Raw genomic sequence first — 72089 nt, 5'->3', positions numbered from 1 at the left:
CCACAGAGAAGGCTCTCCCCCTGGGGGCCGCCAGTCGACATTGTTTGGCCAACAGCACCCGGAGGAGCCCCTCTCTATGAGAGCGTACCGGCCGGTGGGAGGCTATTGGTGGTAGTAGGCGGTCCCGCAAGTACCCAGGTCCTGAGCCATGGAGCGCTTTAAAGGTGGTAACCAAAACCTTGAAGCGCACCCGGAAGACCACCGGGAGCCAGTGCAGCTTGCGCTGGAGGGGTGTTACATGGGAACGCCATGTCGCTCCCATTACCACCCGCGCGGCCGCACTCTGCGCCAGTTGGAGCCTCCGGGTGCTCCTCAAGGGGAGCCCCATGTAGAGAGCGTTACAATAGTCCAGGCGGGAGGTGACGAGGGCATGAGTGACCGTGTGTAAGGAGTCCCAATCCAGAAACTGGCGAATCAGGCAAACCTGATGAAAAATCCTCCCGGTCACGGCCGTCAATTTGGCAAACTTAATACAGGAGCCTTGGCTAAAGCTTTTTTCACATTTTCAAAGCTTCCTTTTTCTTGTCCCTCCCATTTCAAATTCCAAGGTTCAGATTCAATTAACTTTACATACAAGGGTTTGGTAAGATCAGCATATCCATCAATCCAGAGTCTGCAGTATCCAACCAAACCTAAGAATTTCCTTAGTTCTTGCTTCTTTTTAGGTAGAGGCTGAGATGCCACTCCTTCTATTCTGTCAGGAGTGATTTTCCTACTCCCTTCACTAATTAAGTGTACTCTAATGCTTTGTCCACTTAATCTCATCTCTGCAGTTAATACTGATATCGAAGCATGCTGCCCTGGTGTCAATTAAAAACACCACTTCCTCTTCCTTAGGTCCCACTCCAAAATTTATCAAGGGCTATCCGTGGAACCCAAAAAGGAATATCCCCTGACACCACTAGTATTGACTTTCATCTTCTGCCATCATATTGTACACTTGCGCCTCCCTTCTTTGGGTTGGGCAGTCTTTCTTGACCGCCTTGCCCGTACCACCACGTCTTCTTCCCCTTCCACTTTGGTTCCACCCTCGCATTCCTTCATTCCTAGCTGGGGTTTTTACCACTTCCCTTACCGTTGCTACCATATACCTTCCACAACATCCATAAGCTTCCAAAAACAAATCACATAATGCCTTCGACTTATTCAACATCTGCCTTCCATCAGGTCCTACTTTCTCTAACTCCTTCTCATAACATTAAACATTCAATTCCTCCTACCACTGCCATCCTGGCTTCCAAGTCAGCACAAGTCCGTGCAGACCAACTTAAAGGCAACTATCTGGCTTCCACTAAAACTTCCTCTCTCCCTTCTACTATTGTATATCCATTCCTTTCGCTTCCCTTCACCCACTCAGGAGGATCCATCTATAAACAAATTAGCTCCTTGTTCCAAAGGAACATCCATTAAATCAAGTTTAACCTTAGGCTATAATACAACTACCCAGTGGTGGGATTCAATTTTTTTAACAACAGGTTCTGTGGGCGTGGCTTAGTTGGGGGTGTGGCTTGGTGGTCATGTGACTGGGTGGGCGTGGCTAGCTGGTCATGTGACTGGGTGGGCATGGCTAGCTGGTCATGTGACTGGTGGGCGTGGCTATCTGCATAGGGACTACAGAGGGCTGAAAAAAGTCATTTCTGACTGGTCCTCGCACTTTTGACCGGTCCTCGCACTTATGACCATCCTCACATTTATGCCCGTTGCGGCATTCTTAACAACCGTGTCACTCATTTCACAACTGCTTCTCTTCACCATGGTGACAAGATAGGGCAAAAACGTAAAATGTGAGGACAGTCGTAAATTCGAGGACTGGTCAAAAGTGTGAGGACCAGTCAAAAATAACTTTTTCAGCCCTCTGAGTAGTCCATATGCACAAAAGGATACAGCAATAGAGAGGGATGAAGGAAGGGAAGGGAAATTAGAGTAGGAGTGAAGGTAAGAGAGGGAGGAAGAGAGGAGGAGAAGGAGAAAGGAAGAGGAAGTAGGGAGGAGAAGAAGAGGGGGAGGAAGAGAAAGTAAGAAGGAAAGAAAAGAGAGAGGTGGTAGGTTTGAGGAGAAAGATTGCTGTACAATAAAAAAGATGAAAGGGAAGAAAGCCAACCCCAAACAAATATAAAGATATTAAGATAAAGAATGAATTGTTAAACTTTAAAGAATAAAAGAGAACAAATATGAATAAATAACAATAATTAGAAACACACATACAAACATACAATGTATTTTCTTTGAACAGAGTATTTGGCCGGTTCATAAATTTAAACAGTGTTTAGTCATTTCAATTAAATTTACAATTTCTATATTTCCTTTTTGCCATATTTATTCCTCATCTATTTTTTTAAAAAACCAATATTACCCTTCATCCTCATCTCTAATCTTAATCAAATTCAATTTTTCCCTTCTATTCTATATTATACCCCTTCCCATTGTCATCTATTTTTATATCCATCCTCACATTGGTTAATTATGTAATATTACAGTTGTTTAATATAAATTCAACATTTTAATATAAATCAAAGTTATATAACTACCTTTTTTTGTATGTTAATCAATATGAACATGAATATTCCAATTATTTCCATGCAATCCAATTTCTTACAAATCAATTAATTATATTTACCAATAATAATAAACCAAATAATTTCCCCCATATATTCCTCCAAACCACAACTTAACCATTTCTGCTTTCAACACAATATACAATTAATAGTATCTCAATTATTACAATTCCCTAGTTAAATAGAGCTTTTTTTCTTTTGTGTTTTAAAATCTTGAACTCTCCTCTTTTTCCCTAAATTTCCCATTGTTTGCACCTACCTTTTTTGGTGAGGAAAAAGAAAAGAAATCTGCCTGCCTAATTTTCCAACGTTGCAGCAACAGCAAAGCCAACAGCCTGCTTTACTTTCAGTTTTGTTTTTCAGCATAGCTAGGGGAAAAAAAATCTGCTCCAGCAAGCAGCAGAGCCCTGAGCAAAACAGCCCTGAGCAAATCAGCTGAGAGTTGGGAGCCGATCTAATCAAGGGCTAATTAGCCTATGCTGAAGCTCCGTGGGCCAATAAAATTACAAAAAAACACCGAACCGTTTGTTAAATTGCTGGCTCGCCCGCCCCTCGCCCACCACTATTTATTGGCAATAAATAGTGGTGCGGAGGGGCGGGGCAAGGGGTGGGGCGAGCCAGCAATTTAACAAACGGTTCGACCGAACCCCCTAGAACCAGCAGAATCCCACCACTGCAACTACCCCAACACAATATCGTTCAAGATCCAATCTGTTAAGGATATTCTTGGCTCATAACCGATGTTATGGGTTATTGAGTAGAGTATCCCTTGAGTATGCACATGAAAGTGGCTGAGAGTGAATAACCATAATTAATATACTGACACACTGAGTTGTGGTAGTCTTTTACTTTTTAGAAAAAAGTAAAGCAAAGTCCAATAACAATCCAAGTCATACACAGATAAGGCGATAGTTAAAATATCAATTCAGGGATATTCCAAGTACAAAGTCTTCTTACCAGTTGTTGTCATTACACAATAAAACAGTTCTTCTTGAGTTTCAAACAGGAACAAGTTCAGTATTAAAACATTCAATAAATAGTAGAAAGCAACAAGTAGCAATGATCAAACAGTGATCATACAGAGAGAACAGGTAGAGAGTAACAGCAAATAAGCAGATAAAATGGTGTAGTGTCCACAAGCCATGATTCAGGCTTCCCCTTAAGTACATTGGCTACACAGCTTAGCCAATCAGGATACAGGATGATGTAATACAGTCTTAAAGCAATATAATACCTTTTGACAAACATGTATTGATAGTTTATATATTGCCTGACCAACTAGTTAGACAATAGCCATTTCCTAACACAATCCTCAACTCTTTCAGGTGTTATTTTTGTACTGCTTTCATTAATCAAATGTCCTAAGTATTTAAACTCTCTTTCTACACATTATAATTGCTAACCCATCTCTGTAACAATTCCTAAAAGGGCAACAACTTGTGCTGCTAACAAACAAACAATGCCATAGGATGGAGCACCTAAGCATTCAAAATCAGTGTGCACACAGACATAAAGATGGAAGTAAAAAAGAACAGCTTCAAAAAGAAAACACATGATCTAAATGAGGTATTTTGGATCAATGCTTTGAAATATATTTGGATCGAACTTTAGTGTCAATTCTCTTGTAGGAAGTTAGCACCCACCCCTTTCCTAGAAGAATGAAATATTTTAGGAAATATTAAAAAGGCAGAATATTAAGTTTCCCTGGATGAGAAATGGAGAAGCATGTTTTAAAGATGAAGCAGCTCCCACCTTCTTGCCCCCCCCACACCCTTTGTCAATGGGCCAGAGGCAGAAACTCAATCTTTGTCAATGGACCATCATCTGCAACACAATAAGACCCATCTAGCAACAGAAACTAACACAATAGGACCCATCTAGCAACAGAAACTCACCACATGGCACCTGGGAAGATTACATCAGCCAGCAAGGCTAGCTAAGACCCCCACCCCCTTGGAGTCTGACAACCAATCAGGATACTCTTTCGGGGGCCCAGGAAGTTCAAAGCCAGAGAGGGCATAAAACCCGGGGACTCGCTGCATCTCGGCCCTTTTTTCTGTTTGGGAACTCAAGCCATGTGATCCTGTCCACCATTAAACCATCTTTCCAAGCAGTCTCCATGTTTCCAGTGTCTTTTTCCCCACTTGGAGCTGAACCCAGAAGGATATTTCTTCTAACACTCTGTTTTAGTAAAATGCGAGTCAGATTCAGATTCCATTCAGATGGAAGCAAATTCTCATTGAATAGGTTAAACCTCAAAAATTTCCAGAAAAAATAAAATCAAAATTGTATTCAGAGCAGAAAAGAAAATATATCTGCATAGTTTTTGTGAGGGATCTCACGAAGAATGATGGTTTGTTGAGGGCGCTTCCAAGAAAAGGTCAGCACACAAGGATGCAATCAAATTAAGTCTTTATTTAGAAGTAAAAGTGGAGTAAAATAAGGTCCCAGGCATGGCGGCATCCATGCCTGGATTGAGCCCATGGGTCAGTCCCATAGGAGACTAGAACAAGAGCAGGCAAAAGGGAAAGGGTAAAAAAGGGGCAAAAAAAAAGGGGGGAAGAGCAGCCCCTGTGCAGGGGTTCTCATAGGGACCCCTGGCCCCTCCCTTACAAGGTGTGTGAGGGGGCCGGAGGGCCATTAACTTTCCCCAATGGGGCTGCAGGGGCTGGAGCCCCTTGACCCACCAGTGGGATCATAGGTGTCTCTTTGCCCCCATCTGGTGGCCTTTGAAGAGACTGCCATGGCTGGCACAAAACACCTAACAGTTTTTATATGCAGATGAAAGAGACCAAAACAGTGAACGGCAAAGCTGCAGGAGCAGGTCACCCATTTGCCCCACCTTTCTCAGACAGGCTCAGAGCAGAGAGAGGGGGGTAAGAGAAAGGGGGGGGAATGGTTAAAACAAGCAGAAAAGCCTCACTCCCCCCTCCATTCAGCATCCTTTCAACAAAACAACACTCTGCATTTTTCTCTAGCCTCAACAACTCACAGACATTTTCCACAAATTTCTACTTACTTCACAACAACAACAAAACCTTGCAACTTATTGTTTCTTTATACGAAAGGAAATCAAAGTACATTCACACCAACTTTTACCCTCAACATACTCACATTTGCACTGCAATCAAACTGCTTGTGTACACCAATTTCACATGCAAAAATCCAATTTCATGCAAACCAATCATTACAATTATTTCAGGGAGCTTTTTCATAAGCCAATGAGCTCCATTTTCTAAATAATTTTGTGTACTATTATTAGAGGATTTCATCCTCCATCCAGCTCCTTCCACTTTTTCTTTCCTTGGTCAATCTGTAGCTCATTATTCAAGCAGTGGGAAAACTCAGGAAGTAGTTTTAATCACAAATGTGATTTTGGGCCCTAACCACTGCCTGTTTCCCACAGCTTCAAGCTCAAGCTTACTAATTTGCTGGCCGGCCAAACATATCACAATCAATTCAATCCCATTCAATTCTACACAGTATTATTATAGATGCACATCAACAAAATAATTTTTAACAGAAATCACATCAAATTAATCAAGTAGAATTATCTGAGTCTTCCCATTTAGACAGGCTTTACCTTTTAAATGGGAGGAGGGGGGAGAACAATAAACAATTTCTTCTTTATTCTTAGTTCTTTCAGAGTTCTCTGGCTCTTTTAAGAATGGTAAATTATCAAAATCTTCATAACACTGCAGTATTTCTTTTCTCCTACTCTGGGGTCCTCCTACCACACATAACAGCATAAACTAACCATATCTTCTTTGGTCAGCCCCAACGTCTGAATCATCTTACTGTATGGTGGGGCTTCCCAACTTCTAAGTATTTTTCCCCTAAAGGACTAGTCGGGTCTATTTACAGTTTGGGATTCTTCCTAATTGTTTTAGTGAACTTCTCACTTTTAGTCAAAGTTACACCCATTGTTCTATCTCCTCAAGCACTGGATTGTTTCTGCCTTGGGGATGTTCTGTCTAGCTCTTTCTAGCTTAGATCTCCCAGCAGGCACTGGCTTATTTTTAAAGATGCAAACTCTTCTCCATCTATTTTAGATTTCCCAGCAGACGCTGGCCTATTTTTAAAGATCCAAAATGTATAGAGACCTTTGTTCACACATCACTTGCACCTGGCCAGGGCTCGCATGAGCAAGTTTGAACTCCTCTTTTTTTTTAAAAAAAAACAACTTTTACTGCTGTAACAGTTTTAACGTGTCCCTGGGTGGGCTAGCACAGTCCAGAGAGGACATTTCCCTTGGGACCACCTGAATTGCCATGGTTAGTTACCAGACTGGAATAACCCTTACCAACTTGATTAGTCCTTTACCACAGCCCGAAGACCGCTAGGGACCTCTCCCACAAGTCTCAGATTTTCACAGTCCTACCCAACCCTCTTGGTTAGTTACCAGACTTGAGTAATCTTTACCAACTTGATCTAGTGAGACCTTTATTACAACACCTTTCAGGCACAGATCACCGCTCCTCTATCGTTATGTCCTTTACCACAGCCAATGACCACTAGGGACCTTTCGTCCACACACCTCTCACATAAGTCTCAGATTCTCACAGTCCTACCCAACCCACCAACTGCCTAGGGAGTGCATTCTTATTTTACCAGAACTACTTACCCCTAGGTTTGTGCACAAAGTCCCTTCCCTCTCTTTCCATTTTCAATCGACCACTATTTAAAATGGGGGTCCATGTTTTTCCCTGCACTCCCGAACAGCCAAGTCGACTGGAGACTGTTGAAATCAATGGGGCATGTCTTCTTCACTCGACCCCACTGCTCAGGGCATCAGAAGAAAACAAAAGACTACCCACATTCTCCACCAATTTGTTGGAAATGAATTCAACCAACAAGCATGGGTCGATGAAAACAGAGACTTTATTAAAAGAAAATAATAAAAGCTATTTTGCAAAATAGGGTGGGTATATCCCAGATGATCTCAACAGAGGAGTTTGAGCCAGGAAGCCACACCTAAAGTTTTCAAAAGCATTACATTTTATAGTTCCCTAACCTGACAGCCCATTTCCCTCCTACTTTGGACTAATTGGACAGGCCCTCTGGGGTTTCAGCTAATCCAAGATGCCTCAAAGGAATACATTATCTCTCTCTTTGTTTTCTCAGATTACTTTCTCTTCAGCACCTCCCGTACCCCTCCATACCTGTCCATTACATATCTACATAGCATCTCTCAGTTTTAAGGAATGTCTCCGTGCACCCTCAGCAGGCCCCTCTCCTATGCCAAAGAACAAGATAATGCTCACATGTCCTTCTCCTAGCATATGCACCATAGACATGGGAGAAAAGTTCCACAAAGCATATAATCTAACTACATTGTAAAATTCAGTCATATTTAGATCTTAATGCAGGAAGGATACAATTGATTTCATACATATGTTTTTACAGAGATACATATATTATAAATGCTTAAATGGAAAATTCTTTTGTAGCAACATAACATATATTGTACAATAGAATAACAAGTTTCTATTCATTACTATTCCCTTCATTACTATTTTATTTTTGAATTCCCTTATATCCTACAATAGAGAGAGAGAGAGAGACAGACAGACAGACAGACAGACATCTTGATTGTAAGCTCCTTGGGGCTGAGAAGAATTGCTGCAAAACTGAGTATCCTGAAGTGGACCACTAAACAACTTAAAAAAATGATCTAGTAAAAAGAAAAGTCAACCAAAAGAGCAACATGCAAACAAAAGCAAATAAAACACCCCCAGGAGCAAAACAAATGAAATTTTAATTTGTGTGTATTGTTTAATGGACTGCTAAATTGGCCACACCTACCCAGTCACATGGCCACCTAGCCACTCCCACCCAGCCGGTCCTGAGCCCCAACAGTCTGAGGGGCTGTGAATTGGCCCCGTTTAAAAAGTTTGAGGACCCCTGCCTTAGAATTTGGGTGGGGTAATGTAAACTCAACCCATCAGCTGGAGCTGAAGGTGTTTTGTTTATGAATAGATTGGCCCAGTCTTTCTTAATAGGTACAAAATATTCATCTCTGAAGACTTGAGGCTTCTGCTTGAGGCTATTAAGAAAGACTGGGGCTACTTTCTGCCTTTAAGAGCATGTTTCTCGAACTTCCGGTTTGGCGGAAATAGCGGGCTCTGATGAGCCCCGCGAAAACCCCGACTGGCAAACCGCCGCCAACAGGTCTGCAGACCGATCCTGTCCTGTAGGGACAGGGGAAAGAGAGGGACCCCTTGGGTGGCCGAGAGGAACAGGCAAGTTCCTTGGCGGCCGGAGGAAATCCTCTGAGTTGGCGGCGGGGGACGGCAGCCATGGCAGCTGCCACAAAGCCGGAACAAACCGGGAATAGAAATGTGCAGGAGGAAGGAAGAAAGGACGACGTGCTTTGAAGCTGGGTGAGTGACACCAACCCAGGCGAGAAACAATTGTGTATTGACGTTTACAAATAAGACCCCCAGCTTTAATCAGTGGCTGAAGATCTGTGGGGCTTGAAGATTTTGTAAAGTAATGAAAGGAGTTAAAGACCTTTTAAGAAATCTATTTCAGCACTGATTGATTGGAATGAACTGACTATTTACTAATTAGAACTGGATATTTGAATTTCTTTTGTTAAATTGAAACAGATCTGATTTTTGGAAAAGAGAAAAGCGACAATTAAGGACCTGGCACCTTTAAAAGCCAGACAAAGAGATCAAACGGATAGCTACATAATTGCTTCAAAATGGCGATTGAATCTGTGACTAAGTGAAAGTGTGGACTGTAGAATTTCGCCCTCTCCTGAAAAAGAACCATTTCGACTCGCTATTTATTTTGGATTACTTTGAAAATAACTATGGACTTTTGAATTTTGGAGATTCCTATTCTGTCTACTGATGGTTTTACAAAGAAAGAAGAAATACAACGGAACTAATAAACTTTTAGCTAATTGGCATAGCAACAAAAGGACTGGCGCAGGAACAAATGTGGAGTTGATGGACTTTACAGGAAACAGACTTTACATCAGAATTAAAAATGATATACAGAGTTTTAAGCATGGAAGTATTGACTATGAACTGAAATACTTATGGACAGATAAGGAAATGAAGAAATAAAATAGATAAATTTAAAAGGCAATGTTTAAATGTCTAATTGTCTAAATGGTTAAATGAGTTTTAAATAAAAACAAGAGGTGCCTATGGTGTAATAAAGATAGAAAATAAAAGAAGATAATTAAAATAGAAGTTGGAAGTTAAGGTGACTAAAAGTGATATTTTAATAAAAGCATAATTTGATGTAACATGTTTTAGTTTTAATTTGTCAACAAAGTGGTGAAGGATAACTATGATTAACTGTTAATGATTATATAAGATATAATAAGGTGCACAGATTGAAGTAACAATTGAGATTGAATTTAACATATGTTGGAAATGACTAGTAACAAGAAACAGATGGGGAAACACCCTGGAAGAGTATATTTGGAAATAGTGGATTAATAGATAAACATATTGAAAAGGAAATACTTAAAACAAGATAAGCCAGGCAGGTGGCTGTCCTATAGAATTAAAAAAGAGAGAGAGAAAGGAATTATTTTCCAATTAGAGGATCCGGAAGGTCACATTGTAACCAAGGAGGAAGAAAAACTGGAAATAGAACGTGAATACTATGTGTCTTTATATAAAGAAGAAGATATTCCCAAAGAGAAAGTAAAACAATATCTATTGGAGGAGGGAATGCCACAGATCGGAGAGGAGGTAAAAGAGATGTTGAATAGATTACATTAACAGAGTTAAAGACAGCAATTGCCAAACTGAAAAAGAATAAATCTCCGGGCCCGGATGGATTCCCAGGGGAATTATATAAAAACTTAGAATTAGAAGACATTCTGCTTCCAAGAATGCTTGAAATTTTTAATGAGGCCCTACTGAAAAATAAAATACCAGAATCTTGGAGAGAGGCTTATATTACACTCCTACCAAAAGAAGGATCGGACACCAAATTGATACAGAATTATAGGCCAATTTCTCTTCTCAATATTGATTATAAAATATACATGAGCATATTAGCGGAAAGACTAAAAAGAATCCTCAATAAGATAATACATAGTGACCAGAATGGATTCCTCCCAGGGAGGCAAATTAGGAATAATACAAGGATGATTTTGGATGTGATAGAATATTATGAGGAACACCCGGACAAAGAGGTGGCATTAGTTTTTTTAGACGCCCAGAAGGCCTTCGACAATTTGAATTGGGAGTTTATAAAGCAACAAATTAATATAATGGGATTTGGACAAAATTTTGTAAACACAATAAACACGATTTATGAGAAGCAAAGGGCTAATATCCTAGTAAACGGCGAACTCACTAAAACATTTCAGATTAGTAAAGGAGTAAGACAGGGATGCCCAATGTCACCACTTCTGTATATATTGGCACTAGAAGTGCTATTAAAGAAGATTAGAGAGAGTGATCAAATTAAAGGGCTCAAAATCAGGAAGGAAACATATAAAGTCCAAGCGTTCGCGGATGATGTCGTTTTAATCATGGAAGAACTGGTGGAAACAGGCATACAAATATTGGAAGTACTTGACAAGTATGGAGAAGTAGCGGGGCTCAAATTAAACAAATCTAAAACCAAAATGCTCACCAAAAATATGACGAAAAATCAGAAAGAAGCCCTGGAGGAATCCATGGGAATACAAATTGGGAAGAAAGTTAAATACCTGGGAGTGTGGATCTCAACAAAATATTCGGCCCTCAAAGAGGACAATTATGTCCCTTTGGTAAAAAGCATAAAACAAGACCTAGAGAAGTGGGGGAAGCTCCAGATTTCCTTCTTAGGGAGGATAGCGACAATTAAAATGAGCGTCTTACCTAAATTGTTGTATCTGTTTCAAACGGCGCCAATTAAATTAGATAAAAAAATTTTCAGAGAATTCAATGCCATCATTAGGAAATTTATTTGGGGAGGAAAAAAGCCAAGAATAGCAATTAGGAGTTTACAAGATAAAAAAGATAGAGGAGGGCTTGGACTACCTATTTGGGAAACTTATCATAAAGCAGCAATTCTAGTTTGGCTAAAAGATTGGGCGACCTTGGCGAACAAAAGAATTTTAACATTAGAAGGGCATGATCTTCAGAAAGGCTGGCATGCCTACCTATGGGAAACAGGGAAAAAAACAAAAACACACTTTAATAACACAAATTGAGGGATATACTGAAGTCAACCTGGGAAGAAATAAGACGAAAACACTATACTAAAATCCCCAGTTGGCTCTCAACTATGGAGGCGATAATATACCCAAACGTTCTGGAATTTGGTAAAACGGTGAAATATAAAGAAATATTAGACGAGGTAGGGAATCTTAAAACAATAGAACAGTTAAAAGAACAAGGCACTCATATAGAATGGTGGACATACGCACAGATAAAATCAAGGTACAAAAAAGATAAAGAACAATACAGTATAGAAATGGGTAGCAAAGATTTTGATAAGATTTGGATGAGCACGGACAATAAATTACTGGCTAAATTGTACAGTTATTTGGTATAATATGACCTGATGGAGGAGGTGGTTAAAGACCCAATGTTAGCATGGGCCAAAAATATTGGGAAAAATATATATTTGGAAGAATGGGACCAAATATGGAATAACAATGTAAGACTCACTAAGGCAACCACCTACAAGGAGAACCAGTATAAGATGATCTACAGGTGGCACCTAGCACCAGCTAGGATTGCCAAAATTTATCCCAACTTAAGTCCAAAGTGTTGGAAGTGCGGGCATCAGCAAGGCACTTTTTACCATTGCTGGTGGACCTGCCCTCAAGCAAAAAAATATTGGAAGATGATTGGCAATTGGCTTTCAGAAATAATAGGTGAAACTTTTGAATTAGATCCTAAAATATTCCTCCTGGGAATTCTCAAGACGGAAATGGCAAAAAAGAAGAAATACCTAGCAGTGCATATAACAACAGCAGCAAGAATCTATTTTGCTCAACAATGGAAAGAGAAAAAAAATACCAACTAAGGAACAAGTAATCGGTAAAATAATGGAATGTGCCGAGATGAATAAATTAACGCTGGAAATCAATGACAGAGAAGATTCTGATTATTATAGCGTGTGGGACAAGTGGTACGGGTGGTTAGAGAAGAGGAAAATGAAATAAAAAAATGAAAGAGACTAGATTGAGTACAAGAAATAGTTAAATGATATAGTAAGAGAAGATGTACCGCAGATGGTAGAAAGTAAAATGAGGTAAGGAAAGGTTACTTAGGTAAGCAAAAGATATGACTCATGTATTTATTAATTTACCTTTAAAGACCCACTATATATATATACATTAAGAATGTTATAAGTATATATTTATATACCATGTAATTGAGTAGCAAAGATTATCTATATGTATATACATCTGTACTCTTATTTATTTCCTTTTCCTATACCATGTAACCGGATGGACAAAAACTGTATTATTATAATTTCTTAACAATAAAATATTTAAAATCGAAAAAAAAAAAACAAGATATGCTGGTTATCAGCTAAATAAAAGATGGAGATGTGGAGGAGAATAAGCTGGAAATCAGCTAAAATAAATGATGCTGGTAAATCAGCTTAATAATTGTTGGGAGTAAGGAGGAGTATATGCTGGATATCAGCCAAAATAAAGCATTCTGGAAATCAGCCAAAACACTGGAAAATGCCAGAAATCAGCCAAATAATAGTTGGAGTGATGGAGGAGAATATGCTGAAAACTCAGCCAAAATAAGTAATGCTGGAAATCAGCCAAATAATAGGTGGAGTTATGGAGGAGAATGCTGAAAATCAGCCAAAATAAAGCATGCTGGAAATCAGCCAAAACACTGGAAAATGCTGGAAATCAGCCAAATAATAGTTGGAGTTACAGAGGAGAATATGCTGAAAACTCAGCCAAAATATGTCATGCTGGAAATCAGCCAAATAATAGGTGGTGTTAGGGAAGAAAATGCTGAAAATCAGCCAAAATAAATTATGCTGGAAATCAGCAAAACAACAGTTGGAGGTATAGAGGAGAATACATTGGAGAACAATTATTAATAAGGGGTGAAAAAGAAATTGTTGGATGACAACTAAAATGAAATGAAAAATTTTGAGATGTCTGTGTAAAAGTTCAAGATTCAAAGATTGGATGAAATGGGTCTAGAAACCAAGAAGAATAGAAAGAATTTTGATTAATAAATTGAAATAAAAATTGAGTTGTATACATTTGGAAATTAAGATTTGTGGTGATAAAATTGTAAGGTAAATACATAGATTAAGAGATTAGATCATTTTTGTGTTTTAATGTTGATGTTAAAAGAAGCAATGGAGAAAAATTTAGAAAAAGCTGTATTTATTTATTTATTTATTGGTTCAATTTATATGCCGCCCTTCTCCGGAGACTCAGGGCGGCTTACAATGCGTTAAGCAATAGCCTTCATACTTTTGTATATACCTGCTTAGTAGGGCTTTCGGGCCCCCCTAAGCGGTGTTCTTTTTTATACAAAGTCAGTTTATTGCCCCCACAAACCGGGTCCTCATTTTACCTACCTCTAAAGGATGGAAAGCTGAGTCAACCTTGAGCCTGGTGAGATTTGAACTTGCAGTAATTGCAGGCAGCTGGTGCTACTTAACAGCACTTTAGTCTGCTGCGCCACCAAGGCTCTTGAATTTTGAATTTTGATTTATAATTGAATATAAAAATGAGCAATGTTTAGTAGGAAATTAAGATTTATGGTGATATAATAGACAGATTTAAATTAGGATGTTGGAATTTATGTTTAAAATATTTGTTTTTATTTGTAAAAAAAAAAAGAGCATGTTTCTCCATTTCTCCTTTGGGGAAATATTCTATCCTGCCTCTCTTTAATATTTATTTATTTATTTATTTATTATTCAAACTTCTATACCGCCCTTCTCCTTTCAGACTCAGGGCGGTGAACAGCCAAAATAAAAACATTATACATAACATTACAGTTAAAAATAAATTTAAAATAATTAAATAAATTTGGCCCGTAATTTAAAACTTGTCAATTTAAAATCCGTATCAAATTTTAAAACCTACCATAAAATCAAGACAGACCGGCTAACTGAAAAAAGTAAGTTTTTAGGGCCCGACGAAAAGTCCGGAGGTCGGAGATCATTCGTATCTCTGGGGGTAGATTGTTCCAAAGGGTAGGTGCCACCACAGAGAAGGCTCTCCTCCTGGGGGTCGCCAGCCGGCATTGTCTGGCCGACGGCACCCTGAGAAGGCCCTCTCTGTGGGAGCAAACCGGCCGGTGGGAGGCTATTGGTGGCAGAAGGCGGTCCCGTAAGTACCCCGGCCCTAAGCCATGGAGTGCTTTAAAGGTGATCACCAACACCTTGAAGCACACCCGGAAGTCCACTGGAAGCCAATGCAGCTCGCGCAGGAGAGGAGTCTCATGGGAGCGCCCCGTCGCTCCCATAATCCCCCGCGCGGCCGCATTCTGCACTTATTTCTGCATTTATTTATGAAGAATAAAGAATATTTTAATGGGGGGGGGGCTTCCTACATTGCTCAAAAGAAATCAAGTACTCAACTTCATGCAATCAGGCTTAGTTCTGTGTTCTGCTCAGTCCCTCTTGCTTTCCAAGTCCTCCTTGTCATGGACCGATACGGGCTAGCAGGAGGCTGGATGTGGCTGGGAGACACAAAATGCGCCTTCAAAATGCAGCAGTAGGAATCCACACAGGGCACAACATTTTACAGGGTACTTACCAACTATGCAGCCTCTAGTAACTATTATAGAATGAGTAAACATCTAAATCAATTTCGGTCCCCAGTTGTAGGTGTGTTTGTGTGTACAATCTACGTATTCTACGTACTTGTATGATGCTGAGTTAGCGTAAGGCGTAGATAGTTCAGGACTTAGACTCCGCTTTCATTGCTTCATTAGCAGCAACCCACCCACTTGATTCCTATGATGTTCATAAAAGACTACATTTCCCAGCCAATGCTGCTGCGTTATATTATTAGCTCCGATGCAGCAAAGTCGAAGGGGAGGAAGTGAGACAAGCGGTTTCCGGTGAAAATAAGACCTTGAGGTTCCGGCCGGCGTGAGTGAGCGAGTTTTGCTCTTAAAATGGCGGCTGCGGCGGGCTTGGAGTTTCAGCGCGCCCAGTCTTTGCTAAACACTGATCGTGAGGCCTCAATCGGCATTTTGCACTCCATAGGTGAGTTTGGGCCCGCCGAAACGTGGAAAACTGGCAGGTGACCTGGTTGCCAATAGTGGGACGAAATTGATGATGGGCCTGGGCGGGTTGAACTGTATCCGCTGCTGACTCACTGTGAGTAATTCCGAAGGAAAACGGGAGCTGCTAAGAAAGAGGAGTTTGGAAATGGGAAAGCTCAGTGGGAACGGCCTGAGTAGGTCTATATTCAGCATCGCTTCATGGAAATAGAGAAAGCAAGTCGGGATTGGAAAACAAATGCTGGGATTGATCTGAGGGGAGGGTCGAGGCTGACAGGTGGCCTCAGAGCACCAAGCGGGGTCTTTGACCTGTCATATTGGCTTTTATTTAGAAGGGGTGGTCTGAGGATTAGAAGCTAAACGAGCGGATTTGTCCGCTAGGAATGGGTTCTGCTGCCGCTTTTCACCTTTCTAGCCTTTGCCCTGACCTAGTTAGGTTAGTCTGACTTCCTAAACGGACTGTCAGGCCTGCTTCACTGTTTTGGATCTCCACTCAAAAGCAACTTTCTCTGACACTAATGAGCAGACGATTGTATACAGAGGGGAAAGAAGTGTGTATGAGGCTGATGATCAGTTGGAGGGTTTTTGAAATACAGGTTGATCTAATGGGAGTGGAGATTGGATTCTTGGTCACAGTGAATATGTAAGGGAGTACATTGCACTTGGTTTACCAGTTTAATATGTTCATTCAGTATTTTTAGCATTAGTTTTGACAGGCAAGTAGCCTGTCATGGTAATGCATTTTACATGTCATGAAACATTTCACTTGTTGGTTGTAGAAAAGACTATTTACAAGTGTAAATTAGTATATCCGGATGTTTGTTTTATTGATTCATTTTTACTTGGGATTTTCTTGTTAGCTAATAGTATGCTTGATAGGACTGCTTTGCTACAGAGAGTAAAAGGGGAAACATGCTCTGTGCAACAGAAGTGGACTTTTTAGGGAGACAGAACCTTATTGTCTGGGCATGGCAGTAGGAATGGTAATGTGAGGAGTAAGAATGATGGATCTAAAAAGGGCTAATACAGAAATTGGATATAGAAAAAATGGTGCCGCAGCATGAGTAAAGTTGTTGTTGGAGCACACTTTGAATGTACATGACATTCCCTTTTCTGTGAGGGTATTGCTGGTTAGAGCACGTTCATGTTCCAGAAGTCTACTGTACGTCCACATAGGTAAATATGTAGTATAGAAATGTCAGCTACTGTTATTAAACAAGATGGCTACTATACTTAAGCCCATTAATGGGCTTCATGAGGGCATATGGTTAACTACTAGATTTTAAATAAGTTTTTGTTCTGATTTTAGGACTGTCCTTGTTTCTTCTTATCTAAAAGGAATTTGGTTGAATTAATTATGTAATTGTAAACACATTGCAGAAAGGGTAGGTTTTCCAAATTGGGAGGTAAGAGACTCCAATTTTCTGTAAAATGAGTGTAATTAACTAAGTACCCTTTTTTCTTCTGTGCAAGTACTCTTACACATACATCTTAATGTAGTTACTCCATACATCTTACATCACATTCCAGTTGATTTTCTGTAGAACACGTTAGTTGGTAACAGCAGTAAGACAACATCCTCGCTCATACAAATTTGAGTACAGGACACCTGCTGTAGAGGTTCTTTACTTTTTGTGAGCTTGCCAGCAGCAATTAAATGAAATGAGTACACCACCAAGGGCAACTTGCTTCCATGTTTGTTGTCCACAGAAGGTTCCCTGGTCTTGCAGTGTTCAGTGAATCCTGGTGTTAGTTACTGGAATTTATGAAGACAAGATTGATTCAGGGAATTGGTTCCTATGCATCTTTGCTGTGCTGTACTTGACAATAAGTGTTTGCCTTAGGACAAAATAAATTTTATGATATTCTGATTATTCTGAAAATAGGAAACAAAAAGTATTAATTTGGCTCAGTAACTTTGCTATTGGGAACTGTTTTGTCTTGAGAACAGCTCCTGTTGTCATTAAGATTATTTTAGGTCACCCACACAGCATTTTATTTTTCCTATAGTTCTATACTTTTAAGTGCAGTTCATCATAGGTGACAGTTATGCTGTTCTTTCCATTATCAGTTGTCCCAGGATGGAAAGAAGATAAATTGGGATGGAATTAATGATTCTGCCAATGAACCTTTTGTAAGCAATAGTAGGTTATAGTGGGGATGTGTATTTTTTATTTCCAGTCAGTATATGACCATGATGGCGAACCTATGGCACGTGTGCCACAGGTGGCACGCGGAGCCATATTAGTGCGCATGCCAGCTCAGCTCTGGGGTGCATGCGCGCGCCGGCCAGCTGATTTTCGGGCCTTCTGGGCCCACCAGAAGTAGGGAAACAGGCTGTTTCCTGCCTCTGGGGGGGGTGGGAAGGCCCATTTTTTTTTCTTACCTGGCTCCAGATCCTCTCTGTGTATCTGGGAACGGCGAAAACAGCCTTTCCCACTTCCTTGGAGGCCCTATGGAGGCTCAAAGGGCCCATTTCCCCACTCCTGGTGGGACAGGAAGTGACGTTTTTTTCCTGTCCCCAGCCTCCAGAAACTCCTAGAGAGGCTCCTACAGACTCCTAGAGAGGCTCCTAGAGACTCCTAGAGAGGTTCTGGAGGCTGGGGACAGCAAAAAATGTCACTTCCTGTCCCACCGGGAGTTGGAAAATGGGCTTTTTCAGCCTCTGTAGGGCCTCCAAGGGAGTGAGAAAGGCTGTTTTCGCCGTTCCCAGATACACAGAGAGGATCTGGAACCAGGTAAGAAAGAAAAACTGGCCTACCAGGCCATCATGTGCCAGGAGCGGGGGGAGGGGGTTGCGCACACATGCGCGTGGGCACGTGCGCGTGCGACCCTCCCCCGCCCCCCCCCCCTCCTGGCATGCGATGGCAAAAAGGTTAGCCATCACTGGTATATGACATTCACCCTTAGTATTGCTAAAGATATTTGGATGATCTCCCAAGCAAAAAGTTTGTGTTTCATTCATGCCTTAAATGTTAGCTACTGCACTGTGCGGGTACTCTTAAGAAACAAACTTACTGTTTTGGCTTCTCTGAATAACAGTGGTTTTCTGCCTGTTCATGCAAATTAGCACTGGTGGCATACCTGTTTTTAGTGTTGGAAAACTTTGTATGCATTGTCTTATTTACAGTATCTAGTAACACATTCAAGAGTGAAGATTAATTTCATAGTTGCAGCCATATTTATGCTGAGGCAAGTATTAATACCAAATGGGCTGACATCAAACACTGTATAAATATTCTATTTTATGAGCTGCCTCATGATGCAGATCTTTCTGCTTTTTCTTCAAGACAATGAATAATCTGTCAGGCAGGTCTTTTTGGCTTATAAGAAGCAAGTTAAATTTAAAACGGAAGTTTGAGAGAATTGTAAACAGTCTTTCGTTTGAAATATACTCTTCTTTTATTAAAATGTTTATCTTCACAGTGAAACGTGATGTTCAAGAGAATGATGAAGAAGCAGTCCAAATCAAAGAACAGAGCATTCTGGAACTTGGGAGTCTTTTGGCCAAGACAGGACAGGCAGAAGGTAAATTCTATATTTAAGCAATTTAATGGTCACATCCCTAGCAGTATTTCTAAAACTACTATAAATACTGGAGTGGGAGATTTTCTGTTTTTCTACCAGTAATTTGAAATTGATCTTGATCAAATAATTATCCTGTTTAGACCTCTTTGTTTTCCCATCACTGTTTCTCCATGTTAAATTATGATTTAACCATGACTGGCTTCACACATTTCATAAAGCCATAAACTATAAACACTAACTAGGTTCACACTGCATTCTAAGCCCAAACAAGCCATTTTGTGACCTAGTCATTAGAAAATGTACCTTGTGGAAAATTAACTTCCCTGCCTATTTATTGTGGTTTGACATAAATAAGCTTTATCTGTTTCTGAGGAAGACTTAAAGTATTCATAATCATTAAACACTATCATACCTGAGGGCCAAACTATATAAAATGTTAATTATAATATGTATTTACTACTAATATTTCTATGCTGTTTTGTTTCAAATGGTTCTAAGCAACTTATAGCAAACTAAGCATTAAATAACAAAACAATGTAAATTGGTTGGCTTTATATGTTTATAGTTTCTTTACAAAGTGACAGTTCTGGCATAGAGAGAGGGTGAGTCTTTGTTCCTCATGATACCAATCCAGATGTTTCCCAGAAGCTATTCAAGAACTAAATGTGCATAGACCAATTATACAATTTTATATCTAGCTTGCCCTTGACAAATAAGGGGACAAATATTGTGTTCATATACTTTTCCAGATCCCACATACATTTTAACACAGGCTTTCCTATCTCCAAATATTTTGGATGATCATTCCCAAGACTTGAAATGCATAACCATAAAACAGAGGTGGCAGAGGTTCTATTTGTGCTGCTGTTGGCTAGAGATTGTTGAGCAAAGGTGAGGTATGACTATGAAGGGTAGAGTGAGAATCAGTGAAGCTCATGTTCAGAGATTTAGTGCTGTTTTGGACATAAGGAAAACACTACAGCCTGACGGATAAGTTTACTACAGATTTTGAACCTTTTTCTATGAGGGATTTAGAGTTAATGGATTAGACACTATACTTCTCCCTACGTGTTCAGTGCACTATTATTTTTTCTTTTTTATTGCAGCTTACTGTGTAATACATTTTTATAAGCCATTTGTTTCACAGTGTTTTGCATTATGATTTTATTCTTGAATATTGATGGTGTTAGTCACCCAGAGTCACCTGGTAAATGGGTGGCCATATAAATTGAGGAAATAAACATTTCAAAGAACTTGAGGAAATAGAGAGTAATGTTGAGAAAAAATTAGGCAAAGTGACATATTTCAATTACACATTTGGGAAAGACCCCTATAGTAAACCTGTAATGGAAATCAGAATTAGTTTATATGAATATGCCTTTTCTGTCTCAGATAACTGACTGCTGAAATTATGTGGTCACTTTTTCTAGAATATGACCATAACCTTTTATAATGCATTCTGATGCAATTTCAGATCCTGAGCTATATTGCTACTTGATTATTTTATTGTTAATACAGAGCTTGGAGGACTTCTGAAGTATGTTCGTCCTTTCTTGAACTCCATTAGCAAGGCAAAAGCAGCCCGTCTGGTTCGGTCCCTGCTAGACCTATTCCTAGACATGGAAGCTGCAACAGGACAAGAGGTGAGACAACTGAAATTCAGGCACAGGTATGCTATTTCAAATTCAGAATGTTGGCAGCTGTTTCTGAAAAGTTCTCTTGCAAAACGTTCAGAGTCAGCTTATGTCAAAAATGATATCATGACAACAGTGAAGATACAAATAGTAGAAAAAAATTTTTTTTTTCTGTTAGGTTGACCTATGTCTTGAATGCATTGAATGGGCCAAATCGGAAAAGAGGACGTTCCTACGCCAAGCTCTGGAGGTACAATGTAACATGCCCATTTTAGTTAATGTAGTGATCCTCTTGCTATTTGGGTTTGGAAACATGCCATTCACTATGCCAGTACACCATACTCAAACATTTGCCATCATTTTTTCTCTAGGTTATTATTGATGGCATTTTCTCAAGTATTAGTTTGGAGCATGATAAACTTCCAGACTGATATTCACGTGTTATTACTGGCAATTTTTCCTCCAGTTTATAATGGAAATACCTTTTGCTTCTTAAAGAGCGTCCTGTTATGATTGAAGTAAGATCTTTTTTTTTTATTTATTTTTTATTTTTAAACAAAACTTAAAACAACCATCATCCATTACAATTACAGAAAGTGTATCGATCGGTTACAGATCTTTTGTGCTTAATCCCATATCCAAAATTCTCTTATTTGACAATTTATTATATCACTTTATATTATTATTCTCATTTATCAATTATTTAACAGTGGCTTATCTCCCATAAAAAAACCCCGCTTTATATATTTTATTATTACATCCAATTCACATTTCATATTTCATTTCCATGCTTTATTATCTAGCCATTGATAAAATAAATCCCATATCAAGTAATATTGTTTATCTTCCTGTTCTCTAATTTCAAATGTCAATTTACTCATTTCAGCACATTCCAAAATTTTCTTAACATCATCATCAGTAGGTATCTTCTCTCCTTTCCAGTTTTTAGCAAATACAATTCTAGCCGCTGTTAAGACATTCACAATTAAGTATCTCAATTCTCTGTTATATGTTTCTGGTAGAATCCCTAATAAAAATATCTCTGGTTTAAAGTCAATATGTTTCTTTATCATTTTTTCCAACCATGTGTGGATTTTAGTCCAATATCTTTTAGCTTCTGCACATGTCCACCACATATGGTAGTATGAACCCGGAATCTGATGACACTTCCAACAATTCTCCGATTTGTTCTTGAACATTCTGGCTATTCTCGCCGGGGTAGATGCCACCTGTAAAACATCTTATACAAATTCTCCTTGTATGCTGTTGACATTGTCATTTTATAATTCTGCAACCACAATTTCTGCCATTTCTCTAAATCAATCCCATGACCAAAATTTTTCCCCCATGCAATCATTGTTTCTTTAACTTGTTCTTCTTCCAATTTTACCTCTAATAAATAACCATACAATTTTTTAATTACATAGTCATCAGAACCTGTTAAAATTTTATCTAAATTCGTCAAGTTACTGTAAAAACCCTCAGTCTTAGCATCTTCCTCATATCTAGACTGTATTTGCATATATGAAAACCAATCCATTTCTATCTCTTGTTCTTCTAATTCTTGCTTCGATTTAAGTTCACCCTTTTCATTCAATAATTCACCATATCTTAACAATTTGTTCCTTTCTAAATGTTATTGAGTGTGAGAATGCTTCAATAGAAGATAATCAGACTGGAATTTTTAAGTAATGATATTTCTTGATCATCTCCCAATTTAATAACAAAGACTCTCGTATAATATGTCTTCTAAAATAACCCTGTGTTTTTGTACTTTTATACCATAAAAAAGCATGCCAGCCCAACAACAAGTCATGTCCTTCTAAAGTCAACAATCTTAACATTATCCATTCTTTAATCTACATCAAATTACAAGCTTAGTTGTAGTTCCCAATCCGGCAAACCAAAGCCACCTCTTGATCTAACATCTTGCAACAATTTTAATTTTATCCTCGCCTTTTTGCCCTGCCAAATATATTTTAATACAATTTTATTTAGATCTTCAAAATATTCTTTTCCCATCTTAATTGGAATTGTCTGGAATAAATATAAGATTCTAGGCAATATATTCATTTTAATAGTTGATATCCTCCCTATCAATGATAATTGCAAGTTCTCCCATTTTGCCAAATCTGTCACTATCTGTTGTTTAAGCTTATTATAATTATTCTCCTTAAGTGTACTGCATCTTGCTGTCAAATGTATCCCCAAGTACTTAACCTTGTTCATGACCTGCATCCTTGATATTTCCGCCAACTCTTTTTGTTTTTTTAACATTTTTTTTGTCAAAATCTTCGTTTTATCTTTATTTATTTTCAGGCCTGCCACCTTACCAAATTCTCCTATTTTATCTATCAGTTTATTTATTGATTCAAGTGGATCTTCCAGAATAAACACCAGGTCATCCGCGAATGCTTGCAGTTTATATTCTTGGTTTTGAATTTTCATTCCTTTTATTTCTTCACTGATATTTCTATTTAGTACTTCTAGTGTTAACACAAACAACAGTGGTGACAGTGGGCAACCTTGTCTCGTTCCTTTTTGTATTTCAATAAATTCTGTCAATTCTCCATTTATCATTACTTTTGCTATTTGTTTATGATATATAGCTTCTATGGTTTGAACAAATTTCTCCCCAAAGCCCATCTGTTTCAATTGTAATATCATAAATCGTCAGTTCACATTGTCGAAGGCTTTCTGTGCATCTAAAAACATCAAAGCCATTTGCTTTTCCGGGTGTGCCTCATAATATTCCAACGTGTCCAGAATTATCCTCAAATTGTCTCTAATCTGCCTTTTTGGCAGAAATCCATTTTGATCCAAATGTATAAAGTTATTTAAATATCTTTTAAGTCTTTCTGCTAATATTGTAGCGAAGATTTTATAATCTGAATTTAGCAGAGATATAGTCCTATAGTTCTTGACTTGTTGTGGGTCAGTATCCTCCTTTGGGATAAGTGTAATATATGCTTCTAACCATGATTTGGGTATTTCCTTCTTTGACATTACTTCATTCATAAGTTGAAGTAAGATCTTATCTACATAAATGTATTAATGAAATGATGATTCTACTAGCATGTTAATACATGTTGTTCAATGTGTGCCTTTAGTCCATGTTTCTGTTCTACCATTGCCAATCCTTGAACAGCATTCATTTCAAAATTACAGGTAGTCCTTGACTTAGAACAGTTCATTAAGTGACCATTCAAAGTTACAACCGCACTGAAAAGAGTGACTTATGACCATTTTTCACACTTACAACCGTTGCAGTGTTCCCATGATCATGTGATCAAAATTCAGAGGCTTGGCAACTGACTCGTATTTATGATGGTTGCAGTCTCCCAGGATCATGTGGTCCCCTTTTGCGACCTTCTGACAAGCAAAGTCAATGGGGAAACTAGATTCACTTAACAACCATGTTACTAGCATAACAACAGTGATTCACTTAATAACTGCGGCAAGAAAGGTAGTAAAATGGGGCAAAATTCATTTAACTGTCTTGCTTAGCAATGGATAGTTTGGGCTCAATTGTGGTCGTAAATCAAGGATTACCTGTACTTGTTCTACAGATTTCTTTTGCATTATTATGGATGTACTTTCTACTATCTTTTTTCTCTGTTTTCTTGCTACTCCTGAAACATGAGTAGTTTCCCAGGAGTCTTGTCTGCTTCATATTTCATACCAATCAGCTCTAGTTAAATATCTGAAAATCATAAAGTAGTTTTCATGACAATTCTTTACTTTTCCCTCTTCTAGGCAAGGCTGGTTTCTTTGTATTTTGACACAAAAAGGTATCAAGAAGCATTGCAGTTAGGTAAGTTGACTTCCTATACTGACCCTAATATTAATTAGGTTTGTTCTAGAAATGCGTAAAATGGTATATGCATAGAATAGCTAGTTTGAAGTGATTTTTGCATGAAATGAGAATGTGTTTGGTCCGGACATGGAATGAAATAGTTCTTTTTTTGATCTGGTAATGGTTTGAAATATCTTTGTTAGAAGCTGAAGTGTTTTCAGGGGTAGGTTATAAGAGTGAATAGTGGAGAAAAAACAAGGCCATTGGTGTTTATAGAGGCTATGAGTAGAGGGGAAGATCCTGGAAAGATTGTGGAAGGGTAGGCTGCTGAGGAAATGTGGCAGACTGGAAGAGGGAGGTGCTGGTTCAGATCATGTGGGTCATCAAGGTATGTTATACTAGGACAATGTGGCAGTTGAGTGGAGAGCAGGGAAGGTGCTAGAAAGATTGGGGGTGGGCAAGATAGAGGGATATACTGCACTGGAAGTTCACTGAAAGGTGATATGCACCAGCTTTGCCCTACTTATCCCATGAAAACCCTCCCTTAGAATATAGTTTTAGCTAAAACCCAGAACAAAAAAGTATGGTTTTTTCCCCCTGTTGAACTGTAGCCAATCCAAAATGGTTTGGCAAAATGTCCAGAACCCAATGTGTTTGTTGCAAGCTTGAAACAAAATACATGTTCTGAATTTTTCAGATACAATTTAGAAACAAAATTCACAGTGACTTAGTTAAGTAACTGACAACTGTGCTGGGTTCTCCAGGTTGTGAAGAATAATATTGTTAAGATCTTATTAATGGCAAATTCCATTAGTTAGGCACATGTGATGTATTTGGAAGCTTTGGGAGTATTATACTGATACTGAAAAAGAGAAATACTAGTTTTCGCATCTAGTGTATTGGCTTGTATCTACTGTTTTCACTCTTCCTATACCTCTATCAAAGTAATGTATTAGATTTTTCTTTTTCTGATCAAGTTAAAGGATTCAGAGGAAGGCCTTTAACATGGTGTAAATGCCACCATCACATTGCTTTTATCAGGATCACAGCTTTTGCGGGAGTTGAAGAAGATGGATGACAAGGCCTTGCTGGTAGAAGTGCAGTTACTAGAGAGCAAGACCTACCATGCCTTGAGCAACCTGCCGAAGGCCAGAGCAGCATTAACCTCTGCCCGTACAACAGCCAATGCAATCTATTCTCCACCCAAGTTGCAGGCAGCATTGGATATGCAATCAGGTAAGGCCTCTGTGCGTTTCATATTATGAGTGCCTTGATCTTGAGTCAACAGGAATTGCACAAACCAGGAGAGTGTGAGTTCTAGGCCTTCCATATAGGCATAAAAGTTGGCTAGGTGACTTTGGGCCAGTCACTCTCCCTTGGTCCAGCCCACCTCACAGGGTGGTGGTGGTGGTGGTGGTGGGGAAAACAGGAGGCAGGAATATTAGGTATGTTCACCACTTTGAGTTATGTATAAAACAGGATAAAAATCTAATAGTTATAATAGTACAAAAATGCTTATAAGACAGAACCACACTGAAGCAGTCTGTCTAGGGAAATTTGTAGCATGTGTATGTTCCAAAGATGTTTGTATGAAGTTTGAATAAATCTTTTTCAGAATTACTGTAGGTTGAAAATATCTGCTTTGGATGGTACAGGTAGTCCTCTGGTTACAATGACAATTGAGACTGGAATTGCCATTGCTAAGCAATGTGGTTGTAAAGTGTGACATCACATGACCGCATTGCTTAGTGGCGGCAGTCCCAGATGCCATTATTAAGTGAGGACCTCATGTTACCATTACTTCTGACTCCCTGTCAGTTTCCCCATTGACTTTGCTTGTGGGAAGCTGGAAGGGAACATCAGAAATCACGATCACATGACTGCGGCTTGCTGCAATGTTGTAATCACAAGCATGATGATGGGAATTTTGAAGCAGCTCGAACTCCAGGGACCTGTTTTAAGACCCCCTCGTTCAGCACCATTGCAAATTTGAATGGTTGCTGAACAAGTGGTGGTAACCCAAGGATTACCTATAATTATTGGATTTCTTCTAGCATTTTGAAAAGAAATTGCCTTTTTTTTTATTTATTAAAAAAGTTTTTATTTTCTGATCAAAATAGTATACAATATAAACAATCATTCAAACTATCATCAAGAAAGAAGAAAAAAAAATCAATCCATAATCCATCACTAAATTCAATCTTCAACCCCTCCCCACCACCCACCACCCCCGACTTCCCAGAACAAAAACAGGGCATAGATTTCACCAAACATTCGCTAAAGTAAACTAGCTAACTTCAAGATTTAATAGCTCCCAAGACCCCTTAACTCCCCTTTTACAATTTCATCAACCTGCCTTTTTATAGACTCAAAATAGCGTATAATCCAATAACTCTAAGAATTTTAAAACCATTAACAAATATTAAGCATTCAAACCTTAAAAATTCTCTTAATATATCAATAAAGTATTCAATTCATTTGCAAAAACATTTTCCCCCTCCTACTTTTCTCAAAGTTCAAATATTTTGAAATCTTATGACAAAAAATAAACCTTGGATATTCAATAGTTAAATTTCTACATTTTCTAAGTTTCTAAATTTTCCCCCTTCATTATTCCTCCCTCCAACTTTTAAAATTTTAAAACATAATCATCAACATTTTAATTAACCATTAATACATAAACTAGAAAATAAAAAAAAATATTCTTACATTCTTACTCTTGAAAAATCTTAAAACAAAAAATAAACCTTAATTAATCTGTATGTTTACCCCCTCAGTCTTTTTTCCTCCCTCCAACTTTTAACTCCTAAAATATAATCTCTTTTAGCCATTATCATTATTTAGGTTTCTACATTTTTTAAAAAAAAAAAATAATCATTTTAATTAACCATTAATGCATCGTATTTAAAAATCATTATTTAGATTTATACTTTTTCCCCCTCAGTAATTATTACACCTAAAACATAATCATTTTTAACCATGAGTAGAACAACTGCAAAACCAAAAAGAAAGGTTAATCTTCCATTCTTGCTTTCTTTTTATATTTTTTCCAGTCTTTCTGCATCCCTCCTACTTCTATTTTAAGGAGGTTTTTCATTTTAGTTTGAGGTTGATGTAACTGCAAAGATTGTCCCCTTTTTGAGAAGATTTCCTCTGATTTAGAGCCCCCATATCGCCTCTTCTTGCTTATATAAATCAGTTCATTCCTTCGTCTGTAAGACCAAAGATTGTCAAGAGTTTGTGAAAAAAAGTTCAGTTGTTTCATTTCTATTAAATGTATAACCACTGGCAAATCTCCTTCATCTTCTAAAACTTTGGAAGTCTGATCATTTACTACTTTCTTCCAAACCAAGTCGTAATTTTGAAAGATTCTATCAATTTTTCCAAAAAGAGCAGAGAATAAGCTCGAAAATTCTTGAGCAGATTCTTCCACCTTCTCTGCTTCAATCAAAATGTCTCCTGAATTGTCATCATGCTCCGTACTGGCTTTTGTCTCCTCAGTCATTTCTGTCGTTATCCCTTTAAGAATTGCTATTTGATTACTTATAACTGCAGTATCATTATTCATGGCTTCTTTTATAAATTCTGTAAATTCTGCATCAAAATCCTTATAGTTCTGTAAATCAGACAACTGTTTCATTTCTGACACCTCCAAATAGCTTCCAACCCTTTCAAAATCTCCTTTCTTGGAAGCCATTTTATTTTAAAAAGATTTTCTTTCTTCCCACAACCATAAAGTCATAAAGTCACAGCCATCCTCTTGAGCAACTTTCAGCAATTTCTTTATAAATCACCAAACGAGATAATCTTTTCCCAAACAGCTCTTTAAAATCTATTCCAGCAACTTAAAGCCAGTCTCTGAGCACGAGTCTATTAGCAGACACTTTCCTTTCTAACTTTCACTTTTAAAATCGCAACAAAAAAACCGCCATCTTTACTTCCAGCTCAGAAAATCCAATTAGAAACATTGTATCCCCGGAGTTAAGTATTATACTTGCAAAAAAGCTTGTCCTCCTGCTTCTGTTCCGCCTGCTTTTTTGAAATCATTTAAACTTCTGTTTGACAGCAGAAATTGGACGCGACGCCTAGCTCTGTAAAAAAAACAGAGTCCCCCCCGGATCCGGAGCTTCAGTGGGCTGAACGGGGAGCTCTCGCCCTCCTAACCCCTGGAATTAATCCAGGGGTTTTCGGGGAGCTCTACCCTCACCCACCTGCTCTCCTCCCCTTCTTTTCCCGAAGGGGAGATTTTCAAGCCGTTTGACAGCTGATTAGCGCTGTCAGAACGGCTCAACGGGATCGCGGGGGCGGCGGTCTAAAAAGACCGTCCATGGCGCCGCGGAGCCAACCCAGAAGCCTAAATTGCCTTATTTTATATGAGTAATTCATGCAAAATAGAAACATCTGACTAATGCTTGGGAGATTACAACAAGAAATATGTTTCTTTTTATAAGTGGTAAGCTGAAGTCATTAGCAACTAGATACAGAATTTATCTGAATTGTTAGCTACCGTATTTTTCGGAGTATAAGACGCACCTTTTTCCCCCAAAAAAGAGGGTGAAAAGCTGGGTGCATCTTATACTCCGAATGTAGCCCCGCCCAGCCTCCCAAACGGAGATTTCAGAGGCTGAAAGAAGCCTCTGAAAGAGGCTCCAGAAAAAAACCTCAGAAAGGCTTTTATCTAAAATAATATAGCTAACAAATCTGGAGAATGACACAATAACCAACAGATCGGAGGAGGTTAATCTACATACCAATACCAAAGAAAGGAGATTGAACAGAGTACAGATAGTCCTTCAGAATAAAAGGCTCTGAAAGAAGCTTCAGAAAAAAAGTCTTTTTTTCTGAAGCTCTGTTTTGGAGACTTTCAGAGGCAGAAAAAAAGTTTTTTCTGAAACAGAGTTTCAGAAGTTTCAGAGTCAGAAAAAAAAGCAAGGCACAGAGCTCACAACCAACGAACCTGTTGCTAAAATTCACCTCTGGGAACAGCTGATTGGGGGTATTCCGGGAGGCTGATCCACCCACCAACCAGCTTTTTTCTTATTTTCCTCCCCAAATACTAAGGTGCGTCTTATACTCCAAAAAACACAGTAATGCTCTTTTGTTAAAGTTTATTCTGAGTTATACTTTTGGACAACTCTTGATCACTTCTTTGACATGGCTTCTCTGACTTAGCAGCTACTTAATATAGTTGGTGTTGTTTTGAATCTCATTTAGTCTGTTATCAAAAGAATTTTAGTTGAAATTTCAAATATTGGAAGAAATTACATTTGCTATTTTGCATGAGTATATAAAAATGAATTTTGTGGGAATTAGAAAAATTTCTAGCCATATACATAAAATTAGTTTTCCTTGCCCTACCCCACAACCCAGGGGCAGGAGATAAAAAAGCTGCAGTTCAAGAATTTTCTGGCTTGGAGAAATAAATAGGACTTGGCAGCAATGTTTTCCCTTATTTTGTACCCCAGGTACCTCTGTTATAGTCAGACCTCTTTTTTATTTCACCTTTAATAGGTATTATCCATGCAGCAGAAGAAAAGGACTGGAAGACAGCATATTCTTATTTTTATGAGGCATTCGAAGGTTATGATTCTATTGACAGCCCCAAAGCCATCACTTCATTGAAGTATATGCTGCTATGCAAGATCATGTTAAACTTGTATGTGATTTTTATTCTATCACATAAGGAATGCAACATGTACTTGTTTCCTTTTTTTATACCTGCACATAGAATAGTTGCTCTGATCAGATCACATGTTGCAGTTTGCAAAACTCTTGTATGAATAAGATAAATTTCAAATTCTGATGGTGGTTGAAGAGATGAATACTAAAGGAGGAAAAATGGAGAATTAAAAGCCAGGAAAGGGGGCAAAAAAGGATAGAATATTTGCCTCTCTCCTGTTTAGACTTCTACATGTTGGAATTGCATTATCACTGGCAAAATACTACCTATTTCAGCTCCATTCTAACTTTAAGAAAGCTGGGCAGTGCTTGTTAGAAGCACTTGCCATCTAACAGAATTGAATGTTTTTATAACATGCTTCCCTAGTCAAAACAGGATTTGATCTGAGGCGGCTAAGTTGACTATTGAGATAGATGCAGGTCCTTGAAATATAACTTTTTATTACTTCTCATTTCTGAACAGCTGAGAGAAAGCAAAGGTTCTTTTGGTTTCTCTTCCCCAGGATGAGCAGGCATTTGAAAAAGAAAGCTCTAGAAACATTTTTGTCCAATGACTTCTATCAATACTGTCATTTGGTTTTTTATGTTGAAACATGGCAGAATCTGTTTTGTGCTTTTGTTTATATTTATTGATCTTTTTATAATTCTGGCATTTGCAGTGGCTACAATAGTGGAATGCAGGTGTTTCTGGAAAGCAGTGATTATATAGTGAGGTTCATTTGTAGCCTGAGTTCAGGGACTCAGTAAATCGATCTCTTTGCTTTTTTACAGACCTGAAGATGTGCAGGCATTGGTGAGTGGGAAGCTTGCACTGCAGTATGCAGGCAGACAGGTATAGAAATCCTGAACTACTTTTTTTGTTCCTGAAAATTTTTCCAATCCTAGCTGACTCCTGTTAAAAAAGTTTGCAAATTCTGCTCAAAACAGTTACAAATTTGTTCTGCCTCACCAGCAGTAATTCATAAAATGGCTTTTATGTATCCTGGGTATCTTGGTAGTCAGTTGGCATGTGCTCCCTCCTGGATGCAGAAAGGTGGGCCAGCAGCATTAATTTGGTGAGTCATCAAAATGGAGTTTGTTAACAAGTAGCATCCCTGATCTTATGTCATTGGATTACTACCTTTGAGCCCAATTGAACTTGAAGGCCAGTGGCTTTGACTGGTGTATGACTTGATACAGCAGTTTCCTTTTGTTCCATTTCCTGGTCTGAGTCAGATGAGTCAAAATGGAGCAGATCTCTGGCATCTGGAGATAGGCAAGATTAGGGCAAATTTGGCTGCTTTGGAGTTGCTAGAGTGAAGTATTTCTCTGCTTTGGTGAGGGAGTTAAATTGTAGGGATCTTGAGATTTATAAAGGCTTTCTGCATTGTTGTCAAATCCAAGGATACCAAGTGAGTGTTTTGGCTGCTGCACAGATTTGCCAGTTTTTAAATTCATCAAGTGTTCTCAGCATTTCTTCTTGCTCACAATTTGGTAAGACCCCAAAAGAGTTAATCTTTCTAAGGCCTCACCCATAGCATGTGTTTTTGGCATTATTTTAGGTGGATTATTTCAGCTTTGTCTTGACAAGGATGCTAGAGTTACTGGGTTGCCATAGTTTTTATAATTTGGCATGCCCTTGGCATTGGGCAAGACAATCTCTCAATGCACTCATTTTTCATCCTGAAAAACATATAGTTGATATTTTTGAAAAGTGCCCTTCAAAGGGCCCAAAACATGGAAGAAATTGTAGATTGGTTAAATGACAGCAAAATAATTTTATAGCCTGCCACGCTTGGATGCTCTTTAACAGCACTTTGAAAGAAATGGCTAAATGCCAGAATATAGTAATAGCTCTTCTAGTAAGCCAGCACCCATTATTAACTCTAATAAGTAACTTTAAACAGCTTGATTCATTTGAATTATATAACTGCCTGTTTAGGTTTCTTTTTTGTGGAATGTGATGCTATAGATCTCGGTTTATTTGATCTTATTAGTCTTAATTTGGTTTCCCCAATAGTTTCCGTTCATGACTGGCTGTGGGCTGTTCACTGCTATTGCCAGTCTTTTAATCTTATATAGAAACTGTTAACTTATTTGCAAGTTTTGCCCAAGAGTTTCAAAAGTTATTTTCTAAGAAGTCCACATTCTTGTTTATAGATGGTTAATATTCAAAGATAGAAAATACTGTTTGTGTAGTCAGTCAGCATCGCCTGGCAACAAGGCATGTTGTAAATTCCTTTCAGAGTTGTTTGACTTGCTCAGCCCTCACTGAGGATGTATTTTTCTGGAGAAAAAATTGCTGCTTCATGGCTAAGGGAGCATTCTGATCACCTGATTGCTTGTTTATGAGAGGTAGACAGCTCTAGAAATGGTTGCCTTTCAAGTTTTGTTTCCAAATCCCAATTCAAATGTTCATATGTATTTTAGGTGTGAATAAAGTAAGTAGGATTTGTCTTGTTAGTTTTATTTACAGTTTTCTTGTCCAGGTGTAATCATATCTGTCTGCTTTGTGATTTAGGTAGAATCTGGACTCCTTTTGTTGCATGGGGTGGGGGGGAGATTTTGACTTTTATCTTGAGAGGTTAAATTAGATTGAATTTTAGGATTTTCAGGATGTTATAGCTGTCTAATCTTCAAGGGAGCAATAGGGATAGTTAACATTGAGCAGCAGATTGAAATAAAATAAGGATAATATATAGATAAAATGAGAAAAAAATACCAAACAAATAGATTGTCCTGTCAGCTCATCTGAGCCATTTTCCTACTTCCAATACTAGCTAGCACTTATGTTTTTTAATGAGTTTAGATCAGGGGTGTGGTTTCAAACTCGCGGCGTCACCGTGGCATCATGTGATGTATCGGGACTTTTTCCCCCTTCGCTAAACCGACTGTGGGCGTGGCCAGCGTGTGACGCATCTGGCCCATGGGCTGCAAGTTTGAGAGCCCTGGTTTAGATCCTCATTGATGGATTTCAGTTGCAGAGAATACTTGTGGGCTTTCAGGTACTTCGTCGTAGCAGCCTAAATTTCTGCTTCTATGTTGGGGTTATTTTGTCTTGATAGTGTTTTTTAAAAACTTAATATGAATGCTTCTGTGATTTAGCAACTGCTTGGGTTAAGTGAGGGCAGAAGAATTAAAGCAGTCTTAGTATTTTCATCAAGTATCCTTCCTGAATTACATTCTGTCCAACTAAAGCACTTTTCTCACATGTGAACATTACAAGCACTACTTGTATCTAATGGTTCAGAACAATATAAATGTTGGCTCTACTCTGTTTTACAGACAGAAGCACTGAAGTGTGTAGCTCAAGCCAGTAAGAATCGATCATTGGATGATTTCAAAGAGGTAAACAACCATAATAAGGAAAACGGGTTGAATATCTTTGGGTTAGAGTAATCTTTAGTCTTAGAAAAGGAACTTCTACACTAAGAAGCAGTAAAGAAAAAAGGGAGAGATGTCTTCACTATACCCAGCCTTTGAGTCTTCAAGATACGCTTGCTGAACCCATTTGGGACTGAGTGGACTGGGCTGTGATTACTAAGCCCACAGTTTCAATCATAATAACTGAAGAGTCTGATTTCTTCAGAAGGTGCACTTTGGAGTGCAGACTTTTTTTTCGCTGAAAGAAGAATCAATAACTTGGATCCTGCTATTGTTTGATAGGTCAAAGCATGTTGCAATAAAAATATTCTGAAGATAACCTGTTTTACAGATGTTGCAGGTTCACTATGCACGAATCAAAACCAAACTAGAAAAACAATTAGAACAGAAAGAAAACTGAATAATTTCTGTTGCTGGAAAGTAAAGTACTATGTTCAAATGTTCCCTTCTCCAACTTGGAAAAAATGTTTGTTTCTGTATACAGATATATCTGTGGGAAAGCTTTGAATATCTTGATCTGCACAACTGATTAATTGACCTGAACTAGGGGCTTATCTACAGAATTAAAGTTCAATTTGGTTACGGCTACCTCACTATGAGAAGCTATTTGGCTCCAAAGTGGAAATGGTGGTTTTAAGAAGGTGCGGGCATGCTTGCTGCCCCTCTTGGCATCACCTCAAAGGAGACAACAGGTTTAGTGAGTATGCCCACACCCTCTCTGAAGCACTATTTTTGCTTTAGATCTAAAGAAATATACATCACTAGGACACATGATTGTTGCAAAAGTTCAAATAGCCACTTGAAAGTGCCTGTTGGATGCTCATAGGTCTGTGTGTCTTGAGTGTGATTTTCATTAGTCAGAGATAACCATTTTAATCCCATATGTAATTCCTTTTTTAATGAAGTTTTTAATCATATTAAAGATGATTCTAAAAATAGACATGAATGGGATAACTTTAGGTAACTTGTTCGGGATGGTTGTGAGGTTGCCTTCTGCATTCAGTAATGATTGAATTTTATCTGCCATAGGCTCTGAAAGATTATAAAGTGGAACTCAGGGATGACCCCATCATCAATACACATTTGGGAAAACTGTACGATAACTTATTGGAACAAAACCTCATCCGTGTTATTGAGCCTTTCTCCAGAGTGCAGGTAAAAAGCTCCTGCAGAGCTTTCCATGTGCTTCCCTTTCTGCTTTTATTAAATCGTTATTGTTCTCTCTTTTCCTATCAAATTGGGCATGGAGAGTTTATTCTAAAACATTGGCACTTTCATATAAAACTTACCTAAGATTTGTTTTAAATCTTTTAAACCCTTCTATATCTCTGTCTTGTTGAACAAGTCAGAGTCCATATGACATATGAAGTAATTATGTCTTATTTGGACAATTCTGATGTTCCTTCTGCTTCTTTTGGATGGAGTACAAAACCAAACTGGGACTAAACTATTATTCTAGCTTCAAACATAATCACAAGCCCTGGTTAAAATGAGGAAGGATTTGTAAACTAATAGCAACTTGTGGTTGATTGTATTAAAAAAAAATCAGCCATGGTTTCTTTTCTCATACTGCATGTTTATTTAATTGATTTATTTGGTCACCATTTATGCATTAGCTAAATCAGAAAGGAACATAACATACTATGACATAGCATTTTAGTGGAAAAGCTGTATAGACGTAAGAAAAATAAATAATAAAATAATTTTGTCTAAACCAAGATACTCTGAAATGTTCTGTTACGTGGGTTTTAGGACTGGGATAGGAATTTCAGGGCAGAATGAATTGGGTGAAACTTTTCCAAATCTAGAATTAGTAGTTTTTAATATAAGGTCAATAAATGGATTTAGTTATCAGATTCTTATGCTGTGTTCAGATTCTATAGGAATTCTTTGATCAGAAGTACTAAGAGAATCCTTAGTTACTAGATTGTTTGCCATGCATATGTAGTTTTTTTTTTTGTTTTTTTTTTAATTTGATTTATATGCCGCCCTTCTCCGAAGACTCAGGGCGGCTTACAATGTGCTCAGCAATAGTTGAATTATAGATTCTAAATAATTGATCATAAAGCTGATAAGATTATTTCAAGATAGGAAGATTTTTTTAAAAAAGAAGTGTAGTATGGGTGGAGATTCTTAATATTTTCTTTATAAAATTAATAAAAATGTAATTGCCAAAATTGACCTTGTGTTTCATTATGAAGAAAAAACTCTCAACTGTGAATCAAATAATCAGAAGCGCTAACATCAAAGTTAAAATTATGTAGAGAATAAAGAAGGCAAACCTGACAGATACGTAACATCCATTACCAAAGTGACAAGTGGAAAAGCATATCTTAAGTCCACAACAAGCAGAAAATATGTGGAAGAGGCTCAGGATACCTCCCTAATTCACATGAGTATAAAAAGGCAAGGAGGTACAGCACAATCAGACTTGTAAGATTCTGTTATCATAGCCACTCTTAATAAAAGTTGTTTTAGCCTTCCTGTGGAGTTGATTCCTGCTCTGGTCTATGTGGCAAGTCTGACAAATTAGCACGATCAGTTGTGAATACAGGGGTACAGCCAAATAGTGTAAAGATTAATAGATAATTATTACATATTAACTGTTTCAGAAAAATAGCAGTTCCACTCACTGTGGCCCCATCTCAATTTCTTTTGCAGATTGACCACATATCTAGCCTTATCAAGTTATCAAAGGTAAGAGCTCAAATGTAGCAGCCTATATGATACTATCAGTATTTTTTTGTTAAAATATCAGTTATAGTTGTGAAAAAGCCACATTAATTTTCTTCAGCAGAAGTGATTTAGGAAGAAATTTCAAATTCAGTTTCAACTCTTAATAGACATAAGTAATTCTGTTTTTGGACAATTTAAATAAAGCAAAAAACTTATTAATCCTGAAATATTAGAACTGCACATGAAAATAAGCTGCATTGAACACACTAAGCAGATATACATGCATTGAACTGTAAAGGTTTATTGGACTTTGGCAACTGTTTCTTTGAAATAAATAATGGAAAATAGTTCTTCAAGGGAAAAAGGGGGAGGAGGAATCATTATTCTAAGCAATCTCTCACTTGAGCATTTCCTGGTTCAATTTCAGGCAGATGTGGAAAGAAAGCTCTCTCAAATGATCCTGGACAAAAAATTCCACGGTGAGTCTTCCACAATTCTCAAGAATGAAGGAGTTTGTTTCTGTTCAGTGCAATGTTTGTGTTTCTTATGTTTCCTGAATAAATATGAAGTACCTCAACAAGCATCAACAATAAGTTGTATTATATTGAGGAATTCCCACAGGTTTGAGGGTTCTTCCTTTATCCTCATCTTTAAAAGTTCTGTACTTGGAAACTATATAGACTGAGTCTAATCTTTTATTTATTAAATACATATTTCAAGCTAGTCTACTTACTTTGCTCCTTTGAAGTCTGTCAAAACTAAAGAGGAACACTTTGTGTTAGAGATGTAAGTTATCCAAAAACCTTAATTGAAACTTTTCTCTCATTAGGGATTCTTGACCAAGGTGAAGGTGTCCTGATTATTTTTGATGAACCACCTGTAGACAAAACATACGAAGCTGCTCTGGAGACCATTCAGAATATGAGTAAAGTAGTGGATTCATTATACAACAAAGCTAAAAAGCTAACATAGGTGAGGGTCTCTTTCAGCCCATAGTTAAGGCTGTAACAGATTTTTGCACCCCCTCCAGAAGAATTGTTCTGTTGAATGATATGGCTCCGTCTTTTATTTTCCTTGCAGAGTTGAAAACTGTTGGCTGTTTGGAGTGTTGGTGTGTGAAATGGGGGAGGGGGGAACAAAAGGTTTAGAAGACTGGTGGAGGGGGTTGTTCCCCACCCTCCTTTTACTCTTCTTCTCACTCAAAAAGTTTAAGACAGCCTTCCCCAACCTGGTGACCTCCAGGTGTGTTGGAACTACAGATCTTTGAATTCCAATCAACATGGCTAGGAATTCTTAAGACTTGTAGTCCCAATACATCTGGAGGCCACCAGGACAGGGAAGGCTGTTTTAAGATTTCCTCATCTGATCCATCTTGTCTATACAATTGTGTGTTTCAGTTTCCATGTAACCTTTTACCTGCTGAATTTTGTACTGGGATGAGAAAATGTTTAAAAAAGAAAAAAAATGTGGGGGGGGAGGAAGCAGTGGCAGCATCCTAAATAAAAGGACTGAGACTTATGCTACCTTTAAAAATGAACAACAAAGTTGCTTTTCATTTTCTTGAAGGCGGCAAAGGGGTGGGCCAAGATGTCTTGTAAATCACAAGAACCCAGCCACACAAATTTCCTGCAGAGAAGGTATTTATTATGTGCATTGTGTCCAACATGATTATCCACAGGTGTACATGCACTGGGTAATCAAGGTTGATTACTGTTTCTCAGTATATGCCCAGGTAGCAAATGTCTATGAGTTTATGTTGATTTCCCACTCTTTACTCTGTAAAGAGTAAATTAGAAATTGGGAGCTATGTTAACTTTGTGGTTAGAATTCAGGAGTTATGGGCAGTGAGAGTGAGATGAGTTGCCTAACCACAACAATCTTCACAGTTATTGAAATCAGTTAAAAAACAACTATTACAAGCCTCTGTCATCCTTAAGTGCTCCATCTTCAATTCTAAGGCCTTATCAAATGGGGCCTGCTTGAAATACAGTTTTCCATAACAATTAAAGGGCAGAAAATAGCCACTCCTGAACAGTGGTTCTCAAACTTTCCTAGTTCTGTACTTCATTCTTTTTTTTAAAGGCCAGAATGTACTTGCCTTTTAACTTTACAAGATATGCCATTGAAAGTACAGTTGAGCTTCTGTTCCTAATTGTTGATTTCTTTTTTTAAAAAAAGTACCGTATTTTTCGGAGTATAAGACGCACCATTTTCCCCCCTAAAAGCGGGTGAAAATTTAGGTGCATCTTATACACCGAATGTAGCCCCGCCCACCCACTGGCCCCCACCCTTTGGCCTCTGCCTCCCAGCAGTTTACCTCCTTGCAGCAAACAGCAAGAAGAAACAGCTCCTTTCAGCTTCAGCACAACCTAATTAGCACAAGTTGATTGGATCGGCCTCCTGACTCTCAGCTGTTTTGCTCGGGCCTCTGCTGCTTGCTGCAAGGAGGTAAATTGCTGGAGCAGATTTTTTTTTTTCCTTGTGCTAATCAAGCTATGCTGAAAACGAAAATGAAAGTAAAGCAGGCTGTTTGCTGCAACGAGGCAAAATTGCTGGGAGGCAGGGGCAGATTTCTTTTTCTTGTTTTCCTCACCAAAAAAGGTAGGTGCTTTTTATAGTCCGGTGCGTTTTATACTCTGAAAAATACGGTAGATGGATTTTTATTGATGGAAGGCTGGTTTGCGCCACCTAGAGGTATTTTTAACCTGTGTTCCATTCCCTGAGCATCAAGAATAAAGCTGCTCTTTGAGGGAGAGGGCATGGCTGAATATTACACTCTTCCACTTATTACACATGTTGCTGACATGTGAGTAGTGTAACCTTCCACATTGCTACCCTCATCTTCCACTTTCTTTCTCTGCTTTCTCATAATTATTTTGTAAAATACTTCTCCTATGTCACAAAATATTTTTGCATACACATGACATCTCTTAACTGGCTGTATCTACCCCTCATTTTACATGCTGCTTTTTCTTATCTTTTGTTTACTTAGCATTTTTAAAGTTTCTGTCTCAGCCAGTTCAAATGCTCTGGGAAGGTGATTTTTTTGGGGGGGGGCGTGTCTTGGGGGGGGTTGTCACCATGAATTTCAAAATGTAGAACTGGTTCATGCTAACACACACCAGGTATATCTGATGTTCAGATGGCATACAAATAAAAAAAATATTTTTCAAAAAGTCTGTCTGTTTTCTTTGCTATAGAGGCACAAATATAAGATCTTGGGAGTATCAGTGACATGGTGACTCAGTCCGTATAATTGTTAATCTTCATAGTGCAAGTTACCTTAATAAGGTTCTTCTCTTTACCATAATCACTCTTTTGTAAAATCTTTCAAGCAGATTATTGACTCTGTCGTACTTCATGTGATCTCACTGAGTCTTGTTGTTTGAACATAGAAGCATTTTATTGCAGCCTGTCAACAATAGGCCAGTCTTCTGGAGAGAACCCACCCAGTATCTGAATACCTTAACCAGTGAGCATTTTGAGCTGTAAGGTCTTAATCAGGAACAGGCTCAAGCTCAACCCTTCCAAGACTGAGTGGCTGTGGTTCCCGGCATCCCGATATGGTCAGTTGACTCCATCACTGACTATTGGGGGCGAGTCTTTGGCCCCCACAGAGAGGGCTCGCAATCTGGGAGTCCTGGATACGCAGCTGTCCTTGGAGGAACATCTGACGGCTGTAACCAGGGGGACCTTTTATCAGGTTCGCCTGATCCGCCAGTTGCGGCCCTTTCTTGATCGGGATTCCTTGTGCACAGTCACTCATGCCCTCGTAACCTCTCGCCTTGATTACTGCAATGCTCTCTACATGGGGCTCCCCTTGAAGAGCACCCGGAGGCTCCAACTGGTCCAGAACGCAGCAGCGCGGGTAGTGACGGGAGCAGCGTGGCGCTCCCATGTAACACCGCTCCTGCGTGAACTGCACTGGCTCCCGGTGGTCTTCCGGGTGCGCTTCAAGGTGTTGGTTATCACCTTTAAAGCGCTCCATGGCATAGGGCCTAGCTATCTTCGAGACCGCCTACTGCCACCGACGACCTCCCGCCGACCCGTGCGCTCCCACAGAGAGGGCCTCCTTGGGGTGCCATCAGCCAAACAATGCAGGCTGGTGACCCCCAGGGGGAGGGCCTTCTCTGTGGGGGCACCCACCCTCTGGAATCAGTTGCCCCCTGAGATAAGGAGAATCCATGACCTCAGTGCCTTCCGCCGTGCCCTTAAAACTTTCTTTTTTCAACAAGCCGGGCTGGCTTAATTTCTTTTTAAGGGTTTTTTAATTGTTTTGTTTTGTTTATCGTTTTAATTAATGGGGCCAAATCTATATATATATTTTTAAATGTGTTTTAATATTTGTATTTGATGTTTTTATTTGGCTGTTCACCGCCCTGAGTCCTCAGGGAGAAGGGCGGTATACAAATTCAAAAATAAAATAAAATAAAATAAAATAAAATAAAATAAATCAGCAACACCAATCATGTAGTTGCCAGAAATATGAAGTTGCAAGTAGTTACTTTGGACCTCTAATCTTACATAAACTCAGTAGATAGCCATAGATAAACCTTTATCCTTACATCCCACCCACTTCTGTATAGTATCTGTATAAGGTTGAAAAGAATTGATGATTGTATATAAAATGCAGTATGATTGAAGTAACTACAGGTAGTCCTCAAGTTATGACCATAATGAAGCTTGCCCATTATGGTCAGAAGCAGGGCCGGATTTAGATGAAAAGAGGCCCTAGGCTATTCCACTTATGAGGCCCTTTCACCAGTGGTGGGATTCAATTTTTTTAACAACAGGTTCTGTGGGCGTGGCTTAGTTGGGGGTGTGGCTTGGCAATCGTGACTGGGTGGGCGTAGCTAGCTGGTCACGTGACTGTGTAGGCATGGGTAGCTCGTCATGTGACCGGGTGGGCGTGACTATGCATAGACTTTTTTCAGAGGGCTGAAAAAAGTCATTTCTGACTGGGCCTTGCACTTTTGACCGGTCCTCACACTTATGACCATCCTCACATTTATGCCCGTGCAGCTTTCTTAACAACCATGTCACTCATTTCACAACTGCTTCTCTTCACCATGGTGACAAGATAGGGCAAAAACGTAAAATGTGAGGACAGTCGTAAGTTCGAGGACTGGTCAAAAGTGCGAGGACCAGTCAAAAATAACTTTTTCAGCCCTCTGAGTAGTCCATATGCATAAAAGGATACAGCAATAGAGAGGGATGAAGGAAGGGAAGGGAAATTAGAGTAGGAGTGAGGGTAAGAGAGGGAGGAAGAGAGGAGGAGAAGGAGAAAGGAAGAGGAAGTAGGGAGGAGAAGAGGGGGGGAAGAGAAAGTAAGAAGGAAAGAAAAGAGAGAGGTGGTAGGTTTGAGGAGAAAGATTGCTGTACAATAAAAAAGATGAAAGGGAAGAAAACCAACCCCAAACAAATATGAAGATATTAAGATAAAGAATGAATTGTTAAACTTTAAAGAATAAAAGAGAACAAATATGAATAAATAACAATAATTAGAAACACACATACAAACATACAATGTATTTTCTTTGAACAGAGTATTTGGCCGGTTCACAAATTTAACCAGTGTTTAGTCCTTTCAATTAAATTTACAATTTCTATATTTCCTTTTTGCCATATTTATTCCTCATCTATTTTTTTAAAAAACCAATATTACCCTTCATCCTCATCTCTAATCTTAATCAAATTCAATTTTTCCCTTCTATTCTATATTATACCCCTTCACATTGTCATCTATTTTTATATCCATCCTCACATTGGTTAATTATGTAATTATGTAATACAGTTGTTTAATATAAATTCAACATTTTAATATAAATCAATTAGTTATATAACTACCTTTTTTGTATATTAATCAATATGAACATGAATATTCCAATTATTTCCATGCAATCCAATTTCTTACAAATCAATTAATTATATTTACCAATAATAATAAACCAAATAATTTCCCCCATATATTCCTCCAAACCACAACTTAACCATTTCTGCTTTCAGAAATATACAATTAATAGTATCTCAATTATTACAATTCCCTAGTTAAATAGAGCTTTTTTTCTTTTGTGTTTTAAAATCCTGAACTCTCCTTTTTTTCCCTAAATTTCCCATTGTTTGCACCTACCTTTTTTGGTGAGGAAAAAGAAAAGAATTCTGCCTGCCTAATTTTCCAACCTTGCAGCAACAGCAAAGCAGTTTCAGTTTCGTTTCTCAGCATAGCTAGGGGAAAAAAAATCAGCACTCTTTGCAAGGAAGCAGAAGAGCCCTGAGCAAAACAGCCGAGACAAATCAGCTGAGAGCCGGGAGGCCAATTAGCCTATGCTGAAGCTCCGTGGGCCAATAAAATTACAAAAAAAACACCGAACCCTTTGTTAAATTGCTGGCTCCCCCGCCCCTCGCCCACCACTATTTATTGGCAATAAATAGTGGTGCGGAGGGGCGGGGCAAGCCAGCAATTTAACAAAGGGTTCGGCTGCACCACTGGCTCTAGGGCGGCTCTTTGAAGCTCCGCGGCAAGAATTTGAAGTTTTTTTTTCCTCTAGCCATCGGAGGCAGCAATAGATTGGGAGTGAGCGGGGTAAGCGAACGGCCGGCGATCCAACAGAGCAGAGAGTGAGGGTGAGTGAAGGCGTGGAAGCTGCTTTCTCCATCCTGCTCTCTTGTGTCTGGAGCAGGCTAGGGAAGGGGTGGGCAATTGTGGCTCTTTTACAACCTGTGGCCTTCAACTCCCAGAATTCCTGAGACAGCCAAGTTGTCTCAGGAATTCTGGAAGTTGAAGTCCACAGGTTGTAAAAGAGCCACAATTGCCTACCCCTGGCTACGGTAGGCTGGTGCCGCGCGGGTGGGAGGCGAGGGGCGGGCGAGCCAGCAATTTAACAAAGGGTTCGGCCGAACCCCCTAGAACCCCCAGAATCCCACCACTGTGTAGGCCCCTCTTGATCTTGAGGCCCTAGGCTGAAGCCTAGTTAGCCTATAGGAAAATCCGGCCCTGGTCAGAAGTCAGGATGGCTGTTAAATGAGCTACCTCACTTAATGACCCCCCATTCCTGCTCTCCCCAATGCAATCGTTAAACAAATGTAAGGGCCGTTAAGTGGAGCATGGGGTGCCTTGGGTGGGGAGATCCTGGTAGAGCTAGTGCAAGCAAAAGCCCACCTGCCTCAGGCATCCCAAGGCCCCCCCACCCCCTGAGATAGCCCATGCTCCACTTCCCACCCCTTGAGGGTCCCTATAGCACAATCACACACTTAAATTTCAAAGATCTCCAGAGGTCAGGGTAGGGAAGGAAAACAGGCTGCTCTGCTGCTGGGCCACATACCACAATCGGACATCTTTTTCTGAGTGCAACTGCAAATTGCTTTGACCCACCGACCCGTGCAGCCCAGAAACAAACATAATGGAAACACCGGCTTGGAAAATGACAGCCACTTGTGGGATCCAAGCAATGGAGGCCTTTGCTTTGCAAAGAAAAGCTAAGCTCTCTATAAGTGGAGAGATCCAATTTGCTCCGCCGGTGATAGCGAGCACATCAGATAGCTGAGCAAAGAGCTCACTATCACCCGTGGAGCAAATTGGACCTCTCCAAACTATATGCATTTTTTTTCTTACTACTATATGAATCTGGATAGGAATGATCAAGCATGTATGTAATAATAGGCATGTATATAATAGAAGGGACATCTACATTGATAGGCTTATACCAGGTTTATACTACTAGATTTGTCAGGGAATACTGTATTAAGTATATTTCATTTGCTAGTTAGACTTATAAGTCATCTGGAACATGCCATCTTGTAAGGTTTACTTTTGCCTTTTGAGGACACATCAAGTCTGTCTTTGATAAACAGTATATGTCTTTCAACATAAATGCAGAAACTAATGGAGAAAAAGGGACTTGTATGAGAAATACAACTGAAATATATATACAAGCAGGGCTGGATCTAGTCTTGGCTTCTGCTTTTATCAGGAAATCTTACCTAAACTACCCTATTTTCCTATGTCACTTGCTTTATTGTTTCCTGTTTTCATAAATACTCAACTCTATTATGAGCCCCTTCCCCAGATTTGAATCCTCAACTTAAAAGCCTTGGCCCAGGCGTATATATTTTGTTAAAGTGCTGGAAAAGTAATAAATGTGAAGCATAATTCAGTATCATGATAGTTTATACTTTCACATAGAACAACAAGCAATGTTTATAGCCTTTGTAGTGTCAGCTATATGTGTATTATTAACTGCAATCCCTGAAGATACATCATGCGTTGACCTACTAGAGGTGAGGAAGGATGAATTATTGGGGCGTCTAGTTTATCAAGATTAGAGCAAAGGTGAAGAGAATCTCATTGAATATAACCATTTCCATGATAGCAAAAAAATATTTTCTACTGTTGAATCTGTATACTATTCAGAAGAGCAATTCCATATTATAAAGGTTTTATTACAGCTTGTTCCCCTTAACAGTAAATGTTAGCAGTGTTCAGAAATCCCGTATGATAATTCTGTGAAGAATTTTGCAGATAAAGTTCCTTGGATGTGTTCACACTTGGGCTCCGCTCAGTGGTGGTTCTGGGGAACATACTGGCTTCCTCTTGGCAACTTCTGTTGAACATCTTTCAGTTTGTATATACTGATAATTGGACAGAATCCATGGAGAAACACAGGCTTACTTGTCCTGAACTTCCAGGGAGAAGTTCTCCGATACTTCACATGGATCTTTCCTAGCCCTAGGAAGTATTGAACCCCCCCCACACACACACACAAAACAAAGCTGAAAAAACTTGCTCAATTTTTGAATTGTGTAACTGCCAAAATACAATTTTCAAAGGTATATATTTTTACAAATATACATACATGCATGGTACTTTACAAAATTAAGAGAGAGAAGTCTTTGTCCCAAAGGGCTCACAAGCATTTGATTGGGATGAGGCAGGGAGACAAGTGAAATAATAAATTTAAACATAGCAATAAACACAGTTGTTTTATAACTGGGCAGTCTTGTTCATCGATTCTGTTACAGTGACTTTCTGAAACTAAGAAAAGTCATTTTCCTATTCTCTGTCATGAATCTTGCCTTTAAGAATATTAACTTCAGAACCTTTCATGTACAAAGTCTGTTTTACCGTTAAGCTACAGCAGGACAAGATGGGGATAAATGCAAATTCAGCATACAGAAGTTTGATTAGGGTTTAGAATATAACACTCTAATAACTCGTAGACTCTAGTAACACTACTATCATGTCTCCCCTAGTCCTTCTTTTCACTAGACTAGCCATACCCAATTTCTGCAACTGTTCTTCATATGTTTTAGTCTCCAGGCCCTTAATGGTCTTAGTTCCTCTTCTCTGCACTCTTTCCAAAGTCTCGACATCTTTTTCTATAATATGGTGAACAAAACTGGATGCAGTATTCCAGATGTGGTCTTACTAAAGTTTTATAAAGTGGTACTAATACTTCACATGATCTTGACTCTCTCCCTCTGTTTATGCAACCAAGGATTACATTAGTTTTTTTGGCTACTTCTGTCAGATGTAAATGCCTTATTCTCTAATGTGTAAATAGTATATGAACGGGGTATCAGGGGTTAATTTATTCTTCACTTCTTAATGTATTCATAATTCACCACTCCCATATCTAGCTCCACCCATTGTATATATAAGGAGCTGTTTGCACCCTTTTCCTGGCTTCTATCTGTGAATATTCAGTGAATATAGAATGCCTAATGTAAATAAAAGGAGATATATTTAAACCTTTAACTCTTACTAAATTTATTGAGTCTGATCCTGAAAATATTGCAACAAGCTGGTAGCAGAGGATGGTTAATTGACTCAATAAAAACTTAAAAATGTCCAAGAAAGATAGGCCCAACACCAGGGCATACAGCAAAGAAATGGAAATAGAACAAGAAATAATCAACGAATCCACAAACGCGATTTCGAGAGAATCCGAAGAATACACCACTGAAGACGAAGAAATAATAGATGAAAATGATGACCAGGAGGAAATCGAAATAGAGAATAACGAACTCAGGTCAGAGATATTAAAACTATTGAAGAGCCAGAAGAATGATGAAAGCCTCATCGCGAACCTCCAAGATATGCTGAAGAACAGCGGAGCAGCGAGAGAGAAGCACATCACTAATGAAAAATCAAAAGACCCAAAAATAGTGAGTGATATGACTGCAGAAAAAATTATTGTGAAGAAGAAAAACGGTGATCCCGCGCGAAATTTTGAATGGCAGCCATCTTGGTTTCAACAGACCTCCAGGGTGAGCGAAGCAGAGCCAATCAGAAAGCTCAATTCAAAATTTCTGGCGCGAAAAACATTATCAGACAACGAAAACGAAAAAGAAGATTCAAACACCTCAGAAGAATCAGAATCAGAAAGTGAAGATGATTCAACAAACAATCAAATAAAATCAGCAATGAAAACGCTTTTTGCTGCATTTGGGCCAAAGCTAAAAATTACTAAAAAGCTAACGAAGAAGCGAGCGAGCAAGCCGATGCCTCAAGAACTGCCCGCTCCCATCCTGACTACGAGAGCGCCGACGCCCGAACCCAGAGAGCCCTGCCGATACCGCCCCACGCCACAGACCGAAGCAAGCACCAACACCCTCAAAAGAAGAGGAAGAGCAGCCGCCATCGTCAGGACTCCCAAAATCGAGCCAGAGACCGATTCGTCTGAGGAGGAGCAGAACGAGCGAGCCGCAACGAGGAGAACCTCTCACGATGACTCCAGGGAAGAAATGAACAACGCGCATGCGCGAGACTACGCAGACGGTCCGGGAAGACATGAATTGACGAGGAGACCGTGCAGGCTCGTTGCGAGCATCCCCACGCCGTTTTGTAACTTTCTGCATTTACGAGACCACGGACTACCTCAGGTTGTAAGTAATGGACCTAATAATGTCGGAAATTTACCCAGTGACTTCCCAAAGCTAAGGATAGATGGCATTAATTTGCAAGAATGGTATCAGCAGCTCCAGGTTGTCTTTATGAAGGAAAACTTACTGTTTTTTATCACTAGTCCCCCAAAAAGACCTTGGACTCTAAAAATAGACTGTTTACACCATAGAGCATTTTTCTTATTAATATCTAGTGTGTCTCCTGCAATGTATCACAGCATTAAGCAAAATCTGACTGTTTCAGAAATTATTCAATGCATGTTCAATTTGTTTCACAGTGACAGTGTAGCTACCACCACAAGGATGTCTAAAGATTTCTTTTCATCTAGGATAAAACCAGGGGTTTCCATAAGTGAGCATTTAATATCTTTAAACAAAATAAGAGCTGAGCTGCATTTAAGGGGGGAGGTGATTTCAGACCAAACAATGAAAAGTGTTATTATCAACTCACTTGATCCATCATGGGACAATTATATGTCACATTTAGACACAATCAATCTAGGATACTTATCCATAGAAAGTCTATCCAATAAATTAATAGCAGAAGACAATTCAAGAAGGAATCGTTCTAACAATCACATAGAACACAAACCATATAGGAAAGTAGCTTTCCAAGAAAAATATAATGAAACATTTAAATGTCACAACTGTGGATCCAGGGAACACAATAGAAGAGATTGCCCCAAAATTTCAAAAGAAAGACATAGGTCAGAATATAGAAACAAATACAATTATAGACAGTCTTCCATGGATAGACATAGATATAGAAGCCCACCAAATTACAAAGATAATAGAGGGGGCAGAGATAATTCAAAGGATAGAAAATCTGGTTCACTGAATGGATTAAATAAACAAGACAACACTAACACACAGCAGAATGAGAACAGTAATTGGCTTATTGATTCTGGAGCAACTAATCACACCACTAATAACAAAGATATATTGTCTTCATTTGTAGAAGATAAATTTGTAATAAAGGTAGCTAACCAAGAAAAGGTTCAAGTGTTAGGTAGAGGGAATGTATCCTTGCCTGGTCTAGGAAAAATAGAGGGGGTATTGCTAATACCTGAAATACCTCATAACATACTAAGTGCCATAAAACTAAGTAGAGATTCTGATATTAACATTGTTTTTTCTAAAGGAAAAGCAACTTTGGAGAAAAATAAAATAGATATAGGCACTGTAATGATTAAAGGAGGCCTACCTTATCTAATAACGAAGGAAAAATGGTTGCACAACATTGATTCAAATATGGAAGATTGTATTGAAGTAGATGATGGAAACATTAGCAACAGTGACAATGATGAATGTAAAATATCTCATGATCACAAAGATGCACACAATGAAAAAAAACCAAAGATAGGTAAGCCAATTCATGATGAGTGTGCTCACATCTTACATAGGAAGTTAGGACATGCCAGTTTTCCTGTAGTACAAAAAATGACTGAACACGCAGAAGGTGTTAAAATAAAAAATTGTGAAAACTATTTGGAATGCTCAGTATGTAAATCTACAAAACTAAAAACTAGCCCCAGGCCAAGAAAATCTACTAGATCAACCAACAAAATTTTTGATTTAGTACACATGGACTTAGTTGGTCCACTAACTCCATCAATCACTTATAGAAAACGTTACTTCTTGACCATAGTAGACGATTATAGCCGCTATGGATTTGTTTATACATTAAAACACAAAGATGAAACTTTTCAAAAATTTAAAGAATTTTACAAACGCATAGAAACACAACACAATATCAAAATAAAACAAATCATGACAGATAGGGGATGTGAATTCATGTCTAAAGAATTCTCCCAATGGTTAAAGGACAAAGGAATGTTACATTACACGTCTAGTCCATTTTCTGCGTTCCAGAACGGGATTGCAGAGAGGAAGAACTCAACATTACAAACCATGATTAGATGCACATTGGAAGATGCTGGCTTAAGCAAACAATTCTGGTCAGAAGCATTACATTATTCCAATTACACACAGAATAGAACCTGGTCCAGCATTGTAAATAAGACACCATATGAAGTAATGTATAATAGGAAACCAAAATTGGCACACATGCACATATTTGGAGTCACTGCAGACGTACACATACCTAAGCAACTAAGAAGGAAGGGAGAAAACGTGTCCAGAAGACTCAGATTCATGGGATATGAGACAGGCACTAAAGGGTACAGATTCATTGATAGTAATAACAAATTTATAGTCTCCAGAACAGCTGTGTTCCATGAACAGGCCAACTGGTCTAAAATACATCTTAATGAAATATTTCCAAGTAACAACAAAGATATAAAATCTCAAGAGAAAGGGACTATAGAAAAGCAAAATATCAACAAATATAAAAACAAAACCAAAACATGGACAAATAGCCAACACAAAATAAAGACAGACACACTAACAAAAAAGGAAGCAAGATATTTGCATGATAACAATAGTAAACCTGAAAAAACAATTAGAAACACCAGAAATCAGATGCCAAATAAATACAAGGATTATATAATGCATATGGATGGTGAGTCAACGACACCTAATACATATGAGGAAGTGTTAAAACTCCCTCGTAAAGAAAAAGAAAAATGGGAATTAGCAATGAAAAAAGAGATGGAAAGCTTACAAGGATTAAATGTATTTACACCTGCAATTGCACCAAAGGATAAAACAATTATTGGTACCAGGTGGATATATAAAATTAAGAACTTAGAGGGAGGCAATACCCTATACAAAGCTAGACTAGTTGCACAAGGTTATGCACAGAAATATCCGGAGGACTATACTGACACGTATTCCCCCACAGTAAGAACCGAGAGTGTCAAAACAGCTCTAGTGGTAGCATCAGCACTTAATCTCGATGTATTCCAATATGACATACAGACTGCGTATCTACACGCAAAACTAGATAAGGAAATATATGTAAGAGCACCTCACAGTCAATACACAAACAAGAATGAGACTTGGTTGTTAAACAAGAGTTTATATGGGTTAAAACAATCTGGTAAACGATGGTATGATTGTTTAGTAAAAGTACTTAAAACCATGGACTTCAATGCCACCACTGCTGATAACTGTTTCTTTGTCAAAAAGGGTGATGATTACATAGAATTTGTATTGATCTATGTGGATGACATTTTATACATAGGAAAACATAAAGAGAGAAGAGAAACTTTTGTAACCAAGCTAAATGAACATTTCTCATTGAAATCTTTAGGCAAAGTAAACAAATATCTTGGTGTTCAAATTAATAAGACTAAAAGAGGATTCAAACTTACTCAGAGAGATAAGATCATAGAGCTCTTAAACAAATGCAATCTAAGTGATGCCAAACCTTGTGATACTCCTATGCAGACTGACTTTCTAAGAAATACTGATGAATCATCCCCTGAATTCAAAGATAACACATTTTATAGATCAGTCATAGGTTCACTTCTTTATATATCTAATTGGACAAGACCAGATATCGCTTTACCCCTCAATTTATTATCCAGACATGTCAGCAAGCCAACAATGTACCACTGGGAAGCTGTTAAAAGAATATTAAGATATCTGAAAAGTACACTAGACTTTTGTTTAATGTTGGAACCTAACGGTAATAAAGAACCAAAGCTTACATGTTACGCAGATGCGGACTGGGCCGGAGACACCTCATGTAGAAAAAGTACATCTGGTTATATATTCCTCTTAAATGACTGTCCAGTTTACTGGTACACTGGTAAACAAGAATTAGTGGCCACTTCAACGACAGAAGCAGAATATGTTTGTTTATCTAAAGCTGCAAATAACCTTGTATGGTTTAATGATTTGATTTCAGATGTTTGGAAAAAACCTGCTTTGCCTTTTGTTATGCATGAAGACAATAAAGCAGCTATTGAAATATCTAGATCTGACGCCATTGGACAAAGGTCCAGACACATAGATATAAAATTTAAACATGTGAGACAATTATCTCAGGATGGATTTATTAAAGCAGTGCATTGTGAAACTTCAGAACAATTAGCTGACATATTGACAAAACCTTTACCTGCTAAGCAGCATAAATACTTAACTTCTAAGTTGTATGTTTTGTACTGACCTGAATCTGAATGTAATTGGTGTTGCATAACGAATCGGCATTTAGAGGGGGATTTGTCAGATGTAAATGCCTTATTCTCTAATGTGTAAATAGTATATGAACGGGGTATCAGGGGTTAATTTATTCTTCACTTCTTAATGTATTCATAATTCACCACTCCCATATCTAGCTCCACCCATTGTATATATAAGGAGCTGTTTGCACCCTTTTCCTGGCTTCTATCTGTGAATATTCAGTGAATATAGAATGCCTAATGTAAATAAAAGGAGATATATTTAAACCTTTAACTCTTACTAAATTTATTGAGTCTGATCCTGAAAATATTGCAACAACTTCCTTATATTGCTGACCCATAATTAACTGGTTGTCCACTAGGACTCCAAGATCCCACTCAAAGTTACTGCTTTTGAGCCAGGTTTCACCTAATCTGTACTTGTACCTTTGGTTTTTCCTGCCCAAGTGTAAAAACTTACTTTTCTCTACATTAAATTTCGTTTTGTTGGATAGGGCCCAGTATTCAGTGCTTACTTCCCTGCATGTAGATGTAGTTCCATTAAGGCAGGGGTGTCAAACTGGTGGCCTGCGGGTCAGATGCATCATGCGCAGGCCACGCCCACCCCAGTTCCGCGAAGGAAAAAAAAATTGCAAAACGTCACGTGATAGTAACGTTACGCCGCAAGTTTGACACCCATGCATTAAGGACTACATGTGTGTGGTTTGTTAGCCAGTTACAAATTCATCTGGTGGTGATGCTGTCTATCACACATTTTTCTAGCTTACCAAGATGTAAGGTTTCTAGTTTACCAAGGTTGTGGTCTACTTTGTTGAATGCCTGAAATCCAAGTATACTATGTCCACAGCATTTTGCTGGTCCACTAATTTAGTCACTTTGTCAAAGAATGCAATAAGATTTGTTTGGCAGGATCTGTTTTTGATAAACCTGTGTTGGTTTGTGGTTATAACTTTGCAGATTTGTTTTTTGATAATCTTTTCCAGGATCTTCCCAGGTATTGACGTCAGGCTGATTGGTCTGTAGTTTCCTGGGTCTGTCCCCCCCCCACTTTTTTTTTTTCTTTCAGATTGGAACCACATCAGCTCTTTTCCAGTCCTCAGTCCCCAGTGCTCCAGGATCTTTGAAAGATGTGGTTCAATTGTTTTGAGATAACTTATGTCAGCTCATTCAGAATTTCAGAACAGGATGTAATCCGTCAGGTCCTGGTGATTTGAACTCATCTAGATCAGACAGGTGTTCTCTTACCATTTTTTTGCTTATTTTAATTTTAATTTCTAGTCTGTCTTTTACAGTTATGTTTTTGATAGGTTGGGCTATAGTTTCTTTTTGCGTGAAGACCAATGCAAAGAATGAGTTAAGCAGCTCTGCTTTCTCTACTGCCTGTTACTTCCTTGCCATCTTCTCTCTTTAGTGGACCAATTGATTCCTTGACTTTTTTCTTGTTTTTTATATGTTGAAAGAAACTTGTTTTATTGTTTTTGATATTGGTTGCAAGTCTTTGTTCATTCTGAGCCTTTGCTTTCCTGAGTTCGTCTTTGCAGATTCTGGCTATCTGCTGATATTCTGCCTTAGTTATGTGTCCCTCTTTCCATTTTTTGTACTTGTCCTTTTTGTCTTTCAGTTTATCAGAAAGATCTTTCTGCAACCATGCTGGTTTCTTCTTGGATTTTTTCTTTTTTCTTTTTCAGTGGTATTGTGCTTGATTGGGCTTTCATGATCATATTTTTCAGAGTTTCCCAAGCTTCTTGAATTGTTTTCCACTTTAAGATTTTCACCCCTGGAATCTTTCCCAAGCTCTCTCTGAGTTTGTTAAACAAATTTCTTTATTTCTAATTTCATCCAGTATCTTTTGCATCTTTTCCTGAGATTTTCTGTTGTCTAAATGGTTAAATTGTATAAATTAATCCCTGATGACCACTTTATTGGCATCCCAGTCATTCAATTTGTTCCTTTGTCTCCTTTGGAGACCCTATTCTAATAGAAACTGCCAAACAATGCATCTACCAACTCCAATAGGGTAACAACTCCATGAGAGCATACGTTGAAGTTTTCAAGCTCATTGCAGCAGATCTGGATTGGAATGAACCAGCTTTAAGATCACAATTCAAGAAGGGGCTCAACAAGACCGTAATATCACAACTAATACAACAAGGTATTCCACAGAGTCTACAAGACCTCTATCTAGCTGCTATAACAGCTGAGTCTCAACTCATAGAAGTTCAAGCATTTTTCGACAGCCCCACCCAACCGCTTCCAAGGCTGGCTTCACCTGTCAGTACCCCTAGCCTCCCTGCCCACCTTGGATTTGGACACTGAAGAGCCGATGCAAATTGGAGCAGCCAGACAAGCCCCGGGAGGAGAAGAATGGGAAAAGCGCAGAGAGCTCGGTCTGTGTTTCTATTACGGACAGCCTGGCCACATGGGCAAGAATTGCCCTACTAATCCTCCCAGGAGAGGCAACAGACAGTGTCAGGGTATGAAGATTTAATAGCTGTAAGGTGATGTAAGGTTGTAAGCGGAGGCAACTGAAAGCTGATGCAATGGGAATGAGGCAGCAGGGTTACTGCCACTTTAAGAAGCTGGGTAGAAGCTGCCTATATAAGGGAAGCCATTAGAGGGCGTTTCACTTCTCATGTTCTCTCTTGTCGTGTATCTCATTGCTCTCCGTTGTCAGTAGCTGTATGATACGGTATTTACCACGTATAAGTCTGTATATATTTAGCTGTATATAAACCACTGTTAATTATCTAAAGGCTCTGTGTGCTGTGTGCTGTGTCTATGCTCCTGGGTTTATCTCATAATACTAGTTACACTGCCTAAACTCTGACTGACAGTGTGGCAATGTCTCCACTACTCACTGCCTGGACAACAAGCCCCAAGGCCAGGGAAATGAGAAATGCCCCCCCCTCCACGAGCTCACATGGCAGGCCACCCAAGCACTGAACAGAGCTCAATTACCTCCACACTCAGGAAATTAATAACATTTGATTCTATCCTGACACTTCCCAGTGGTCAGGAAACCACCATCCCTGTTTTGATAGATTCTAGGTCAACCTCTGACTTCATAAAGCTAGCCATGGTCCAGAAACTTAAGATCCCTACAGTTTCCCTGAGGTCTCCATTGCCAATGATAACTATTGATGGACAAATTTTAAAAGCAGACCCCATTACTCTCTTTTTTAAAGTTTTGTTTTGTTTTATTACATATAAAAATTCCATTTCTAGTTAAACAGCGTGTTGTCTGGGTACAAATACTTTTAGGAAATAATCAAAATATTTACAATAATGTCCATTACATTGGTATTAATTATATAATAATATTTGCTTATCCATTTTAACAAACCTTCCTTATAACATTAGTCCTTTTCTTATATTTCCATGTTTCTAACTTCTGTTTTTATTGGTTAACCATTGATAAAATAAGTCCCATGTTAAGAAGTATTCAGTTTCTTCCTTTTCCTTGATTTTCAGTGTTAATCTATCCATTTCTGCACATTCTAGTATTTTTTAAATTACATTTTCATCTGTAGGGATCTCTTCACTTTTCCATTGTTGTGCAAATATAATTCTAGCTGCAGTTAGTACATGTAAAATCAAATATGTATTCCCCTTGGTGTACTTATCTGATAAAATGGCCAACAAAAATATTTCTGGTTTTAAATCTATATGTTGCTTTATCATTCTTTCCAACCATGTATGTATTTTTGTCCAATTTTTTTTGCCTTTGGGCATGTCCACCACATATGATAATACGAACCAGGTGCCTGTTTACATTTCCAACATTTAGCGGACATGTCCTTAAACATCTTTGCCTATCTTGTGGGTGCAAAATGCCATCTATAAAACATTTTGTAAAGATTTTCTTTATATGCAGTTGACATTGTTAATTTATAGTTCCTATCCCACAGTTTCTGCCATTTATCTAACTCTATTGTATAACCAAAAATTTTAGCCCATACTATCATTGTCTCCTTTACTTGCTTACCTTCCATTTTAATACTTAATAGATAGCTGTATATTTTATTAATTTTTCATCAATCCCTGTTAATATCTGATCTAATTCTGTTAATTCTTTATAAAAACCATACATTTTAGCATCTTTCTCATATCGAGATTATATCTGCACTTGTGGCCACCATGCTATGTCAATCCCTTGACTACTCAATTCTTGCTTAGTTTTGAGTTCCCCCTTTTCGTTCACAATGTCATTGTATCTTGTAATTTTTTCCATGTTAATAACATTTGGATGTATCATTGCCTCCGTTGTGGAAAGCCAGACTGGTATTTTCAAATAGTGTTGTTCTTTAATTTTTACCCATACTGTTAATACCCTGTTTCCCCCAAAATAAGACATCCCCTGATAATAAGCCCAATCGGGCTTTTGAGCGCATGGTAATAAGGCCAAGCACTTATTTCAGGGTTCAAAAAAATATAAGACAGTTCCCCACCAATTCCCCGAAATGTTGGAAATGCAAGACTGGCTATGGAACATACTATCATCAATGGTGGACCTGCACGATGGCACAAAAATTTTGGACGAAAATTAAAACTTGGATAATAGAAATAACTCAGAATCCAATAGAGGGAAAACTGGAACAGTTTCTGTTAGGAATTTCGATAGAAAATTATACTAAAGAAATAAAGTATTGACAGCAGCACGTATTGTATACGCGCAATATTGGAAGAAAGAAATATTACCATCGGAAGAGGATTTAATTAAGAAAATCCTGGAATGTGCAGAATTAGATAAATTAACTAAAGAAATTAGGGGGAAAGAAGAATCAAAGTATTATAAGGTCTGGAGTAGATGGTATGAATGGTTGAAAAATAACGAAATAAGATAAATGAATGAAGAAAGGAGGGGGAAAATGTGTAAGATCTTTTGATAGTAAAGAAGAAATGATATAAAGTAGAAAATGAACGTCAAATAAGTTAATACTTAAATATCTGTAAATATTGATGTATAGAAAGAATAGACCGCTGTATATAGCTGAAAAGAAAAGTGATATTTTTCTTTTTTTGTTTTATTTCTTGTTGTATGTACATGTTTGATTTTTAATGTGTTTAAAATAAAAAACTTTTTTTAAAAAAACAAAAAAATATAAGACAGGGTCTTAGTTTTGGGGAAACACGGTAGTACGTTTCTAATATAATGTCTTTGGAAATAGCTACAGTATTTTTTGCAGTTTAAGACGCTCCGGAGTATAAGACGCACATTAGTTTTTGGGGAGGAAAACAAGAAAAAAAAATCTGCCTCTGTCTACCAGCATCCATCGGTATTGATCTGGCTAGTGTCCTTGCAGCAAACAGCCTGGTCAGCTTCAGCATGTTATCACAGCCTGATTCAGCATCAGCAGCTGATTGGTGGTTGGCTCAGCCTCCCGGAATACTGCCAATCAGCTGTTCCAGGCTGCGGGGATCGCCACAGCCCATCGCCACGTCCATGCGTTGCGTTTTCAGCCGCACACTCCATTTTAGACCTGTTCCAGGCTGCGGGGATCGCCACAGCACATCGCCGCTGATCGCCGGCTCTGCACGTCACGTTTTCGGCCTCCGTGCATCATGTTTTCAGCCTTCGCACACCCCAATTTTGGCCTCCGCGCGTCGCATTTTTGGCCGGTTCCAGGTGGCAGGGATTGGGGGTGTGCGTAGGCCGAAAACGTGACGCACTGAGGCAGTGATCGGCAGCAATGTGCTGTGGCAATCCCCGCAGCCTGGAACGGGTCTAAAATGGAGTGTGCGGAGGCCGAAAATGAGATGTGTGGAGGCCAAAAACGGCCGGTGGGTGGGCAGGGCTTTGGCAACATTCGGTGTATAAGACACACAGACATTTCCACCCACTTTTGGTGGAAAATATATTTTACTCCGAAAAATATGGTATGTATTTTATTTTTTCCATACCATAAAAAGGCACGCCAACCCAGTTGGAGATCATGTCCCTCCAAAGTTAATAATCTTTTATGCCTCAAACTAATCCATTCTTTCACCCATGTAAGTACCGAAGCCTGATAGTATAACTCCCAGTCTGGCAACCCAAAGCCCTCTCTATTTTTAGAATCTTGTTGCATTTTCAGACTTATTCTTTCTTTTTTCCCAGCCCAAGCCCAGGCATGATTGGCAGTTTGTAAGCTCAGATGTGGATAAAAGTCTCCAAGCTTGGAAGTGTGTGTCTGTCTGTATGTGTGTGTGTGCGGCAAAGGAGATGTTCTTCTCCCAATCCCAGACATCGTTGGCATTTCCCTGTCCGGTGCCCCCTCCCAGCAAAGCAGGAGGCAGAGGACGACGACACTGAGTGTGGAAACGTGGAGGAGAAAGTTTGCAGGAAGCAGTTTCCTCCAAGTCCAACTTCTGCCTTGACAGATCTCTGGAGAGCAAGAGGAGGAGGCACAAGGGAGGCTGGATCTTTTCGAAAAGGAATCCCTATTTCCAATAGTGTGTGGTAAGGATGCTGGCTTGTTGGGGCAGTCTTCCCTCATGCAGCTCCCCCACCACCCCCTCGTCCTCTCCAGAGATCTGTGCTTCTACACGCAGAAGCTTTGTCCTCTGCCTCCTGTGGGGGACCAGGCAAGGCTGGAAGGGAGGATCCAGAGGTCTCCAGTGGAGGAAGGCGAGACCAGGGCGGGCGCCAAAGCCTAGTCTCCTTAGCTCACCACCCTTCCACGAATAGGTAGGCTGAGAAGACTAACCAGCTCCTCCAGCAGTACTTGAGGTGTTACTGCACCTACAGCCAAGACAACCAGCCATCATTACTGCTACTCACAGAATTTTCTTACAATTAGCTGCACCCAATGACTTTAATGACACCATTTCAAGCCATGTACGGAAGATACCCTAAGGTATTGCCCAATCATCCTGCACTGGACTCCATGGTTCCAGGGGTGGTTGACTTCTTACAATAACAGCATGCAGCCCAAGACCTTTTAAAACAGCAACTTGACCAAGTGAAACAGGCTTACAAGAGGGCAGCAGATGCCCATCGCCAGGAGGACCCACCCATAGCATTAGGAGACAAAGTTTGGCTCTCTACTAGGTTGTTCTTGGCTCTCTACCCCGAAAATAAGCCCTAGCCTGATTTTTAGTGTGCTCCTAATATAAGCCCTACCCCCAAAATAAGCCCTAGTTAATGTCATCAGCCAGGGGTGTGGCCAGCAGGCGAGGGTGCGGTGGGCTGATGGGTTTGGCAGCAGCTGCAGCCTGCGCAATGCAGCAGAGACAGAGGTGCGGGGGGGAGGCAGGCGATCTGAATGCACCACGCAGGCCGCGAGAAAGCTGAGAGTCGGTGGGCCAGAGCAGGCGGGCGGCCACAGGAGGCTCATCTTCATGCGGCGGCACCAGCAGCAGATGGAGGCACAGGCGCGGGAGGCACACAATCTGGACATGCTGCGTGGGCCGCAGGTAAGCCAAGAGACGGGCTGGAGTGGGAGCAGCCAGTCGCAAGAGGCTCATCTTCACGTGGTGGCACTGGCAGCAGGCAGAGGCAGAGGGACGGGGGGGAGGCAGGCAATCCTGATGTGCCATATTGGCTGCAGGTAAGTCGAAAGACACAAAGACAACCCTCCCACGGCAAACTGCCCACTCCATCCCACCATCTCTTGGCTTGCCTGTGGCCCATGTGGCACGTCCGGATTGCGTGCCCCCCTCCACGCCTCTGCCTCTATCTGCTGCTGGTGTTGCCACATGAAGACCCGCGGCTGGCTGGACATTCCAGCTCACTGACTTGGCTTTCCCACGGCCCGCACGGCACATCCAGATTGCGTGCCTCCACCTGCACCTCTGCCACCGTCTGCTGCTTGGAGAGGTAATCAACTCACGTGTGCTGTGCAGGCTGCACAGCCCGAGAGTGCACTGACCAAGGGGCCAGCAGGCTGCAGCTGCTGCTGGACGTTGGCCCCTATGCGCTTGCCGCCTTTTGTGTGCACGGCGGGGGGTGGGATGCCCAGGTGGGCTGATCACCCTGAAATTGTGTTTTCCTGAAAATAAGCCCTATTGCATATTTTGGACCCCACAAAAATATAGACCGGGTCTATATACAGCACTGAAAAAATTAAAAAACAACAAAACTCCGGGACCTGATGGACTTCCAGGGGAATTATATAAGTCAGTGCAAGAAATAATAGGAGAAATCATGTTGGAGGTATATAATGAGGCCCTAGAAAAGGCAAAAATTCCACAGACCTGGACGCAGGCAATAATTACTATCATACCTAAAGAAGATACTGATCCTCAACTAATCCAGAATTATAGACCGATATCTTTACTAAACACAGATTACAAAGTGTTTGCCATAATTATAGCTGAAAGACTTAAAAAAGTATTGAATAATTATATTCATCAGGACCAAAACGGATTCCTACCCGGTTGCCAAATTAAGAATAACATGAGGGTGATATTAAACGCACTTGAATACTACGAAGCACATCCGGAGAAACAATCTGCGCTGGTTTTCCTTGATGCCCAAAAAGCATTCGATAATCTAAATTGGAAATTCCTAAAAGAACAGTTAAAGAACATGCAATTTGGACCAAATTTGGAAAATATTATAGGGAAAATATACACAAAACAAACAGCGAAGGTAATTGTGAATGATGATATGACAGACCAATTCGACATAACAAAAGGGGTCAGACAAGGTTGCCCACTCTCTCCTCTATTGTATATTTTATCTTTGGAGATCCTGTTAAAAAAAATCAGGGAGGATCAAGAAATTAAAGGATTAAAAGTGAGACAAGAAGAATACAAGACTCAGGCCTTTGCCGACGATCTTGTACTTATAGTTGAAGAACCATTAGAAGTAATACCAAAACTCCTTAAGAAAATAGAAGATTATGGAGAGGTGGCAGGTTTAAAGATAAATAGAAACAAATCAAAGTTACTAGTTAAAAACTTGACAAAAACCCAGGAGATAGACCTGGAAAAAAGTATACTAATTCAAGTGACCAATAAAATTAAATATCTAGGCATTTGGCTCTCACCAAGAACCTCCTCTATAAAAGAAAATAACTATGACAAACTAATAACACAGATAAAAAAAGATCTGGACATTTGGAAGAATTTATAAATCTCATTCATGGGAAGAATTTCCACTATCAAAATGAATATATTACCTAAACTGCTGTATTTGTTCCAGGTTGCCCCAATTAAATTAGATTTATTTTTTTTTGTGAATTTAAATAAGACTATTTCTAAATTTATATGGCAGGGGAAGCGTCCACGGATAAAATTAAAATTACTGCAAGACTCCAAGGAAAGAGGAGGAACAGCTCTCCCGGATTGGGAACTTTACTATCAAGCAGCAGGACTAGTGTGGGTTAAAGACTGGATGGAGTTGGTTAATAGTAGAATACTAACCATTGAAGGCCACGATTTACAAACAGGATGGCATTCCTTTTTATGGGATGAAAAATATAAGACACATACTTATTTTAAAAGACGTACACTTAGGAATGCTCTATTATTAATTTGGTTAAAAACTAAAAAACAACAATATGCAAAAATCCCGATTTGGCTTTCACCTTCAGAAGCTTTAAAACACCCAAACCTAACAGAACCCAAGAATATAATTAGATATAAAGATTTAATTGACCATCAAGGGAAATTGAAACCCAAACAACAATTGGAGATAGAGTTAAATAGAGAAATTGACTGGTGGACCTTCTCGCAGATACAATCCAAACACAAGGATTATATAAAAACGTATGAAATATGTAAAGAAAAACAGGAACTAGACAAAATTATATTAGATTCAGGAGAGAAATTAATCAGTAAAATCTACAAATTTCTGTTAAGTTATAAGATGGAGGAGGAAATAGTTAAACATACGATGATCAAATGGATGCAAAATTTTAAATACTCAATAGAATTGGGGAGATGGGAGGAACTTTGGCAAACGAATACAAAAACAACACTGGTGGTGGCATACAAGGAGAACCAGCTAAAGATGTTTTATAGGTGGCATATGTCACCTACAAGATTGGCCAAAATAAACCCAAAAAATAGTTCGGTGTGTTGGAAATGCAAGAATCCACAAGGCACTTTTTACCATCTATGGTGGACATGCCCGGCGGCAAAAAAATTTTGGTCCATTATCAAGAAATGGCTAGATCAAATCACTAAACTACAAATAGATAAGAAACCCGAAACTTTTTTGTTAGGAATTTTCACAAAATCTTACCCCAAAGAAATAAAATACTTGTTAACACACATTTTAACGGCAGCAAGGATAATATAAGCTAAAAATTGGAAGGCAGAAAAAATCCCAACGGAAGAAGAAATAATAGATAAAATTACACAATGTGCGGAAATGGACAGACTGACAAAAGAGTTAAAGGAAAAAGAAGACACTGAATTTTATAAAGTCTGGAATAAATGGTATCAATGGCATAGGGCTGTTATGGAAGAAATATAATCAGAAATTAGATAGAACAGAAGTACAACGTGCATATAGTTACTTCCTTATGGGCGAATAAATCTTCAGAAAGAATCTCAGAATGCGAAGGTATAATTTAAACATATAACATACAGACTAGAAGTCCTAGAGAGTAAAAGAGAGGAGAGGATAAAGAAGTAATAATAAACCATTATTTTAGGATTTAAGGGAATAAGAAAACTGTATTACTGAAAAGACCATTACGAGACAGACGCTTCAAATGATTGACTATTTATAACTGTTTATTTTATAATGTATATTTTGTTTTTTGTTTTGTTTTTGTCATTTGTGTTTACTGTTTTTTTCTTTATCTGTATTAATAAAGTTTATAAATTAAAAAAAAAACCCCATAAAGTTTAGCATCCTTTTCATATCTAGTGTTGTGGCCCCGCCCTCTGAGCCTGTCCCATCGGAGGAAGAAAGCTCCGAGCATGAGGAAGAGGAGTCAGCCAGGCCTCCCTCTCCAGGCCCCTCCCCTCTGGCACTGTCTCAGGTGCCGGCCGAGGGAGAGGAGATTAACAGGGAGACAGGTGGCTCGGATGAGAGTGAGGGAGAGACATCATTCCTGGACGCACGCCTCCGAAGGCGTGATAAACAATTGCAGCAGCTCAGGAGGCGTGCTAGGGATTAGAACTGAGTCACTGGACCACACCCCAGAGACTATATAATAGAGGATGGTGGCCAGTGATCCTTGTGACAAACAAAAGTAAACCTTGGATAGTCACTAAAGCCTCGTCCGGAACTGCTGAGAGAAATATTATTCCGATTGGACTTTTTGTACGCTAAGTATCTTATCTTTCTGTTTTGTGGAAATAAACGCACTTGGCAGACGGTGTGTAAATCGCTGCCAAGTTGGAGATAAAGACCTGGGTGTGTGCCAAAGTGTTTCCTTAACCCTCGGCTGGCTGTGTTTGTGTGTGTGTGTGGACGGGGACAGATCATCTAGATTGTATTTGCAACTGTGTATACCAATCCATATCAATCCCCTGCTTTTCCAGTTCATGTCACGTTCAGTATCTCGTCAATCTCATTCAAGTAATAATCTGCCCTGTCCATTTCTAAAGAGATAATTGCTTTATCTTTATTTCTATCTGCCGCTGTTAATCTATAATCCAGCTCTCCCACTCTTTTTTCTGTTGCTTCAGCTTTTTTTCCTACTTTTTGTACTCTTTGTTCATGTTTTTCCATAATCTCTTAAATGTTTTCTCATTTGCCTTCTACTTTCTCCATTCTCTCATCTATCTTGCCTATTCTTTCCTTCAAATCCTCGTGGAGAGCTTGTATCATGGTTTTCAATTCTAGTTGCATGGCATTAGATTTTTATCATTTTTCTTCTTGTTGTATCATGGCCTCCAATGTTCTCTGACCCGCAGGGCTAGAGGTTGCAGACGAACTCGCTGAAGCCGGTGCTGATTGTGTTTTAATTTAATTTAATAATTTAATTTAATTTAATTTAATTTAATTTAATTTAATTATTTAATTTAATTTAATTTAATTTAATTTAATTTAATTTTTTTTTAAATATACTTTATTAAATTTTTCCATTATAAAAGAAAATATATACAATCTCTATTTCCTTCAGAGGTACAGTGTTTATACAATTTACGGAATCATACGTTAAATAAACTACATCCTTAGCTGTACAATATTCTATACAATATAGCTCGTATTTCGAGTGCATAACAAGTCATATCCTAAAATCATGTTTTTGTCTTGTTCTTCAACCAATTGTACCAATTTCCCCATACTTCATAATATTTAGATTTGTCCTCATTATTTATCTCACTCGTCAATTTTGCCATTTCTGCACACTCTAGGATTTTGTTTATTAGTATTTCTTCTGAGGGTATGGATTTATTTTTCCAGTATTTCGCAAAGGCTAGTCTAGCCGCAGTTGTAATCTGGATTATGAGTTGCGTTTTGTTGTTATTGAAGCCATCTCCGATTATACCCAGGAGGAAGGTTTCTGGAGATAGAACTATCTCCTGTCCCGTTATTTCACAAAGCCAATATCGAATTTTTGACCAGAACCTTTTGGTCTCTGGGCAGGTCCACCATAGATGAAAGAAGGTGCCGACCGTTTTTCCACATTTCCAACACGTGGCTGAGAGATTGGGAAACATTTTCGCTAGCCTAGCTGGTGCTAGATACCACCTATGTAGCATTTTATAATGGTTTTCTCTAAATGTTGCCGATTTCGTCATTTTATAATTCCTATTCCAGGCCATCTCCCAGTCGTTAAAATTTAATCTGTATCCCAGGTTTTTTTCCCAAATATTTATCTGATTTTTTGCTATAATCTCTGCCCTATCCTCATCTAATAAGAAGTTATATATTTTTGCTAGCATTTTCTTGTCTGTTCCCCAAATAATTTTATCAAAATTTCCATATTTAGCTTCTATACCAAATTGGTCTCTGTCTTTTTGGAATCTTGAATTAATCTGCAGGTAATTCCACCAATCCAAATTGAAACCCTGGTCCCTCAATAAGTCCAAAGGTTTGAGCTTCCCCTTTTCATCAAGAATGTCTTTATATGTGCCCAATTTATAATCGTCTCTCCTGTTTGGGGCCGCCAACGCTTCCGTAATAGAAAGCCAGTTAGGTACCCTAGTATATATTCTCTGTCTGATTTCCTCCCATGTGCGTATAAGAGTCTCCCTAATTTTGTGTTTATGAAAGTAGGATTTTTTCTTGTTCTTTGTATCCCACAGGTGAGCATGCCATCCTTCCAATAGGTCATGTCCTTCTAATGTCAGGATTCTCCTATTTCGTAACGTGATCCACTCCTTAATCCAAATTATTTTCGCCGCCTTTTGTTATATTTCCCAATCGGGGAGCCCAAATTCTCCCAAATTTCTTTTCCCTTGCAGTACCTTAAAGGAGATCCTTGATTTCTTACCCTCCCATAGAAAGTTTCTAATGTGTTTGTTCGGGTCCAGAAAGAATTTTTTATCTAAGGTTATCGGAATATTTTGAAATAGGAACAGAATTTTAGGTAGGATGTTCATTTTAATCGCTGCTATTTTACCAATCAGAGACAGTTTTAGCCTTTTCCATCTTTCTAGGTCTTGATATATTTTCTGCAACAGAGGGATATAATTGTCTTCTTTTAATGATGAGAATCTCGCAGTGATCCATATTCCCAAATATTTTATTTTCTTAACTACCTGGAGGCCTAATAAGTCTTCCAATTCCTTTTTTTGTGAATCTGTCATATTTTTCACTATTATTTTAGTTTTTTTCCTATTGAGTTTAAGGCCCGCCACTTCTCCATAATCCTTTATTTCCTGCATTAATTTTAAACCGGTTTCTAGTGGATCTTCTATTATGAGAGCTACGTCTTCTGCAAAAGCTTGCGTTTTGAATATTTCCTTCCTGATCTTTAATCCTTTAATTTCTTTATTGGCTCTGATCTTTCTAAGTAGCACCTCTAGCACCAGAATATAAAGTAAGGGAGATAGGGGGCATCCCTGCCTCACTCCTTTTTGGATCTGAAATACCTGAGTTTTATCTCCATTCATTAATATGTTTGCCCTCTGTTTATGGTAAATGTTCTCGATCATCTTCCTAAAATTCATCCCAAATCCCATTAGATTAATTTGGTTAATCATAAAAGTCCAATTCAAATTGTCAAACACCTTTTGGGCGTCGACAAACATTAGGGCCAGCTGTTTTTCAGGATGTTGTTCATAGAATTCTATGGTGTTCAATACTGTTCTCAAGTTGTCTCTGATCTGTCTCCCTGGTAGAAAACCATTCTGATCTTTGTGGATCCACCGATTTAAAAATTTTTTGACCCTCTCCGCAATTATGTTCATAAACAGTTTGTAGTCTGCGTTCAGCAAGGAGATGGGTCTATAATTAGATATCTGTTTCGGGTCGGCACCTTCTTTCAGTATGAGCGTCAAATATGCTTCCCTCCAGGTATCCGGGATTGTTATACCAGCCAGAGCCTCATTAAATATTTCTAATAGTTCTAGTTTCAGAGCTTCATCAAATTTTAGATATATTTCCCCAGGAAGACCATCTGGGCCTGGGGTTTTGTTTTTCTTTATTTTAGAGAGGGCGGTTTTTAATTCCTCTATAGTGATCTTTTCATTCAACATTTCCTTTTCTTCTTCTGTAATTTGGGGTAAGTTGGCTTCCATCAAATACTGTTCTACCTTATTTGACTCAATTTCTTCATTTTTGTATAGGCATTCGTAGAATTTTCTTATGCTTTCTAATTTATCTTCTTCCTTCGTCAGAAGGTTGCCCTGAGAGTCTTCTAATACCAATATTTGATTTTTTTCCTTCTCTTTTTTTAATTTATAAGCCAGCCATCTCCCCGACTTATTGGCATTCTCAAAGCAATAATGTTTGGATCTTTTTATTTTTTGTGCCATCTCCTCCTGGTCCAATAGATTCAGTCTGTGTCTCACAATCGACCACTGTTGTTTAATCGCCTCATCTCCCAGACGTTGCTGGAGTTCATCTTCAGCTTGTAATAGCTTTTTGGTATGCTCTTCCCTGGTCTTCCTTTTTTCCTTATTTTTAAAGGCTGTGTATGAGATGGCTACCCCTCTCACATAGGCCTTCATGGTGTCCCAAACAATTTCTTTGGCTGTATCTTGTTTCCCGTTTTCTATGAAAAAGCGCTTTACTTCTTCGTTCAGTTTCAGTGTAAACTCTTTATCATTTAACAGGTTGGTCCTTAAACTCCATCTCTGTTGTTTTCTCTTGGTATCGTGGTGCCAGCTAACTTCAAGAAACTTATGGTCTGCCCAGGCATTTGTACACATATCAACTTTTTTGATTTCCAAGCCCAATTTCCTGGTAGCCCAGACCATATCTATTCTGGACCACGAGTTCTGCGGCATTGAGTACAATGTAAATTGTCTATCCTGGGGGTGTAAAGTACGCCACATATCTATTAGATTTATCTCGTCCACCAAATCAAAGAAGGTCTTTGGTAAGGGAGATCTTTTATTCTTTTTAATTATATCACTTTTATAGTCTCTATTTGGGTCAACAATTCCATTAAAGTCCCCTAACATGCATATTTCATTATGTGCCCATTTTGCAAGCTGTTCATGCAATTTCCGATAGAATTTCCCTTGTTTTTTGTTTGGGGCGTAGACCCCTACCAATAACATCTTAGAATTACCTCTCATTATTTCTACTATTAGTATTCTCCCTTTTTCATCCTTATATTTACATTCTGCTTCTATTCTATTTAATTTAATTTAATTTATTGCATTTCTATGCCGCCCAACTCCCAAGGGACTTTTCTTCATTTTGCAATGCCTTATATCTTGTAATCCACCAAGTGTAAAAAATATAATTCAAATTCAATTTATAATCCAAATATAGGTCCTCCAGCAAAAAGACAGGGAGAAGAGATTAAAAAAAAGAAAGAAAGAAGAGAGGGGAAAAAAGTGAAAAAATAATAATCCAATTCCAATCCAAGTCCAAAACCCAATCTTTGATGTCCTTCTCAGAATTTTTCCAACTTCTTTACTTCAGGTTATTCTAACCTTAATCCAAATAATCCAAATAACCTCTAAAAGAGGAGTTTATAAAATAATTTTTTTTAATCCAAATCGGCCCACCAAGTCCAAAAAATATCATTATCCAGCGTATATATTCCAGTAAGCAAATTCACAATTCAACCCAAAACAACAATGAAAAACAAAAAGAGACTCAAGAAAAAACCACCAACAACGAAGCAAAAACTGAACCGCGCAGGTCAAGTAATTATTATTATTATTATTATTATTATTATTATTATTATTATTATTATTATTATTTTATTTCTATACCGCCCTTCTCCCAAAGGACTCAGGGCGGTGTACAGCCTATTAAAAACACAAACAACATCAGTTAAAATAGTTTAAAATTATTAAATGAATTCGGCTAAACTTTAAAACCCCAGAAATTTAAAACCCAATTTAAAATTGTTATGTTGATAGCCCAGCCTGGCGGAACAACAGGGTCTTGAGTGCACAACGAAATACCCGGAGGTTGGAGATCTTACGTATTTCCGGGGGCAGTTCATTCCACAGGGCTGGGGCTCCCACAGAGAAGGCCTTCCCCCTGGGTGTCGCCAGCCGACATAACTTGGCCGATGGCACCCTGAGGAGGCCCTCTCTGTGGGAGCGAACTGGCCGGTGGGAGGCTATTGGTGGCAGAAGTCGGTCTCGAAGGTACCCAGGTCCTATGCCATGGAGCGCTTTAAAGGCGGTAACCAGCACCTTGAATCGCACCCGGAAGACCACTGGGAGCCAGTGCAGCTCGCGCAGGAGGGGTGTTACGTGGGCACAATGAGTTGCGCCCATAACCACCCATGCAGCCGCATTCTGGACCAGCTGGAGCCTCCGAGAGCTCTTCAAGGGGAGCCCCATGTAGAGAGCATTACAATAGTCCAGCCGGGAGGTGACAAGGGCGTGAGTGACCGTGTGCAAGGCGTCCCGGTCCAGAAAGGGCTGCAACTGACGAATCAGGCGAACCTGATAAAAGGCCCCCCTGGCCACGGCCGTCATATGCTCTTCTAAAGACAGCCGTGCGTCCAGGACGACACCCAGATTGCGAGCCCTCTCTGTGGGGGGCAAGGATTCACCCCCAATAGTCAGCAATGGCACCTGCTGACTATATCGGGACGCCGGGAGCCACAGCCACTCAGTCTTGGAAGGGTTGAGTCTGAGCCTGTTCCTCCCCATCCAGACCCGCACGGCCTCCAGGCAGTGAGACATCACATCAAGGGCATCGTTGGGGTGGTCAGGGGTGGAGATGTACAGCTGAGTATCATCAGCGTACAGATGACACTTCACCCCAAATCCATGGATGATCTCACCCAGTGGCTTCACATAAATGTTGAACAGAAGGGGCAAGAGGACCAACCCTTGCGGCACTCCCCATATGAGGTGCCTCGAGGTCGACTTCTGCCCCCCTGCCAACACAAACTGCGAGCGGTCAGAGAGGAAGGAGGAGAAGTAGGGCTATTAGATGCCCCGCCTACCTGCGTGACTACATGACCTACGTCAGCCACGGATTGACAGACTGAGAACTAGGAGGGGAGGGGTGTTGTGTCCTTATATGGGCTTATATGGGTTGGCTAATCCACCAGCGGGAAGTTTAAATGGATGTCATTGGCCGGTTAGTGTTGTGGCTCCGTTACCTGAGCCTGTGTCATCAGCAGGAGAGGACTCCGAGAGTGAAGGAGAGGAGTTGGCAAGGCCTCCCTCTCCAGGACCCTCCTCTCTGGCAATGCCTTCGGTGTCCGCCGAAGGGCAAGAGATAGGGCCAGGGCCAAGCACGTCCACGCAACCACAGATGGACAGTGATGAGGGTAATGAGTCTTGGCTGGATCCATGCCAGCGTCGCAGAGATAAGCACGCGCAACAGAAGAAAAGGTGTGCCTGAGATTAGGCTGAGTCACTGGACCACACCCCACAGGATATAAAAGGGAGCGTGGTGGCCAGTCAAACCTTGTGACGAACAAAGCTGAAAGCTTCCACGCCATTCTGCATTGCCGGACTTTTTGCTATAGACTTTGCTGGATTATTTCTGGACTTGATTGACTCCGTAATTATTGAGCTGTTTCTTTTGATGTACCAGGAGTGGGGAGAAGTTATCTCTCCTCTTCGTAAATAATAAACTCTTGGCAGGCAGCCACTAGGTTGTTGCCAAGTTCCGTTATCATAAGGAAAAGGATTTTGCCGGCTGGTTTGGTCTTTAACTCTTGAACGTCTGTTGGTGTTTGTGCGTGTGGTTGGGGACAGAACAGTTAGCTTGCCAGAGCTGTGTATAAGGAGGGCTCAGCAGCTCAGCCGGCAGCTCCGCATGAGATGAATAAAGTGCTGAACGGCCCTCTGCTGAGTCGCGTCTTCTTTTCCCTGCGCCAATCTAACACCTTGATTTTAGACAAAGCACAAATTGTATAAATTCCCAATTCAGTTCTGAGAGCAGCACCTGAACTCCTTTTATTCATCCACAAGATACTCCTCTGATGCTGTGATTATGTGGTTCTAGTAGTGATATATATCAATCCCCAAACTTCAGTTCGATATAAAAGCTTGGGGTTACTTTTGGAATTACATATTTTAATTAAAGAGAAGAAAACTGGATAGCTATGGGTTTGTTTGTTTTTTCAACTTTAAGGAGTAAATTCACTTGTGTCTTTCTTCTAAGTGAGCTCCTTTGATGATGAGGGATCCGTGATTCAGTTTCAGAGAAAACTACCTCAGATAAAGAAAGGTCTACTTGCTCTATTGGCTCACCATCAAATAGGCATCTATATGATATTATCAATATCAATGATATAAGCAATGATATTATTTTCCAAAGACCATAACTTTTAACTTTGATTTGTCAATAATCAGAGAATTATTATGCAGTAGGAGCCATATTTTCTTAACAGCCTACACAATCCAACTTGTGAATATGATAATAATATCATATTATCAGTGTAAACCAGGGTATTTCAATATGTATTTAGCACCTTAGACATACAGTACTTCAGGATCTTTCTTTACTCCTGGTATGTCACTAATATCCTAATGGTATGTCACTAATATCCTATTTCAAGATAAATCTGTTGTCCACACTATATTATTAATTAATTTATTACTTATTTATTATACAGATTTAGATAACTCTTAACTCTACCTAAAACCTTCTTGTTCTTCTGAAAGGAATGCACTTTTATTCTACGCAATCTCAAGTTTACTAAAGAGGAACATGTCTTAAATTTTATCCACAACATCTATTAGACTAACTGGCCTACAAATCTAGAGTCCTTTTTATTCCATTATACATACACTACTATTGCCAACTTGAATCCAACTGGATATGGCGGGTATTATTTCTATGTGAAAATGAACATGCGGATAGAAAGCCCCACAACTGGGAATATTTATTGAAGAGCTGAAGAGCTGGTAAAAAGTCCTCTCCAGAGACCTTGCAGATCTTCAAGCCTTTTGTGAAGAATTTGAACATGAACATAATAGTCTAAAACATAGTTGACATGTTTGCTAATATGGTGAAAAGCATATCTTGAATTCCATGGAAAACATATGACTGGATTTATTGCTCACCCATCACCCCTTCACTCACATTGAGAAAAAAATACACAAACCTGTGGAACTTTGTAGGTGCTGCCTAATGTTGACGCCTGGATGGAGATTTCCCTTTTAGCTCCATCAAGAAGAGCCAGAAGGTTCTCCTTCCTTCCACAGCTGTAGTTGGGGACATTGGCTTCTCCAGTGGAGAGCATGTCCAGCAAAGCATCGGAAGTGTGGAAAGTGCTCAAATAGTTGTCATGGATGTTGTAGCCGAGTGTGAGGTTGTGCAGGAACTTGTGATGTTTGTTGATCACTTGAATATCAAAAATAAAGTATAATATTCATGAAAGTTCATCTGGTAAAGTAGTGTAAAAAAATGCTCATGTTACTATCAGCAGCAGCAGCAATAACAAAATTCTTTTTTTCATTTAATCCTCTTTTTCTACACAAGCCTACTGAGGCTTAAGCCAAAATTGATCCGAAACCAGAGGCAAATGATAGTCACCCATCACCATTTAACATTGGGGGTGAATGTGGAGAAGATGGGATGGAGCCTAAAGTAATCTGGTTGACGTCTTTAAACTATGTCAGAAAAGCTTTGGGTCAGGATGGTGCTGTGGACACAGCATGCCTGGATTTGAGCAAAGCATTTGACACAGTTTCACCCAGTGAAAGAACGTGTCCAGGGCAAGGCTTATCCACGGGGTGTTCCAGTGGAAGGGAAGTTGGCTCAGGGACAGATCCCAGTGTGTGATGGTTAATGGGGCCCGGTCTGAATAGAGACCAGTCCCAAGTGCTGTACCACAAGGCCCAGTCCCAGGTCCTGTTCTGTTCAATCTGTTTGTCAGTTATGTAACAGGAGGATTGCTAGGAAAATTCTGTCTTTTTGCAGATGACACAAAGGTCATATACAGTTGACTTTCCTGGGAGTATTTGTAACATGGAAAATGATTTGGCATTGCTGGAAAATTGGTCAAAAATGTGGTTTTTGCAGTTCAATGTTTTTAAATGTAAGATTATGCACTTGGGGGAAAAGAATACTCTGGGAGTATACAGTATTGGTGGTGCAGTGTTAGACAGAAGAAAAGGGTTTAGCTGTGCTCGTAGCAGAGGATTGCAAAATGAGCAAACACTGTGGCAGCTGTGAAGGCAAACTAAATTATGGGATGCGGTTCTAGAGGGATCACCAGTAGGAAAAAGAGGTC

At 39.1% G+C, this 72089-nt stretch overlaps 1 protein-coding gene across 1 annotated transcript; it reads left to right on the top strand.

Moving 5' to 3' along the window:
* The first annotated feature begins 15643 nt into the window (after positions 1 to 15643).
* On the top strand, positions 15644 to 39461 carry LOC139317410 (26S proteasome non-ATPase regulatory subunit 11). Its single transcript, XM_070944454.1, has 14 exons — positions 15644 to 15734; positions 19178 to 19279; positions 20798 to 20922; positions 21092 to 21163; positions 24670 to 24727; positions 25751 to 25945; positions 30221 to 30365; positions 31160 to 31220; positions 33653 to 33715; positions 34781 to 34906; positions 36413 to 36448; positions 36855 to 36906; positions 37257 to 37399; positions 37508 to 39461. The coding sequence occupies exons 1-13, from the start codon at positions 15644 to 15646 to the stop codon at positions 37397 to 37399; spliced, it is 1269 nt and encodes a 422-aa protein (XP_070800555.1). The 3' UTR covers positions 37508 to 39461.
* The last annotated feature ends 32628 nt before the right edge of the window (positions 39462 to 72089 follow it).

This window comes from Pituophis catenifer, unplaced genomic scaffold (genome assembly GCF_029215685.1).
Source record: "Pituophis catenifer annectens isolate HBS135680 unplaced genomic scaffold, rPitCat1.0.hap2 SCAF_5, whole genome shotgun sequence".
In the NCBI taxonomy this organism is placed as follows: domain Eukaryota; kingdom Metazoa; phylum Chordata; class Lepidosauria; order Squamata; family Colubridae; genus Pituophis; species Pituophis catenifer.
Note: the sequence above shows the minus strand (reverse complement) of the source record. Positions and strands in the feature narration are given on the sequence as shown.

Excerpts from the sequence above, each read along its gene's own strand:
- LOC139317410 (XM_070944454.1), top strand. The coding sequence starts at position 15,644 with ATGGCGGCTGCGGCGGGCTTGGAGTTTCAGCGCGCCCAGTCTTTGCTA. Across the intron at positions 15,735-19,177 it reads CGGCATTTTGCACTCCATAG|TGAAACGTGATGTTCAAGAG; the intron begins GTGAGTTTGGGC and ends TTATCTTCACAG. Across the intron at positions 33,716-34,780 it reads CATTGGATGATTTCAAAGAG|GCTCTGAAAGATTATAAAGT; the intron begins GTAAACAACCAT and ends TATCTGCCATAG.